Below are 69,039 nucleotides of genomic sequence, written 5' to 3' on the forward strand. Positions count from 1 at the left end.
GGCCGTCCCTGAGTTTGGAGGTGGTCATCCGCGCCCTGAGCCTGGCGCTGTCCCCTCTCTTGAAAGCCTTGCCCGTCAGGCCGAGAATGAACCACTGTCCCTGGAACAGCCAGGCCGGTGACAGTCTGCGCCGGCCCCCCGCCCCCCCACGCACAGCCTGCAGCCAGGACCCGGCCCCACGTGCCGGCGGCAGAGCTGCACCAAAGGCGCTGGCTCTGACCCTGGCCAGAGGTCAGATGGCTTTCCTGAGCCTCAGTTTCCCCACCTGCACAGACGGAGTTGTCCCCCGCTGGCAGTGTTCCCGAGGGCCATAGGAAAGCACACCCACACCCTGTGCTTCCCCTCCCCAGCTGCCAGGACCCCCACCACTCCGGCCTGGGACGGGCAGGCCTGGGAGGACCCGGGATCACCTTGGCCTTGAGGCAGCCCAGCTGGGGGGGGGGGCCTGCATGGAGCTGGGCCCTGCCCCACTCACCTTCCCCTCCAGGTGGGGCTGCAGGCAGATCTTGTGGAAGGACAAGTTGGGGGTCAGGGGTGTCGGGAGCCCCCTGAGCTGCTTGGAGCCCTGGGCCTGGGTCTGCATGGCCCCCAGCAGGATGAGACCCATGCACAAGGGCTCCATTCTGGGTGGAGGAGGTAGGTCCCCGGCGGGCAGGTGGCAGGTGGTGAATTCACCTGCTGGCCCCACCCCAGGACAAGCCGTGCATCTGTCTCCAAATGCAATAAGAGGAAGCCAGTGTTCCTCTGCCTCCTCGCGGGATTGGGCACGGAGGAGGGGTGCAGGAAGGGCGGGGAAGGCCTCCTGAGACTGGTCTTCCCTGCCCTCCCTGGACCCTGGGTCTCAGCCCAAAGCCTACCAAGGACTCCCCAGCCTCGTTTCTGCCTCCAGGCTGAGCCCCTTGGCCGCACGCCTGGCTCTGCAAGCCCCTTTGTTCACCCCCAGAGCTGTTGGCACCCACACTGGCCACCAGCCCAGGACAAAGCTCCCAGCCCAGACCTAGGCAGGGTAATATCAGGAACCCGGGAGGCCACTGTGTGCCCAGCATGCGTGGCTGCCTGCAGCCCTGCCCTCCTGGCCTGCAGGAGCAGCCTCTGCCTCCAGCACGCCCGCCTGGGAGAGAGCCAGTTCCTGGACAGGCAAGGAGGGACAGAGCTGTGCCAGGCTGGCCCAGACCCACCCTGCTCTGCACACAGGTCCAGCGTGGGCCAGGGCCAGTCGCAAGGCCAGCACCCCCTGGTACCCCAATCCCCGTTCGTTGCACACACCCTGGCCCTGGTGGCTGGCTGAGAGCCCCCGAAGACCCTCCCTCTCCCGCCACCCACCAGCTGCCAGGATCCCCACCACTCTGCCCCTGGGGACGGGCGGGCCTGGGGGACCCCTGCTGGCCAGGCTGGGGCTCCAGGAAACACTGACCTGGGGACAGTTGGGTCTCCGCAGCCCAGCTCTCAGAGCCTGGGTACAGGAGGGAGCACCGCTATTCAAGGCCCCTCCCACGATGCTCCGCAGCCCCCCAGCGTGGCCCCTGCGCGGGGAAGGCAGGCGCCCTGCTGGGTGTCTGGAGGCAGCTCTCCCCTGAAGGTCGCTGAGGCCTGCCTGGGTGATATGGCCCCCCAGATCCTTGGACGGTGGCCATGCTGTGGGCTGCCATGCTGGGCCCCTCGCCCCTGGGACAGGAGACCTGGGCTCACACAGGCCGGCGCAGTCGGAGGTGGGAGCGGCTGCGGGGACGTGGTTCGGTGAGGCTAAGCAAGCAGGCTCCATCCTGGGATCTTCCACAAAAAGACCAGCACGTAGGCGGGGTCACTGAGGGTCACACGGACACGCGGTGACCTGCTTACCTCCCAAGTGTAGGCTTAGATAAGGTTTTTACAAATAAATGTTTAATTTTCAAATAGTTTTTGATCTGCAGAGAAAATGAGGGCATGGTCAGAGCGTTCCGGTCTGCCCACACCCAGCTCCCATGGGGACGTCTGCCACAGCGGGCACTTGCCTCCCGCCAGCGCCCGAGCCGGCCCAAGTCTGTATTCTATTTCTTTTTTTTTTTTTAATTTTTTTTATTTTTTGGTGGTACTGGGGTTCCTGGAAGCCCTTCTACCTCCGGGCTACACTCCTAGACCCATTTTTACATTTTATATTTGGAAACAGGGTCTCCTAAGCCAGCGTGCGTGGCTGGCTTCGAACCTGCGCATTCCTCCTGTCTCTGCCTCCCAAGCGCGGGGATTACAAGCGTGCGCCACCACGCCCGGCTTTTTTCTTTTTTTTTACGGTACTGGGGATGGAACTCAGAAGCATTCTACCTCCAAGTTACACCCCAGTCCTATTTTTTCTTTCTTTTCTTTCTTTCTTTTTCTTTCTTTCTTTCTTTCTTTCTTTCTTTCTTTCTTTCTTTCTTTCTTTCTTTCTTTCGTGTGGTACTGGAGGTAGAACCCAGAGGCTTTCTGCCTCCGGGCTATACTCCCAGCCCTATTTTCTATTTTATTTGGAAACAGGGTCTCACTAAGTTGCTGAGAGCCTCACTAAGTAGCTGAGGCTGGCTTCGAACCTGTGTGATCCTCCTGTCTCAGCTTCCCAAGCGTGGGGATTACAAGCATGCGCCACCATGCCCGGCTATTCTTTATTTTGAAACAGGGTCTCACTGAGTTGCCAAGGGCCTCACTAAGTAGCTGAGGCTGTCCGCAAACCATGATCCTCCTGTCTCAGCCTCCCGAATGCTGGGATGACAAGTGTGCGCCAGTACATCCGGCCAAGTATGTATTCTATTCAAGTGTCCAAGGAGGACAGCAGAGGTGACCTGCCCTTAGGAGGACATCGGGGCAGCGTCTGTGTGACCTCACTTGACCTGGAATACCTGGCCAGAGTCCCGCCAGGTCCCTCCCCATGAACTATTTACTTGTTTGTTTACTTATTTACTTATTGGTACTGGGGATTGAACCCAGGGGCATTCTACCTCCAAGCTAAACCTTCAACCCTATTTTTCATTCTTTGTTTCTGAAACAGGGTCTCACTAAGTGGCGGAGGGCCTTACTAAGTAGCTGAGGCTGGCCGCAAACATGAGATTCTCCTGTCTCAGCCTCCCGAGTACGGAATACAAGTGTGTGACACCATGCCTGGTATTATTTTTGACTTTGAATCAGAGTCTCGTTAGATTGTTGAGGCTGGCCTCAACCCTACGGTCCTCGTGTCTTAGCTTCCCTAGTACTGGCATTACGAGTGTATGCCACTGTGCCAGCTAGTCTTTACTTGTTTGTAGCGTTGGGGATGAGTGCAGGGCCTCGGCACGCTGGGTGAGTGCTCTGCCACTGAGCTACATCGTTATTGTCTTTTCTTTTCTTTCTCTTTCTTTCTTTCTTTCTTTCTTTCTTTCTTTCTTTCTTTCTTTCTTTCTTTCTTTCTTTCTTCTTTTTTTCTTTATACTGGGAATTGAACCCAGAGCCATTCTACCTCCAAGCTACACCCCAGCCCTATTTTTCATCCTTTATTTTGCATCCTTTATTTTGAAACAAGGCCTCACTAGGTAGCTGAGGGTGGCCACAAACTCGGATCCTCCTGTCTCTGCCTCCAAGTCCTGGAAGGACAAGTGTGCGGCCACCACGCCTGGCTTTCATTATTGCCTTCTATATCATTATGGTCTGACTCCTTCCACTTGGCACAACTATTCTGAGGCTCCTGGGAGCTGCTGGGAGTGTTTAGCTCCGGCTTCTGGCTGGCTCCCGCACCCTGGGGCAGCGGGTGCTCACCCGCATGGTCGCTGCACATTGGTTTGGTTGCTTGCAGTGTGGGCCTTTCCTGACTAAAGCTGCCAGGGAGGCCCAGCACATGCCTTCGGCCATGAGCTTGCGTTTCTCACGGGAAAATCTGGAGGAACAACGACCATCGGTGATGGGGCTGAGTTTCAGACACCCCGAGCTGTTTCCAGGACTCTGAAGGCAAGCTCTTCCCTGTAGCCGCCATGGTGGAGGTGAGGGCACCCAAGGAGATGCACGTGGGTCCCTGGTCCACCTGAGACGTGGGAGGGGACAGGAGCCCACAGAACCCGGTGACCCCGCCGCCAGGCTACAGCTCAGCCAGGCCCTGCGGTCTGTAGGGATTAGGGTGTCTTTTTTTTTTTTTTTTTTTTTTGTGGGTCTGGGGATGGAACTCAGGGGCATTTGACCTCTGAGCTACACCCCCTGCCTTATTTTTTATTCTTTATTTTGAAACCGGGTCTCACTGAGTTGCAGAGGGCCTCACTAAGTAGCTGAGGCTGTCCGCGAACCGTGATCTTCCAGGTCTCAGCCTCCCGAATGCTGGGATTACAAATGTGTGCCACCACGCCCGGCAAGGGATTAGGGTGTCTGATGGGATTCCACACCCAGAGGGCCCAGCAGGGCTGCCTGGCCCAGGAGGAGGTGCTGCGAGGCGGAAGTGGCAGCCACCCTGGGATTCAGCTGCGCAAGGTGGAGGGGTGACTGCCTCTCAGAGCGGGCTGGGCTGGAGGAGATGGGGCTGGCTCCGCCTCCCTCTGGCTGACCTGGCTGGGCCCGCCACATCCTCAGCCCTGGGTTTCTAGTGTCCCTCGATCCATCCTCAGGCCAGGCAGCTCTCCTTGAACCCCAGGACCCGTAGGGCTGGACGAGGTCGGCCCCGGCTGCCTGCGGCCCTGCAGGGCCCTGGACTGGGCTCTGGGATGTGTATCCTTGGTGAGGTGTGGGGCAGCCCACTGGGGCGTGGTGATGGCACCGCTGCCAAAATGGCCGGAGGGCAGGGGTGTCTGCAGCGGGGCACTGGCCAGCTGCGGACTCCCGGGCTGCGTGCTGACCCTGCCCGCTGTCTCTTGGCCTCGGCTGCTGGGTTGGGAGCACATCCCCTGGCCCCACTGTGGGAGGGTGGCGCCCTCCTCGAGGACTGTTACACAGCACCTTCTGTACCCCCACGTGACGATGTGGCTGGGGTTCAGGCCAGCAGCCCCACCTGGCCCCCACCCAAGCTCCACCCGCCGGCCCCCTGCCCATGTGTGGCCGGTCCCAGGCGCTCCTGAAAGGTGCACATGGGGAGGGTGTAGACGTGGGGAGGTGGCAGGGGCGCCCCACGCCACCCACCGTACCCCAGGGTCAGGAGACACCCTAGGCGGCCGGTGCATAGTCAGACAGCTTCCTGTGGCCTGAGCGAGCAGGACAGAACCGACAGGCCCCAGTCCGCCTCAGGGAAGGGCCCCTGCTGGGGGGTGGATGGCACTGAAAGCCCAGGCCTCAGGGTCGGCCCCTCCCCACCTGCACTCACCTGCCCCAGGGAGGCCCAGTTGGTGATCATGAGGGGCTCCACTCAGATGTGGGCCTGGGAGCTCAGCCTCACGGAGAGCTGCCAGGAAGGAGATGTCCCTGCATCACACTGGGCCGGTGGTAACGTGGCTTCTCCTGCCAGGGCCAGTGGAGCAGACAGAAGGCCCTCAGGGGCCTGGATCCAGCTGTTGAGATCGGCGCCCCGCGCGACAACCAAGGAGGACCCCAAGCCACTCTCTTCATGCCAAAGCAAAGGTTTTATTCTTCCAGCGTGCTGGGGCACAAAGCATGATCCGCAAAGCTGAACAGAGGCTGAGAGCCCCGAGCTTTGGGCGCAGGGGTTTTTATAGGTCTTACAAACAAAGGAATAAAGGTTTGGCAAACATCAGCAACCTTGTGGTTGTTCCAAGAATACAGTGATCCTTCCACCGGATCCAGCTTCAAGCGCGTCTGCATCCCTAGTTTAGTCTCAAGGCTATCTCCGGGTTGTAACTGTCGAGGTCAGCCGCTATGCAGCTGGAGCACAGTTCTCCCTTTGTTAACCACACGTGTGGTGTCAGCACAAGCAGGATACGGGGAGAGAAGTGGGGGAGAAACGGGAAAGATCCTGTCTTGCTGTCTTAGTGTGAACTCCCCTATTTCTTAGTCTGATTTCCCTTTCACAGCCAGCCCTAAGCCCACGCTCCCAGGCCTTCGGTTGTGGGATGTGGGAAGGAAAACAGCCCTCGGTGGTATCTCCTGTCTCCCCAGCCAGGGAGCTGGTGCCACCCACCGCAGAGGTTGGCAAGGAGGGGATTGCACTGGGGTGGGAGCCCAGGGTGCTTACCTTGTCTGTGTGTAGGGAGCCAAGGCGCCACCAGGGGGCGCAGCGAGGACGCTGGGCACCTGGAGATCTAGGCCTGCCCTGATTCCCTGGGTGCTGAGGCTGGGTGGGGCTGGCCAGACCCCAGGGCAAGCCTCCAGGGTGGTTGTCAGGGCCAGGGTCACACCACCACGTGGCCAGCCAGTCTTCCTGAGCCTCAGTTTCCCCTTCTGTGCAGAGGGCCAGAACCGCAGCCCAAGGCTGTGCAGGGCCAAGAGGGAGAAGGGGCCGTTAAGTCGCAGCGCGTGGCCCTGCTCGCTCGCCAGCAGGCCTCACTGGCCACTGCGCAGGAGCTCAGGGTGAGCCCTGCCCCTGAGGACGCTGCGGGCCAGCAGAGAGGGTGGGGAGGCCGAGGGGGAGGGAAGCAGGCTCTGGGCCCTGTGCACGGCCCACCCATGGCACATTCAGGAAGGGCCACACAGCCTAGGCCCTTCTGCAGAAGACACAGCCTCCCTCGCTCCAGCTTTCTAGATCAAATCCAGCAAGACGGCTGAGACTGTGTGTGCATGTGTGTGTGTGGTACTGGAGACTGAACCCAGAGACATTCTACTCCGAGCCATGTCCGCAGCCCTCCTTTTCTCTCTTTTTCTCTATCCTTTGTAAGAGTATTGAGAGGGCCATCCCACTCCCCTTATAAAATTAGGAATATAAGAGGAGTATTGAGAGGGCCATTCCACTCCCCTCGTTTAAAATATTAGGATATAGAAGTAAGTTAAAGTGTCTGGAACTTGTTTGAAACTTGTTTTTCTGTTAAGAATGTTTCCAAAGTGTCTGGAATTTGTTTTTCTGTTAAGATGGCTGCACTTGTTTACTTTGTAAACCTACTGGCTGTATCCCAATGTGAACGCCCCTTCTGGGCCTATAGATGTAAGGTCTGTTTGGGGCTCGAGGTCGAGCTCCGACCACTTGCCTGCTGTCTAAGAGGCTGAACGTTAGCCCGGCCAGAAGGAAGCATTCCTCTGGTAGCTGCTGGACAATTCCTCTGAATGACAGGCTTGTGAAGGAGACTTGACCCTGGCGTGCCAGTAAGAGCTGCAGCACAATAAACTCTGCTTGTGATTTACATCCTTGGTGTGTTCTTCGTTATTTGGGGAAGGGGCGACTCTCGGACCCTAACACCTTATTTCTTTTTTTTTTTTTTTTTTTTTTTTGCAGTACTGGGAATGAAACCCAGGGGCATTCTACCTCCAAGCTACATCCCCCAGCCCTATTTTTTATTCTTTATTTGGAAACAGGGTCTCACTGAGTTACAGAGGGCCTCACTAAGTAATAACTGAGGCTGTCCACGAACCGCGATCCTCCTGTCTCAGCCTCTCAAGTACTGGGATTACAGGCCTATGCCACCACGCCCGGCTTTATTTTTTATTTTGAAACAGGGCTTAATAGGTTGCTGAGTCTCACTACATTGCTGAGACTTTCCTGGAACCTGCGATCCTCTCGTCTCAGCCTCCTAAGTTCTGGGTTTACAGGCGTGCACCTCCACGCCCCGCCATGATGGCTAAGGATCTCTGACCTCTGGGCCCACGACCTCCTCGCCAGCAGACTGCATGGGACGTCCCCGTGCGGCCTCAATCCAGATACAGCCAAACCTGCCACCCTTAAATCGAGCCTCCGCATCCAGGGCACGAGAGCTGAGGAGTTCCTGTGCAAAGGGACGGGACCCCCATCTCGCCGTCCACCCCACACCCATCCATTGTCACCCACGACCAGCCGTCCACCCACCCGTTACGCATCCACACGTCTCTGGCGGAGGCGGCGCCATTCCTGCCGTACGACAGGGTCGCAGCTGGGAAGAGAATTTCGCAGGGCTGGAAGACTCTGGCAAAACCGAAGCCATCACCCCTCTCGATTTTAGTTATAATAATGATAATATTAATGAAATTCGAATGTTGCTTTGAGGATTGATATTTTAAAATAATCTGAAAATTGATGTGAATATGACTGGAAAATGCCCTAAGATTCGTGCTGGGAATACACTAAAAAAATACATGACTATGGGAGAACTTTCAAGAAGCCACATAAAAAAGAGCTCTCTGCTCCTCTGCTTACAACACCTGACTCACTTAAGGTTTTAGCCATGAAAGGAAAAGTTAACTTTAGGCAAATTATACCTACGGTGCAGGGCCCTCCATATGTTGCTTATAAGTTAGGGGGTCGACTGTGGCATCCCCCTCAGGGGGCTAGCGCTAATCAGAGTACTTTTCCCCCTCTGGCCATCCTGCGCTTTCCTGTACGGGAGCGTATGATGAATGGCAAGCGCAGAGCTAACAGTACTGGAAAACGGCTTGATGGCAGGCTCTGCTGTTGCTGCAGAGGGCTGGGCAGCAGGGACCTCCTGGGTGGCTGCTCACTAAAGCACGAGAGTTCCCTTGGTAAAGAACTTAATAGGTATTGTAGAAAATTAGGTGTAGGTATTGTATGTTAGGGAAATAGAGTAAGTTTAGTGGGGGTTTGGTGGTTGGGTTAAAATAAGTTAATAGAATACCTAGTGGCCAAAATAGCAGATAAAATTAGCAGTTAATTTTAGAAGTAGATACGGTAAGTCTAATATTTAATTGCTAAGATAGAGGATAAAATAAGTTCAGTTAAAGTTTATTATGTGTGATGTAGAGTAGTAAGTTTTGTGGGTCAATTCATTACAAATTAGTAAAAAAACAAACAAAAAAAAACCAGGAAAAACAGGTAGCTTCGAGGTGTGCCTGCTACGTGGAATTCAGGTTAATAAAAACTAGATGAAACGCAATGTGCATGTAATGTGGCTTTGAAAAACTAAACGAAAACCAAAGTACACACAATGCGGCTGGCTGTCATCTGTCAGATTCATGCATAAATAGAGCCTATTCCAGGCACAGGCAGAGCTGCCTCCCCTGCTACTAAGCACGGCGTCCCTCATCCTTCAATTCCGCTGACCCTACGCCTCCTTCAAGACCCCTGGACTGGCCGCGGCCGGACCCCGGCACATCTCCTCAACCCATCCACCCAGTCACCCAGTCACCCAGTCGCTATCCACCCACCCATCCATCCACCTATCCACCCACCCATCTATCCATCCGTTACCCATCTTCCATCTACTCACCCATCCCTCCATCCACCCATCTATCCCTCCATTCCTCCACCCACCCACCCATTACCATCCACACATCTCTCACCCATCCTCTCCCACTCAGTCACCCCACAATCCACCTATCCATCTATCCACCCATCCACCTACCCACCCACTCACCATCCATCCATTCATCTATCTGTCCATTTATTTTCCCATCTATCCATCCATCTATCCATCCATCCATCCATCCATCTATCCATCTGTCCGTCCATCTGTCTACCTGCCCATCCATCCACCCATCCAGCCGATCACTCCACAGACAGGTGTGGGCGCCCTGGCTGCAGCCGTGCCACCTCGGGATATGGGGAGGACACGGGGCAGCGAGACGAAGCCGTCCCGAGAGCGTGTGGGGCCAGACGGTAAGCGCCACGCGTGCTGCGTGGAGTCCAGCAGGGCGGCTCTTGGGGCGCATCGCCCTGCCCAGCCCACTCCTGAACCTTCATGGTCCAGCACCATCCGCCCAGTAGGTGGCAGCACGCCACTCCACCACTGGGGTGCGGGGGTCCGCCTTCAGAGGGATGGAGACAGGCCGCCACCCGGCACCGCCTCCCAGTGGCAGGTGCTCCAGGAGGGGAGGCGGGGCGGGGGGCTGTCTCTGGGTGTCCTTTGCTGCTAGCAGGGCTGGAGACGCGGGGCTGCTCCACGCCACACACCCTCTGTAGTTCCCACTGCTGCGGGCTTCGGGCTTCGTGTGTGTGGTGCTGGGGCTCAAACCCAGGGACGCCGTGCCTCCAAGCAACACCCCCAGCCCTATTTTATTGGGTCCTACTGAGTTGCTAAGGACCTCACTGTATTGCCGGGGCTGGCCTGGAACCTTCCTTCCTCTGTCTCAGCCTCCAGAGTGCTGGGATTAAAGGCAGCCCCACCACCCTGGTGCCTCGCGCTTCTGCACGGGCTCGCAGCACCCGGGACCAGGCCTGGGCTTCGGCCGGGTCCCCGCCTGGGTGTCCACGTCGCGGCCTCCTGTCCTGGGCCCTGACTGTACATGGCGGAGTGTCCGGGGCCTGACCTGGCCTCGCCAACCCCATCAGGTCTGGAGCGGGTGGCGGTGTGCTGGTGCGGCTGCCACGAGGGCAGCAGCTTGTCCTTGTGGGGGGCAAGCTCGGAGTGCGCTGGCCGTGCTACCCTGCGAGGTCAGCAGGTCTGTGCGCTCGCCTCTCCCCATGCCAAGGCCGCAGAGGTCACACTGGTGTCAGCAGGCACGGGGCATTTATTCAAGCTGAGAGTGGGGAGCAGAGCAGGTGAGGCCGGGGCTCCGTCCTTCAGCACGGGTGCGGGAGCGACTGGAATGCCTGATCTGAAGGAGGCAGAGGGCGGGATGAGGGAGAGGGACAGAGCAGGCAGGGGCTAGAAGGGGCGGGAGGGGCTGGGCTGGGTGTGCCCCGGGCTGTCACCGGCCAGGTGTCCTTTTGGGGCCCGCGGGTGCCAGGGTCCCCAGACTGTCACAGCCAGGCAGCCTGGCCAGGGAGCACCCCAGTGAGAGGTGGGGCGCACAGCAGGCACACGCACGGCGGTGTGCAGGGGCTGCAGACACGTGTGTGCACCTGTGTGCACACCTGAGGTACATGCCCACCACTGCACAGGTGGAAAGGGCCCCAGCGGCAGCCTCTGGCCCTCAGAGCTCCCACAGCCCAGGGACAGCCCAGGGATTCCCCGGGCAGGGAGGGGTGGCCAGGGTCGGAGCCCGAGGCGGGGCCCGGGACAGGGGTACTGTGGGGGTAGAGGCTGAGGAAGCCGGAGGCCCTCCACCTGGCTCAGACTGAGCTCTGTGGGCAGGCCTGGCCCAGCACCTGTGGTGCCCATCTGACCGCCCACAGGGTGACCAGAGGGCTGGGGCTGGGTCTGGGGACGCGCCGCCTGCACTGGTTACCCATCACCGCTGGGAAGGCCACGTTGTTCATGGTGAGGCCCTGCGCCCAGACCAGGCAGATGAATTTGCTTGCCGCCAAGGGAGGCAGGCTCCAGCTCCTGCCTGTGTGGGCAGCACAGCGCTGAGCCCGGCCTGCGCCGCGGCAGGTGGCAGGCATGCCACGCCCACCCCCGCTCACCGGGCACGCAGGGCTCACCCAGCAGGCTGATCCTGACCACCTCTTGACTGGCTGTGCGTCTGAGGGAGAGCACCAGTGCGAAGCTGCTGTAGTCGCTGTCTACCACCTGCACGTCCTCTTGGTCTGCCTCAGGCCCTGCGGGCGCGGCGGTCAGCACCCTCCCGGCCAGCGCCCCCCTCCCGTGTCACTCACCCTCGGTGTGCACGAGGAAGCGGCCGGCCTGGGGTGTGGGCTCCAGCTCGTAAAACCAAGAGTCACAGTGCTTGCCCCTGTGGGGTTGGACAGAGCTGGCCAGTGCCCTGCCTGGGGCTCAGCCCGGCCAGCAGGCCACCCTCCGGTCCCCAGCAGCCCACCCTGCACATGCCCGCAGCTCTTGTTCAGCTTGGTGTAGGCCCAAAACCACATGGCTGGGCAAAGAGAAGAGAGACATTTTCTGCCCGGCGCCGTGGCACACACCTGTCATCCCAGTACTTGGGAGGCTGAGACAGGAGGATCGCAGGTTTGAGGACAGCCTCAGAACTAGTAAGGCTCTCATCAACCTAGCAAGACCCAACTTCAAAATAAAAGTAAAATAGGCCTGGGGGTGTTGCTCAGAGGTAGAGGTAGTAAACCTCTCCCCTCAAAAAAGAAGACAAAAGGCATTGTCTGGGTGGCAGACTCCCCTTCGGAGCACTGTGGCTGGTGACCCCTCCAGCAAGCCCTGGGCTTGGCGGAGCAGGAGTGACCAGCTGCACGCAGGGCCCAGGGACGGCCCCTGCCCGCCACCCGCTCAGGCCGGAGGAAAGGGGACCACGCTTGAGCCACAACACGCAGGCTGCAGATGGGAAGGGTGTGTGGGCACCTCACCCGGCAGCCAACCAGCAGGCCTCGGCCTGGATGCCGTCTCAGAAGGAGCCCCGGGCTCAAGGAGAACCAGTCAGCTAGGCGTGGGGGCCCACGCTTGTAATCCCAGCACTCGGGAGGCTGAGACCGGAGGATCGCGGTTCGCGGACAGCCTCAGCTACTTATTACTTTATTTAAATAAAGAATGAAAATAGGGCAGGGGATGTAGCTCGGAGGTAGAATGCCCCTAGGTTCCATCCCCAGTACCATTAAATAAATAAATAAATAATAAATGAGTTAATTAAAAATAGGGCTGGGGTGTAGCTCGGAGGTAGAATGCCTGAGTTCCATCTCCAGTACTGCAAAAAAAAAAAAAAAAAAAAAAGGAAAAAAAGAAAAAAGGAAAAGGAGCCAAAGAGAAGGTCAGAGGCTCTTTTAGGCTGGCCTAGATGCTCCTGTTTTTGGGGGAGCTGCCCCGAGGCCGTCAGTGTGGGGCTCCCACACAAGACGCTTTCCAAGAGGTCAGGGTAGAGACGGCGAAATGGAGCAAGGAAGGACCTGGCCCAAGCACGGGGCACGAGCCCCTGGCTCAGCTGTAACTAAACCCGCCACCCTCGGCTGCTGGAGCTGCGATCCAGGCAGGACTTTGGTAACAGCCGGGCCAGGGGGGCTGGTCGTGGCGCCAGAGTCATCGAGCGGCCTGCACGCCCAGCACTGGGCAGAGGCTTCCGGACAGCGCTGCAGCCAGTGCGGCGGGGCCACGAACAGCGCCTGGGACACAGGCCGCAGCCCCGGCTGCTTGGACAACAGGGCGGCAGCTCACCGGAACATGGCGTTGGAAACCACCAAGTGGCCGTTGGTTTTCAGCTCGTAGTTTGTAGAGAAAGGATGTAGCAGCAAGCGGTCCTCCACCTTGATGGCGTTGCTCGCCAGCCCCAGGACAAACCACGCCCCCTGGAACTGCAGGGCGGGTGATCGAAGGGCCGGGCCCACCCGACAGCTCCACAGGCCCGGCGCCGGCCACCTGGCCGTGCCGCGCAGAGGGGGCTCACTGGGCACTAGAGGAGGGAGCCCGGGGGTCTGGCCAGGGTCTTTTCTGTTGGAGCCAGGGTTCCGCCAGAGAGCCCCAGCGCGCAGCTCGGGCTCCGTGGGCCCAGGGCTCCGCTGCCCTCCCTCTCCCCTCCCCGGGAGGCCTCATACCTTCTCACCGTGGAAGCTCTGCAGCTGGGGCTGCACGGGCAGGGGTCTTGGGGTCTGGCCCTGAAGCACTCTCAGCAGCATGAGTGACGGCCACAGGACACACCAAGGGCCCATTCTGGCTGCCACCGTCCCAAGGAAAGGAGCAGAAAGCCCACCCTGGGCCGCGCTTTATGGCCCCGGCAGTGCGCCTCCCACAGGGACTGGCGGAGGGCAGGTGGCAAAGCCTGGGTCCCTGCCAGGAGCCGTGGGGACCTGCTGGGCCCAGCCTGGGCCGCCTCTCCCAAGGGTCCCGCACAGGGAGGGGGGACTGGCCCACCTGCCCCTGCCCCTGCCCTCCCCGAAACAGAACGTCCTGTCCCGCTGGGGAGCATGACCCTCCCAGACGAAGCCACAGAGCTTGGGCTGCCAGCCCTGAGCTAACACTCCATGGGCCCTTGAGGCCCCAGTGTGGGTGGCAGGCGCCGACCAGCCCGGAGGCAGGGGAGCCTGGGATGGGGCGGGACCGCCAGGGCTCAGGTGACCATGGCCAGGCGCCTGGGCAGGACTGGCACTTCCGGCTGCCTGGGCCCCTGGGGTGACAGGCCAGTGGAGTAAACGCCCCAAGCCCACCGCCCACTGCCCACCGCTAGCTGAAGCACCCTGGAGGGGACCACGAGGGCTGCACAGGCCAAAGCTGGGGGTCCTGTGCTGGCCACGGCCTCCCTCCACCCCTCCCCTGCACCCCCATCTTGGGCCCCCTCCGCCCTCCCCTGCACCCCTGTCCTGGACCACCTCCGCCCTCCCCTGGGCCCCGTCCTGGGCCACCTCCCCACCTCCCCCAGGAGCCAGGTGTCGGGCTGCCCTGGCCTCGCTCTCCCTACATGGGCACTGCTGTGCTTTGAGCAGTCTACCCCACACCATGCTGGTCGGGAAGGGAAGAGTCATGGCCGCGGTGCAACCACCCTGGTCCGCAGCCTCTGGCCCTGCTCCCGGCCTGGTCGGCCCTCACCCCTCCCCAGTGCCATCTTAGCCATCCGAGGAGATTTGGGGCCCAGCAAAGTGTGTCCCTAACGCAGGGACAGCTGGCCCTGCCACAAGGCACACCCACCCAGGACACGGGGACGGTCCTGGCCAGCTCCAGCTGCACAAAGCCCCGGCCTGCCGAGGCCAGCGGGCCGTGTCCTCTGCACAGATGGGGTCTCCAGGACCCACGCCCACGCCTGTCACTGGGGCTGCGCGTGCAGGGCAGGGCGCCGCTGGGGCTGCCGCAGCCTCTGCACTCGCTCCCCCTTCGGGAGTGCTGCGGGCTGGGCAGTGTCGGGAGTGCTGCGGGCTGGGCAGTGGACAACCACAGCGTGGCTTCTGGCATGATGGGTGGCGGGTGACCCGCGGGCTAGCCAGGCCGGCACAGGTGTGTTTCCCGTGCCGGGTGGGAGGAGGGTCCCGCAGCTCTGAGCCCACAGCTCTGGGAGGGGCGTCGGAGAGCTGACAGTGGCCTTCCAAGCAGCCAGGACGGGGAGGGCAACCTCCAGACCCCACCCCAGCGCCCCTCCTCCCTCCCCTCTGCCCAGACTGCCCCTACGCCCCCTCCCTCCTCTCAGGCAACCCCTCCCACCAGTTTACCCTTCCAAGCAGTGCTCAGATGCCTGCACCACCGGCGCTGCCCCAGGGACATGGTCCTGGCCCTGAGGCCTCCTGGGGAGGGCAGGGCTGCAGGGCCGGTTCAGGAGTCGTGGGTCCCCAGAGCAGGCCTCCCGCTCACGGGGCCTCCAAGCCCCCACCCCCTCGCAGGTCTCAAGGGTTACTAGACGCCAGTTTCCTAGAGTTCTGTATGTGTGTCTGGTTCTGGATATTGAACCCAATATCCAGGAGGTAGGTGCTCTCTACCTCCAAGCTACGCCGTCAGCCTATTTCATTTTAATTTTGAAACAGGGTCTCTCTAGGTTGATCAGAGTGTCACGCCTTGCTGAGGCTGTCCTCAAAACTGTGATCCTCCTGTCTCAGCCTCCCAAGTACTGGGATGGCAAGCATGTGCACCACACTGAACTTATTTTTCTTTTTTTTTCTTTTTCCGTTTTTGTGGTGCTAGGGCTGGAACCCAGGGGCCTTCTACCTCCGGGCTATACTCCCAGACCTATTTTATATTTTATGTGGAAACAGGGTCTCACTAAGTTGCTGAGAGCCTCACTAAGTAGCTGAGGCTGGCTTCGAACCTGTGTGATCCTCCTGTCTCAGCCTCCCAAGCGCGGGGATTACAAGCGTGCGCCACCACGCCCAGCTGCGCTTAATACTTTTGCAAAAATAAAAATGCGTGTCAGTTCTAGAGCTTGGTATCTTCTGGTCCCAGGGAAAGAGCCTCCAGGTCCTTGCCGAGGAGGCCGAGGCGGGGGGCGCAGCTGTGGACGCCTGGAAGGGTCTCTGGTGCGCTCTGAGCGGGAGCGGGAGCAGCACAGCCTCTCCCAGCCCCTGGCTGTGCTGGGCTGCAGAGGCCAGGAGGGAGGCCCTCCCCTGTAGGGAGCAGTTCCCGGAGCTCTAGTCTGGGGCCTCTGGACCACAGGGGCGCCATCCTCTGGGGCCCTCTCCTCCCCGGCCCCTCACCCCCTTCCCTCCGACCTGTTTACCTGCCCTTCAGCTGCCCAGCTGCCCAGCGACACTCAGGCTCTGTGGCCCAGAGCTCACCCAGGGGTCCTGTGTCCTACCGGGCCCAAGGGAGGGAGGCCCTTGTGGGGACAGGGAGAGCAGGGGCCAGCTCCGGGGTGCTTGCCCACTCTTGCCTCCTGCCTGGCCTTCTGGGCCTGGGTGGGACTTTGGGCCCACCAGATCTGAGGAGGGGCTCCTCCCCTAGGCCCAGAGCCCCACCTCACCCGTAAGCGGCCCATGAACTGGCTGACTTCACCCCAGCTTGGGAACAGACCCCTGCTTGTCTGCTCCACCCGCTGGACAAGCCCGGCCCTGCAGTGTCCCCCTGACAAGGCACCCAGTTACGCAATCCTGCTCCACTGGCTCAGCCCAGAGGCTTGTCCAGGACCTCCCTGCTGGGCTCCCTGACAGCACCCGGCCCCTCCCAGTGGTTGCCCTGCCTCTGGCCACAGGCCCCCCAGCCTCCAGTCCTTCAGCCTCCAGGACAGGTGTTGAGACCTGCTGGCCAGCCTGGGCCCCTTTCTAGGAAGTCCCCTGGGCGTGGCCCCATGGGGGCAGGCCAGACCCTGGGCCCACCCAGGGCAGCCCAGGAGGCCCCAGGGGTAAGGGAAGACTGCCACAGAGCTGGCTCCACTGCAGAAGGGAAACTGAGTTCCAGGGAGAGAGCAGGGCTGCGGGTGCTTCTAGGAGGAGGAGCTGTTCTAGCCTCACTCCTGGGGAGGGGCGTCCTCAAATACCCCGGGGGCGGGGGGCAAGCCACCTCCCCTTCCCACCCCACCAGGGAGGAAGAAACCAGCGGCTGGTCTGAGGTTTAATGAGTAGTCCCAGCCCCACCCGCCCGGGACAGACAAGAGGGACCCGTGGGGCTGCGGGGAGGCCAGGGCAGGGCAGCAGCCTCCTCTGCCAGGGACAAGGTGTCTCCGGTGCGGCTGGAGGTCCGGTGGCCTCACCTCTTCACTTCTAAGGTAGACAGAGACTCAGAAGGGCGGAGGGCCGCACCCTGGCTCCCTGCGGGCCTGCCCGGCACCCACTCACCGTCCAGGATATGGACCTGGTCCGCAGCCTCACAGAAACCTAGGGGCACAGGCAGGGGTCAGGGAGGGTAGGGGTCAGCCAGGAGGGCACCTGCTGAGGCCACTCACCATACGCTGGGAAGAATACGATCTGGTCTTCCGTCAGATTGGCTTCCTTGACCCGTTGCTCAAACACACTCAGGACAGAGTTGCTCACAGGCAGGGAGCGGGCTGTGGGACAGACAGGGCTCCTGGGGTCCCGTGCAGGCAGGCAGGTGCTCGGGGACAGGGTCTCTGTGTGCCCCGTCAGTGGTCTGTCCCTGCCTCCTCCCCACTCCAGGCCTGTGTGCGGGGGCACCTCTCTGGGCCCCTCACCAGGAGGGTCGGAATGAGAGGGAGGGGGGATCTGTGCGCCCATCTGGGCTCGCCCAGCCCCACCAGGATGCCTCCCCAGAGAGCCTGGGCTCCTGAGTGGACACAGGCCACCACGCACCATACAGCTTCACGGACAGCTGCCTGGCTCGCTCCAGGTACAGGACGGCAAAGCCCTGGTAGTCGGTCTCAGCGATGACGACCTGCACAGGCCCCCGGGCCCCTCGGGCTGAGGCAGCGACACAGTAGTGGTCAGCCCGCACCCCCGCCTCCGCCCTGTGCCGCACCCCCACCTCACCTTGGAGCAGGAAGCGGCCGGGGACCCCAGTGTCTTCATAGAGTTGGCGCACCTGCCAGCAGATCCCGTCCCTGGGCGTGGGGTGGGGTGGGGTGAGGAGGCGTGGGGTGCCGAGTGGGGCCACACGGCTGCCCACCAGGACACAGCAGGAGCCAGCCCCGGGGTGGGCTGGGGTCAGCTCGGTTGGGGCGAGGGTGAGGGCCACGCTGGGACTCACAGCTTGCGGAAGGTGCTACCGGCCATGGATGCGCCCTGTGGAGCCATGTGCAGGGCGGTAGCCTCGGCCCGGTGGCCCTGCTCCTGCAGGAAGCGGCAGCCGGATCCCACGCCCACGAGGAGCCAGGTCCCTGCAAACTAGGGCAGGCAAGAGGGGCTGCTGGAGCCCGGGGGTCCAGCGGCCTGGGCCTCCCGCAAAGCCAGGCGAGCTCCTGGGCCCCCGAGATCCTAACCTGCTGAGCACTGAAATCGGGCTGGGGCCGGATGGTGCTGATGGGCGAGGGGGGCCAGGGGGTCTTACGCGCCCTCTGGCCCAGCGAGCTGGCCAGCAGGAGCAGGGTCAAGAGCAGCAGGGCCCTGGGAGTCAGCATGACGCTGACAGGATGGGAGGCCAGGGCGGCGCTGGCCCAGGTCAGAGTCCAGTGTCCAGCCCAGGGCTGCGCGGCCCAGCCAGGAAACTCCCGCAGTCCTCTGCCTCCCCGCCCCGGTCAGGCTCCACCCAGCAGCCTCTGGAGCTCGGCCTGGACAGGAGCCAGGCACCGTGGGGTGCAGAGTCAGGGTTGGCCGCTGGCTTCTTGTCCCCTGACTTCTACTGGTCAGCGCTTGGCCTCTGCACCTCCATTCCCTTTAAACTACCAATAAGCCTGGCATGGCGGCGCGTGCTTGTAACCCCAGTACTTGGGAGGCTGAGACAGGAGGATCGCAGGTTTGCAGCAGCCTTAGTGTTGTGAGCATACAAAATATGTGTCAAAAATGTTGTGAGTATATGAAATATATGTCAGGATACAGGTATAGCGTGGGGACAGGTGGACTGGCCAGAGACGCAAAGAAGATGAGTCAGAAGAAGGATGCAACTGACAGGCCCAAGACAAACGAATGGACACGCTCCCTGCACACATCTGCAGGAGGAGACGACCGGAAGACAAGGTAAGGACGGACACACGAACACACCCCCGGACATACGTCCACAGGATGAAACAGCTGGGGAAACAAGATGGCGGTGGAAGCCATGAGCCTACGTAAGCAGTGACATCAGTTTAGGGTCTAGAAGACCTAGCAAATGGCCAGATCGGTGGCCCTGACCCAACTGTCTAGGTGGCTGAAGTTAGCCCGGCCAGAAGGAAGCATTCCTCTGGCAGCTGCTGGACAGTTAGAAAGGACAGTTGGTCATCCCCGTGGGAGTCCCCGGACGTGGAGCGTCTGCACGTCGACCATGGACGACGGCTGTGACAGCGATCCTGAGCCTCGATTACCCGCGGAGACCCGTCTGCCTCAGGTAACCAGAGCTACCTGGCCAGAGGCTTGGTTAGAGAAGGACAGGAGTGGTATGAGCCTTGTAAAATGAACCAAGTGTTCCTGAAAGACATTCTGTGGCCCGTCCTTCTCACCAGTGCGTCAGTGACACTCATAACACTCAAGAGGGTGGGGCCCTCTGCAACTTGATGAGACCTTGTTTCAAAAGAAAGAATAAAAACTAGGGCTGGGGGTGTAGCTCAGAGGTAGAATGCCCCTGGGCTTCATTCCCAGTACCCACAAACAAACAAACAAATAAACAAACAAACAATCAATCAATAGTCAGTCTCATCCTCAGGCCAGCGGCGGCGAGCGGGGCGGGTATCGAACCTGCGGCCCTGGAGTCGGCTGGCGCCCCGCCCCTCCCGGCCGCCAGGGGCGCTGTGGCGGGCGGGCAGCCGAGCGCGCAGGCGCACTGGGACGCGCTGCCGGCCGCCCGCCCGAGGCGCAGGCGTACGAGAGGCCGGCCGGGCGGCCCGGGCGCTCGCTCGGGCTCCGGGCCATCGATGCCTCGGGGCTCGTGGCGTCGGGCCTGGCGGCTCCACCATAGAGACGCGGGGCGGCGGCCGGAGCGGCGGCGCGGAAGCCGGTCCGCACAGCAGCGGGCCGAGGCGCCGGTGAGTCCCGGCCCGCCCCGCCCGGCCCCCGCCCGCGGGCGGATGAATGGCGGCGCCCGCCCCGCAGCGGCCCCCTCCCGGCCGGGCTCCCGCGGGCCTCTGCCAGGAGGCCGCCCGCCGGAGCCGATGGCCGGCCTTAGGCCGCAAGGGCGAGCTCGGGGGCCACTGGACCAGTGCAGGCAGCTCTGCCCCGCTCGCCGGCCGGCCGGGCACCCCGATGTCCCCCGGGGCCCCGGGCACGGGAGGCCGAGGGCCCCACCTGGAAGCGTGACCTGGGGGTGAGGATGCCTTAGGCCGGGCTGCCTCCTCCACCTCGGGCTGCGCCAGGCCCTGTGGCGCCGCCGTGCCTTCGGTCCCGGGGCCTGCGGTCCAGGCACTTTGCCAGGCCACTGGGTCTGGGCGCTCGCACAGGCTCGGTCCCGGGGCTGGCTGCGGGTGCTGGTGGGCTGGAGGAGTGGCGAGCCCCAGGCCCTTGGCTTCTCTGGGGATGGGGATGGTGTGCAGGGGCTCAGCAGCCACTGGTGCTTTCAGGGCCACCTGGACAGGATGTCACGATGGATGAGGAGGGCTCGCCCCTGCTCCCCGACAGCCTGGTCTACCACATCTTCCTGAGCCTGGGCCCTGCCGACGTGCTGGCTGCCGGGCTGGTGTGCCGCCAGTGGCAGGCGGTGTCCCGGGACGAGTTCCTGTGGCGGGAACAGTTCTACCGCTACTACCAGGTGGCCCGAGACATACCCCGGCACCCAGGTCAGCAGCGCACGGCTCCGGGCCCGCCCCCGCTGTGTCCCCAGCCATATCCCGAAGCCAGGGTACGGGACCCCTGCTGCCCAGCCTGGAGGGGCCCTGTTTGAGGCCAAGAGTGTCCACTTCACGCGTAGGGCACACCCCCAGCTGAGGCCTGACTTGGGACGGCAGGCAGCAGGGACCGTGGTCTCAGCCAGGCCTGGCCTGTGGGGAGGGGGGCATTCAGCCAGGTGATGTCTCCTGTGCGCAGCGGCCACATCCTGGTATGAGGAGTTCCGGCGGCTCTACGACATGGTGCCCTGCGTGGAGGTGCAGACGCTGAAGGAGCACACGGACCAGGTCCTGCACCTCAGCTTCTCCCACTCGGGCTACCAGTTTGCCTCCTGCTCCAAGGACTGTACCGTGAAGGTGAGGATGCCCCGGGTGGAAGGGCAGAGATGAGGCTGCAGTCTCCTATCCAGCAGAGAGCCAGTGTAAAGAGGCGCGCGTGTGTGTAACTGGGGATGGAACCCAGGGGCGTTCTACCTCTGAGCTGTACCCCCCAGCTGTACTCACTTTGTTTTGAGACAGGGTTTCACTAAGTTGTAGAGGACCTAAGCAGCTGAAGCTGGCCGCGAACCTGCAATCCTCCTGTCTCAGCTTCTCAAATGCCGGGATTACAAGTGTGCATCACCACGTGTAGCTGGAAAGGGGCATTTCAGCTGGGACCTAGAGCCCCAGCCTGGGCCACCCAGGACCCAGAGCTAGGGAGGGGCACCCTAAGTGCCCATGGAGAGAAGGGGTCCCAGGCAGGACCTTCTGCTCCAGGGCAGGCAGGGAGGGTGGGCGAGGGGCTGGAGGCAGGCTTTGTCCGTGGCCCCCCTGGGGGGCTCAGTGGAGGCCCAGGGCTTACCTCTGTGGTGCCTGGCCAGTCAGCCACCCACCGCCCTGCAGATCTGGAGCAACGACCTGCCCATCTCCCTGCTGCACAGCGCGGACATGCGGCCCTACAACTGGAGCTACACCCAGTTCTCCCAGTTCAACCAGGACGACACTCTGCTGCTGGCCTCCGGCGTGTTCCTGGGGCCACACAACTCCTCCTCGGGTGAGATCGCAGTCATCAGCCTAGGTGAGCGTGGGGCCTGGGCGGGGCCGCCCTCTCCCTGCCAGCAGCCTGCCCAGCCCCGGCCTCCCCGCAGACTCCTTCGCCCTGCTGTCCCGCGTGCGCAACAAGCCCTACGACGTGTTTGGCTGCTGGCTCACGGAGACCAGCCTCATCTCGGGGAACCTGCACCGCATTGGGGACATCACCTCCTGCTCCGTGCTGTGGCTCAACAACGCCTTCCAGGTACCGAGAGTGGGGTGGGATGGGGCAGGGCACCCAGGCCCACGCCCACCTGCTGAACTCGCCCAGGATGTGGAGTCGGAGAACGTCAATGTGGTGAAGCGGCTCTTCAAGATCCAGAACCTGAACGCCAGCACCATCCGCACCGTGATGGTGGCTGACTGCAGCCGCTTCGACACCCCGGACCTGCTGCTGGACGCAGGCGGCCAGGCCGCACCCCCCCGCCGCGTCTTTGACCTGGGTGGCGCCCCCGAGGACGAGGCCACCTGTGCAGCTCTGCACGGTAGTGGCCGTGTCAGGGAGGGCCTGCGGCGCACAGTGGACAGCGTGCTGGGCGGGTGTGCGCCGCTGTCGGAGCGCGCACTGGAGACCAGGGTGGCCGAGCTACTGGCCCAGGGCCGCACCAAGCCCCCCGACCGCAGTGCTGCGGATTCCCGGAACAAGTACCTCATCTTCACCACCGGCTGCCTCACCTACTCGCCACATCAGATCGGTAACAGCAGTGCAGGGCCGCGACACCCGCCGGCCTCCTCTGGGGCCCAGCCCTGGCCCAGCTGTGGGCACCTGGTCCTGTGGGGTGGGGGCCTCCTGTGGTCAGAGCCCATGGAGCACCTGGGTGCCCGGGGGCGGGTGCCATGGAGATCACTCCCTGCAGGCTGCGGGCAGGGCGCTCACGCTGGCTTCTCCCCAGGCATCAAGCAGATCCTGCCGCACCAGATGACGACGGCGGGGCCCGTGCTGGGCGAGGGCAGGGGCTCGGACGCCTTCTTTGATGCGCTGGACCACGTCATTGACGTGCACGGCCACATCATCGGCATGGGGCTGTCCCCTGACAACAGGTGGGCCCCAGCGGTGTCATGGGAGGGGCCTGCAGGTGCCACGGCTGGCAGCCTGCCGCAATGCAGTCCCGCCCCGTGCTCAGGTACCTGTACGTGAACAGCCGTGCCTGGCCCCCTGGCTCGGTGGTGGCGGACCCCATGCAGCCCCCGCCCATTGCGGAGGAGATCGACCTGCTGGTGTTTGACCTCAAGACCATGCGGGAGGCGAAGCGGGTCCTCCGAGCCCATCGCGCCTACACGCCCAATGACGAGTGCTTCTTCATCTTCCTGGACGTCAGCAGGGACTTTGTGGCCAGGTGCGGCCGGGGTCCGCGGGCGGGCGGGCGGGTGGGCTGTGGTCCAGGACCTGGGCTCATCGCACCCTCTGCAGCGGGGCTGAGGACCGACACGGCTACATCTGGGACCGCCACTACAACATCTGCCTGGCCAAGCTGCGGCATGAGGACGTGGTCAACTCGGTGGCCTTCAGCCCCCAGGAGCAGGAGCTCCTGCTGACCGCCAGCGACGACGCCACCATCAAGGCCTGGCGCTCGCCTCGCACTGTGCGCATCCTGCAGGCCCCGCGCCCGCGCCCGCGCCCGTTCTTCTCCTGGTTCGCCAGCCACAGGCGCTGAGGACCTGGTGACTGGGGCGCTGGCCTCCAGCGAGGAGGCCTCGTGTGCTTCCTGAGCAGGCAGATGCCCGCAGCAGCAACGCCTTAGGAGGGGAGCCTGACCCCGACACGCTCGCTCACGCACCCTGCTCAGCGGCCATGGCTTGGCGGCCACTCAGCCTCTTGGTCAGTTTGGGGTGTGCAGGACTCAAGAGGCACCACTCGCTCATTTTCCTCCCTGGCGGGAGGCTCACATCACCCCGCACCCTCAGGTCCCACGGCCGTGGGTAGCACCCACTGGGAGGCGGGTGGTGGGTCCACGGGGACCATGTGTCCTGCAAGTGCACTCACCACCTGTCCCAGCCCAGAATAAAGAGCTGACAGTAGTGCCTGGTGCCCAGTGTGTCTGCAGGGAGGGGACTGGGCCTGACGCCCAGGGTGACTGCAGGGAGGGCCCGGGCCTGGTGATAACTCCCTCAGCTCCTCTGACAAGCAACAGGCAGCAGGAGACCAAGCTGGCAGTGCCAGCCTGATAGACGCCTGCACGTGCTGGCCACGTTGACAGTCGCAGGAGACAGCCACGTGGCCCAGGCTGGTGCCAAGGAGGCCGCGATGGTGCAGGCACAGGCACTCTGAGGGGCACCCTGGCTGCGGGACAGTGAGGGAGGCAGGGAAGATGGCTGAGGCATAGGGAGCTCACCCTGCTTTGAGGTTCCTGGGTGATGGTGGGTCAGGGAAGGCTCGAGGTCTCAGGCTGCAGTAGTGGGCCTCCAGTAGTGGCTCCGGCATGGGCAGTGGCTGGACAAGCGGTCAGCCTCACTGGGAGCTGTGTTGAGCCGCTGTGGGCCCCGCACTGGAGAGAAGCAGCCCGAGTGTTCGCACGAGGCCGGTGTCCTTGCAGGCTGCAGCAGTGAGCAGAGGTGGCTGGGCCCGCTGCGTCTTAGCCAGGCTCCAGGCACAGGCGGGGTCAGGGAAGGGCAGAGAGGAGGGAAGAAAGCAGGCCACACAGCCCCGCGGGGCCTCAAAGCGGCTCCCCAGCCCACGCCACGGAGCTCCACCCAGGATGAGCCTGGGACTAGGAATCCGGGCCCACAGGCGGCTTCTCGCCAGGTTCGGCCAGTGCAGATCAGCTCCAGAGGTTGCAAAACTCCCTGAGGATTTCCTAAGGACTTCCACAGCCTGACCTCAAGTGGGAAGGCAGAGCAGCGGCCACGCGTGCCCGTATCGGCACGTTGCTTGGTATCCGTTTCCAAGGCAGTTTTCCAATAGCCGCACAATACCACGCGTCCAGACGGCCGCCACCGGGCCCAGGTGGGGAGGTGGCAGCTGAGGACACGGAGGCGGCTGGGCGAGGAGCCGCGCGCTGGGAGGCCGAGACAGGACGACTGCGGGTTCTCAGCCAGCCTCAGCTACTGAGTGAGGCTCTCAGCAACTTAGCAAGACCCTGTTTCAAAATAAAAATAAAATAGGGCAGGGGGTGTAGCTTGGAGGTCAAATGCCTCTGGGTTCCATCCCCAGACCCGCAATAAATAAATAAATAAATAAATAAAAACTAAAAATAGGGCTGAGGGTGTAGATTGGAGGTAGAATGGCCCTGGGCTCAATCCCTAGTGCCACAAAAGAAACATCCACACCAAACAACATTCTTATTGTTGCTTTTGTTTTTTTATTTTTTTTTCAAGCACTAGGGATGGGACCTAGGGGCATTCTACCTCTGAGCTATACCTTTTTTTATATATTATTTATTTTGAAAAAGGGTCTCACTGAGTTGCAAAGGGCCTAAGTAGCTGAGGCAGACCACGAACCTGCGATCCTCCTGTCTCAGCCTCCCAAACGCTGAGATTACAAGTATGCGCCACCACGCTCGGCTCTATTTGGTTTTTTGTTTGTTTATTTTAGTTTTTTAACCAGGCCCTTGCTAAGTTCTGGAGGCCCTTGCTTAATTGTTGAGGTTGGCTGGCCACAAACCTGCGATCCTCTTGTCTCAGCCTCCTAAGTACCAGGCAGGTGTATGCCAGCATGCCCAGTTGGTACTGGGGTTAACCCCAGGCAAAGGTTCAACTGTGAGCTACGACCTCAGTCCTTTTTTCTTTTCCCCCCTGAACTTTGAAAGAAGGCCTTGCTAAGTTGCGGCCTACTGTCATCAAATCTGTGGTCCTTCTGTCTCTGCCTCCCAAGCACTGGGGTCATAGGCTGCACCCGGCTCCTGACGACTTGAATAAGCAAAATGTATTGAGTGTGTCTCGACTTGGCCGCTGGTGGACCTGACCGCACTGACGGCGCCCGGCTGGAGAAGCACGTCAGGGCCTCAGGCCTGTGGACACTGGCCAGAGAGCGAACGTTCGCGTCGCCAGCAGAAGCTCAAGAGGAGGAGGGTGATTTCTAGAACGCCAGCTAGCGCCAAGTGCAGCTGCACACGACTGCGACCCTGGGACTTGGAGGCTGAGGCAGGACGATCTCAGGTTCGAGGACAAGCTCAGCAATTTAACGAGACTCAGCCACCTAGTGAAAACCTGTTTCCAAGCAAAAAAACAAAGAACTAGCAGTGTATCTCAGAGGCAGGATGTCCCCGGGCTCAATCCCCAGTAACAACAACAAAAATAATCTAGGGAAAAACTTCCAAATGTGGTTAAGGTACACACCTGCAGATCGAATCACCAACCAAACCTAGAACAGAATAATCCCGAAGAAATCCACACCAGGAGACACAACCGCAATGCTAAAAACCAGACAAGAAAACATCCCCATGTGCCCCGGGAAACGCCAGCCTAAATGAGCACCTTGCAGGGCCGTGGAGCCGCAGGAAGAGCGCCGCTCCAAAGTCCAGGGATGGGGACCGCCAGCCTGGAGTTCTGTTTCGAGCGAAAATGTCTTTCATGAATAAAGGTGAAATAAATTGTTAGATGAAAAAAAAAAAAAGAAGTAGAAGGCCAGACTTGGTGGCACACACTCGTGGCGCACGCCTGTAATCCTAGCATTTGGGAGGCTGAGACGAGGATCGCGGTTCACGGCCTCAGCTGCTTAGTGAGGTCCATTGCAACTCAGTGAGACCCTGTTTCAAAATAAAGAATAAAAGCTGGGCGTGGTGGCGCATGCCTGTAATCCCCACGCTTAGGAGGCTGAGACAGGAGGATTGCACAGGTTCGAAGCCAGCCTCAGCTACTTAGTGAGGCTTTCGGCAATTTAGATCCTGTTTCCAAATAAAATATAAAAAAGGGCTGGGAGTATAGCCTGGAGGTAGAAAGCCCCTGGGTTCCACCCCTAGTATCACAAAAAAAAAAAAAAAAAAAAATTGGAGTGGGGCATGGTGGCGCACACTTGTCATCCCAGCATATGGGAGGCTGAGACCGGAGGATCACGGTTCATGGACAGCCACAGCTACTTAGTGAGGCCCTCCGCAACTCAGTGAGATCTGGTTTCAAAATAAAGAATAAAACATAGGGCTGGGGGTGTAGCTTGGAAGCACAATGTGGGTTCAATCCCCAGTACCATAAAAAAATAGAGCTGGGGGTGTAGCTCAGAGGTAGAACACTCCTGGGTTCGATCCCCAGCACCACCAAAAAAAAGACGCCAGCTACTGAACACAACTGGTGTGTGTAGAACATTCCACTCAAAAACAGAACACACATGCTTCCTAAGTGCAAACGGTACGTCCACCACGAGACCAGAGTGTGGGGCCAAAGAAAAGCTCAGCGTTTTCAATCCTTTCCCATGAAACCCACACAGCTGCTTCTGTTTCTATAGTCCTGGGATGGAGACTGGGATGCTCTCCCGCTGGGCCGTGCCCAGCCCTTTTTATTTTGAAACGGTCTAAGTCACCGAAGCTGGCCTCAGACCGTGACCCTCCCGTCTCGGCCTCCAAGTACTGGGCTCAGACGTTCTGTCAAGCTCAGCTTCAGCACTATTTCTCAGTTCAGTTTTTATTATTATTATTATTATTATTTTTTTTTTTTTGCAGTACTGGGGATGGAACCCAGGGGCATTCTACCTCCAAGCTACACTTCCAGCCCTATGTTTTTATTCTTTATTTTGAAACAGGGTCTCAGTGAGTTGCAGAGGGCCTAAGTAGCTGAGGCTGTCGTGAACCGTGATCCTCCCGTCTCAGCCTCCTGAATGCTGGGAGTACAAGTATGTGCCACCACGCTCAGCTCTTAGTTCAGTTTTTAAACAAAACACCATCAATTGAGGGCCCATAAACAACAGAAACTTTTCTTGCAGTTCTGGGGCTAGAAGTCGGATCAAGGTGCTACAGACTCCCATGTCTTGAGGAGGGCCACTTCCAGGGCCGTAAAGGGCCATCTTGCCAGGCATGGCGGTGCACACCTGTAATCCAGGACTTGGTTGGCTGACAGGAGGATCTCGGGCTCAAGGGCAGCCTCAGAGTCATGAGGCTCTCGTCTGTCTGGGGAATGTGGCTTGGAGGTGGAATGCCTCTGAGTTCAATCCCAGTGCCACACACAAGGCCTGCCGTGACTGCACGCGCAGTGGAGGCAGGACCCCGCCTTCAACACTATCACACTGCGGAGTGGACCGAGGGACAGACCCCGCCCGGGTCCGCCTCGCTGCCGTGACACATTGCTTGAGACTAATTCCTAAGGAACAGAAACTTATCTGCTCCCAGTTGTGGGGGCCAGAAGTCCAAGTCAAGGCCAGCGTCTGAGGAGGGCGCCGCAGTGTCATCCCTGTGGAAGGCAGGTCAGAGAAGGGAGGGAGGGAGGGAGGAGGTACAGGGAGGACTCGCCCTTACACAACAGCACTCACCCCACCAAGACGAAAGGAGTGGCAGCCCCAGCCATTCACTGGACAAATCTACGAAGTCCCAACACTGAAGCTGGGCCTGGTAGCACACACTTGTAATCCCAGTACTTGGGAGGCTGAGATAGGAGGATCACGGATTAAAGGCCAGCCTCAGCAACTGAGCAAGGCCCTCAGCAACCTAGTGAGACCCTGTTTCAAAATAAAGAACAAAAAATAGGGCTGGGGATGCAGCTTGGAGGCAGAATGCCCCTGGGTTCAATCCTCAGTACCCTAAGAAAAATAAAAACTAAAAACACAATGATGGACCCACATACCCAGAAAGATAAAATGCAAAATATTCAACATTACCAAACGCAGTCCAGCAAAGTATAAAATGAACAGTACATCGTGACCAAGTGGGGTTCATTCCAGGAATGAAAGGCTGCTTCCACTTTGGAGACCATGTTAACAATGCAGGAGCCAGGCCACGTGGGCACACCTCCAACAGTCTAGACGCCTGGCACTGCACCTGCAATTCCAGCACCTGGGAGGCCGAGACAGGAGGAGCTCAGGTTCAAGGCTAGCCTCCACGACCTAGTGAGAGCCCGGGCGGGGTGGAGCTCAGAGTGTAGAGTTCTGGGTTCAACCTCCAGTACACCAAAAATAAATGTAACAATAAAATAAGATAAAGGAGCTGGGGGTGGAGCAGAGGCAGAAGCCCCATGGATTCCACCCTCAGTTTCACGAAATAAAAAAGCAAAAACCTCTTGGCAAAGAGAAGGTTTTGAACCTCTTGGTTCAAAGAGAAGGGAGTCTGTCCAACCTGGTGAGCGCGTCACCACAGCCCTCCGGCGGCCCGCACAGCGAGGCGGCGGCCTGGGCGGCCAGCGCCTGCCGAGCTCCTCCAGAACAGGGCGAGCAGACGGGAGAGGAAGGCCTGAACCGCCCTCTCCGCAGCTGACAGGCCTGCGAGCCGCGACCCCGACTCTACAGAACACTCGGCCACCCGGAGCGCCCCGGGACGCACGCCAAGCACGCTGGCCCAGGGCCCAGGACGCCGAGGCCAACCGGACCCCACCCGAGAGCTCGGGGCTCAGGAGAGGCCGCGCCCAAGGCCCAGGACGCCAGCCCCCGAACCTCACCCCGCCGACTCCTGATTAGGATGTGGCTGGCGTTGGCCCGTGGTCCTCACGTCTCAGCCCTGAGCAGGGCTCACATGTGTACGTCCCTGTGTAGCCCACACGGCCCAACTTAAACATAAGCAAAATATAGGAATGATATGTCACCAGAGATCCGTATCACTAGACATTTGGAAAAGCAAATTAAAAGCATGGTAAGGAAAGCCGGGCGCGGTGGGCACGCTTGTCATCCCAGCATTCGGGAGGCGGAGACCAGAGGATCGCGGTTCGTGGACAGCCTCAGCTACTCAGTGAGGCCCTCTGCAACTCAGTGAGACCCGGTTTCAAAATAAAGAATAAGAAATAGGGTAGAGGGTATAGCCCGGAGGTTGAATGCCCCTGGGTTCCATCCCCAGACATGCAAAACAAAACAAAAAACAAAAAAACAAGCATGGTAAGGGGGCACATGCCTGAAATCCCTGTACTTGGGCGGCTGAGACAGGATTGCAGGTTTGAGGCCAGTTTAGCAGTGTAGCAAGACTCCCAGCATGCTACCCAGCAAGACCTTACTTCAAAACAAATTTTTTTTTTTTTGCAATACTAGAGTTGGAACCCAGACACATTCTACCTCCAGTGACATCCCCAGCACTATTTTTTTATTCTTTATTTTGATACAGAGTCTCACTGAGTTACAAAGGGCCTCACTAAGTAGCTGAGGCTTCGAACCTGCACAGTCCTCCTGTCTCAGCCTCCCAAATGCTGAGATTACAAGTGTGCGCCACCACCGCTTGTCATCCCCGCGCTTGGGAGGCGGAGACAGGAGGATCGCGCAGGTTCGAAGCCAGCCGTGCGCGTGCCTTAGGAGACCCTGTTTCCAAATAAAAATATAAAATAAGTCTGGGAGTGTAGCCCGGAGGTAGAGGGCTTCCAGGTACCCCAGTACCACCAAAAAAAAAAAGTATGCGCCACCACACCTGGCCTAACAAAACATTTTTTAAAGGGCTGGGGTGTAGCTCAGAGGTAGAATACCCCTGCATTCAATTCCCAGTAAAACCACACACACACACACACACACACACACACACACACACACACGACACATGACAAAACACCGCTGCACACTAATACCACAACCATAACCAGCACACTGACAACAGCAAGTGCCCCGTGGCACAGGCAGGACGTGCTCGCTGGGCTCTGCCAGGCTGCAGACCTTCACAAAGGGGCCTGGCAGTTTCTTATGAACTGAAGACGCCTTTGCCTCGCCGGGTGGGGTGATACGCCACTACGGCGCAGCTGAGGCAGGAGGACCACGAGCTCACAAGGCGGGGACCACCTTGGGGAACAGTGAGACACTGTCTCAAAGTAAAGAAATTAATCAATAGAATAAAAACGAGGTATTTGCCGTGCGGCCTGTGTCTACCCTGATGAAACAAGACCCGCTTGGTAACAGTTTGCACACAAACGCTGTTGGTACGGGGAATCGACTCGGGCATTCGGCTTCCGAGATACACTGACAGACCTTTTCATGTTTTGCTTTGAAACATGGTTTCCCTAGTTGCTGAGTCTTGCTTTGTTGCTGAGGGCTGGTCTCAGACCTGCGATCCTGCACAGCAGCTCGGCTCCTAACGGCAGCGGCCTGAGAACCACCCAAATAGGCTTCCCCAGGTGAGCAGACCACCTCTGGCCTTCCACGCGGCAGACACCGCAGTGGCGCCCTGTGGCGGGCGGCCTCAAGAGTCGCAGAGGCGTGCTGCCGAGGAGGACCTGCCTGCGGGACTCCTCACAGGCCGAGGGGGAGTGCGCGGCCTGAGGAGAGCGGCCGCTACCCGCCATCCCAAGTGCAGGTACAGGACTGCCTGCGCTGGGGATCTGCACAGCTGCACCAAACTACTAAGTGAAATGATGAGGATAATAATAAATAAAACCACTAGGACAAAGGCGCGTTTTATTTGTAAATAGAACCACAGGTCACGACAAAAAGTCCTGGTAATCCCAGGGACTCAGGAGGCTGAGGCAGGAGGATGGCAAGTTCAAGGCCAGCCTGGGCAATTTAACAAGACCCTATTTTAAAATGAGAAAAGGCCGCGTGGTAGCGCACGCTTGTAATCCCAGCACTTGGGAGGCGGAGACAGGAGGATCGCTCAGGTTCAAAGTCAGTCCCACTGGCTTAAGAGATCCTGTTTCCAAATAAAAATATAAAAATAGGTCTGGGAGTGTAGCCTGGAGCTAGAAGGGCTTCCAGGAACCCCAGTACCACAAAAAAAAAAAAAAAAAAAAGAAAGAAAGAAAAGAAAAAAAGAAAAAAAAAATAAAGGAAAGACCTGGGGATGTAGCTCAGTGGTAGAGCATCCCTGGGTTTGATCCCCAGTATCATGGAAAGAAAGAGCCAGGCGTGGGGGCGCACACTTGTAATCTCACCCAGCACTTGGGAGGCTGGGACAGGAGGATCGCGCAGGTTCGAAGCCAGCCTCAGCTACCTAGTGAGGCTCTCGGCAACTTAGTGAGACCCTGTTTCCAAATGAAGTATAAAGCAGGTCTGGGAGTATAGCCCGGAGGTAGAAAGCCTCTGGGTTCCACCCCAGTACAACAAAAGAAAGAAAGAAAGGAAGAAGGAAAGAAAAGAAAGAAAGAAAGAAAGAAAGAAAGAAAGAAAGAAAGAAAGGAAAGAAAGAACAGAGGACAAGTGGGAGATGTGGGGGCAAGGGATCCAGGTGACAGAAGCCACAGCTTCAAGGCGCTAAGAAAAGCCAGGCACAATGGCACTTGCCTGTCATCCCAGCACTTGGGAGGCGGAGACAGGAGGATTGCAGGTTAAAGACCAGCTTTAGCGACTCAACGAGACCTTCACCACTTAGCAGGACCCTGTTTCAAAATTTAACAAAAACTTGGTTTTGGTAGTACTGGGGTTCCTGGAAGCCCTTCTAGCTCCGGGCTACACTCCCAGACCTATTTTTTATTTTCATATGGAAACAGGGTCTCTTAAGCCAGCGCGGCTGGCTTAGAACCTGCGCGATCCTCCTGTCCCCGGCTCCCAAGTGCAGAGATTACAAGGTGATGGCCTCCATGCCTGGCACAGGCCAGCTGTGCATCCTGCCCCGGAGCTGCACCCCCAGCCCTTCCATCTCCTTTTGGTTGTGAGATGGCGCAGGGGGTGACCCAGGGTCTCATGCGTGATAGACAGTGTGACCACCGAGCTATGCCCCGGTCCCCCTCTTTTTGTGACACTGGGGATAGAACCTGAGGACAGTCTACCTCTGAGCTACCCCTTGGCCCTATTTTGTGCTTTTATTTTGAAACACAGATGAAGTCGTTGAAGTCTCACTAAGCTGGCTGTGAATCTGCCATCTTCCCACCTCAGCCTCCCAAGTCCTGGGATTTTAGGTTCCTTTCCTTCCCAACCTTTTTTTTTTTTTTTTTTTTGGTGGTACTGGGGATGGAACCCAAGGGCCTTCTACCTTTGAGCTACACTCCCAGACCTATTATATATTTTATTTGGAAACAGGGTCTCTTAAGCCAGCTGAGGCTGGCTTCGAACCTGTGCAATCCTCCTGTCTCAGCCTCCCAAGCACGGGGATTACAAATGTGTGCCACGCCCGGCTTCCCAGCCTTTTTGAGACAGGTCTTGCTAAGTTTCCGAGGCTGACCTCCAACTTGCAATCCTCCTGCCCCAGCCTCCCAAGTAGCTGGCATCGCAGGCACGCACCACCCACCCAGCTTCCAACCCCTTTTAAGGCAAAGTAAACAGGACCAGCAATCCATCAGCTTTATCCTAAATTCTAACTACAGATACAAACATCATAAATAAATCCCCAGATACAGACACCTACTATATTAAAAGTACAACTTTAAAGCAGATATCCACTGATCATACCTAAATTTTAAATATCTGTATACCAACCACACACAGTTCAAGCCAAGGACTCACACCCAGGAAGACAAGGCTCTCCCAGCAACCAGGCAGAGGCAGCCTGACATCCCAGCAGAGGAGTGGGCAGGGACCCGAGCCGGCAGTCCCACGGGGGAGGCCCCTCGTGAGCTACGCCCAGAGGTGCCGAGCCCCCGCCTCACTGGGCAAGGCGGAAGACCTCATCACGGCCAGCACCGAGCCTGGCGAGGGCTGACGGTGCGAGCCGCTCACAGGACGGAGGCCAGGGACCTGCCCTGTGTTGCCAAGGCACCGACGCCGCCTCCACGCAGTTGCGGGTCCCAGGACTGCCCACTCTCCCCCCAGGTCTCGACCTTGGCTGGGTCAAGACAGACACAGGTCTCAGGAGGAGACAGCGCCACGGGACAGTGAGCGTCTAACAACTCAGCACGATTTCTGTACCTTTTAAAAGCACAATGCTGTTGTCTGTGGATACAGAAATGCTTAAGCACAGTTTAGACACCAGCGAGCACAGGAGAGCAGCCACCCATGAGAAGCTCGTGGAGCGTGGGCACGAGGGCTGGTGGCTGGGCTGCCCCCGGCAGGTGGCCAGCCGCGGCGTCTGTCCTCACTGCCTTTCTACTGTGTGGCTTCTTAAAACTCCAGGCACAAAGGGGGAAGGTCAGGTTCCCTCCCACTAACTGATAAAAACGCCAGTGTGCCTGGGGGTGTGGCTCTGCCCGGGCCCCTGCATCCACGCCCCTGCAACCGCTCAGTCCAGAAACCACCAGACCAGGAGCCTGGGGAGTCTGCAGGGCACACAGAACAGAGATGGCAGTCAGAGAAGCCATGGAGGGAGCGGGCAGGCGGCTCTAGAGGGTTGTCAGTGCCAGGCTGACGTCACCGGCGGGCTGGATCTAGTCGCACACCCTTGCCACAAATCTGAGCGCTGCGCCAGGCCTCCACAGGGCTGGGCGCTGATGGCCGGCACCCGCAACATCAAAGTGGCCCTTCCCTCCAGGGGTGGCCCGCCTCCTTCCCACGGTCCACGGGGCAGCAGGCCACCCAGCACACTCCACTGCGCTGCCCAGGCCTCTGCCTTCACCATAGACAGCGGAGGCACTTCTGCTGGGCAGCAGGGCGGCTCTGGCCCCTGCCCGCCCTCTCACAGCTCCTTCTCCTCGTGCTGGTGGGCAGCTGGTGGCTGAGCCTCCCGGAGCTGCACCCAGCCTGCCTGCCCGCACAGGCCCTAGGCCAGGAGAGCGGCTCCTCCCTGAGCAGTTGTGCAGCAGGGCAGCTACAGCCCCGTTAGGTCCACAATGGCTTTGATAAAGATGGCGTCGTCTCGAACGTAGGAGTTCCTGGCCTCCATCTTGGACACGGGGCAGAAGAGGGGGCAGCCACTGGCAATGTTCATGTCGCTAACTGGCCTCTGGAAGGAGGACGAGGTCACGTCAGGCCTGAAGGCGTCAATCACATGCTCCCGATTGTTCTGGTCCAGCAGCATCAACGTCACCTGAGAGAAGGCAGCCCAGGGCAGGACCAGGCACCAGTGAGCTCCCGAGGCCCACACAGCCCGCCACTCTCTGGCTCCCCGGAGACCCTGGCAGGGGCACAACAGCACACGTCCCGCAGCAGCAGCCACGTCTGGGAATGTGCTGTGTTGAGCCCGGTGTCCACTGATGCCTGGGACCTCAGGCCCGAGTGTGGTGCCGCTGCATGAACGTCACCACGTGCAGCTTCTGACAAGGATGCCCTGCCAGAGGTGAGCGCGTCGCCCCGAGGTGGGCACTTCTGACAAGGACGCCCTGCCAGAGGTGAGCGCGCCGCCCCGAGGTGGGCACTTCTGACAAGGACGCCCTGCCAGAGGTGAGCGCGCCGCCCCGAGGTGGGCACTTTTGCCCTCCACTGACTGCTGGGGTCCAGAGGAAATGACCACCCTCATTCCGCCTCGGACCACCCTCATTCTGCAACCAACGTGGACCCTTGCTTTGAAGTACACTCTCCAGGAGGGTTTCAAACCCTGGTCCTGGGGGTCAGGAAGCCAGCTGCCTAGGTCTAGACCAGCACTTAGCCAGCAAGAAACAGACCTGAAGGCGAGTGCGCCACCGCAGCGCCCACCGTGCCCACCGCACGCGGCCTGACACTGGACACCTGGCCCGGGTGCTCCCAGCCCGAGGACAGGCCCCATACCTTCTGGTTGAAGGGCCACCGCAGGAGAGCATCGTTGGGACCTTTCATGACCACAAAGAAGAGAGACAGGTGTGTTCCCCGCCCGGTGCCGTCGCCATTCAGGTAGACTCGCAGACACATCTTGTAGCCATACCTGCTCGTGTAGAAGGCTGGAGGGGAGAGGGCCGGTGAGGGCGCAGCTCTGTGACCCCGCAGCCCTCCTTCAGAGACACTCATACGAGGAAACGTTAACTCCCAGGGCACAGTAGGAAGCTTGCTTGCTTTCTTTCTCAAACTATACAGTTAGTTGGTAAGAAAACACATTCTTTCTTTTTTTTAAAGTAATGATTAGAAATAGTAATCATTGCACCGGGCGTGGTGGCGCACGCTTGTAATCCCCGTGCTTGGGAGGCAGAGACAGGAGGATCACGCAGGTTGGAAGGCAGCTGCGCTGGCTTAAGAGACCCTGTTTCCAAATTTAAAAAAAGTATAAAATAGGTCTGGGAGTGTAGCCCGGAGGAAGAAAGGTTTCCAGGAACCCCAGTGCCACCAAAAAAAAAAAAAAAAAAAAAAAAGAAATAGTAATTATTATTATTACTTTTGTGGAAGGGGTACTGGTGATGGAACCCAGGGGCATTCTACCTCTGAGCTACATCCCAGCCCTATTTTTTTATTCTTTATTTTGAAACAAGGTCTTCTTCAGTTGCAGAAGGCCTCACCACATAGGTAAGGCTGGCCATGAACCCTCTGCAGCTTAGTCAGACCCTGTTTCAAAATAAAGAATAAAAGCCAGGCGTGGTGGCGCACGATTGTAATCCCAGCATTCAGGAGGCTGAGACAGGAGGATCGCGGTTTGCGGACAGCCTCAGCTACTTAGTGAGGTCCTCTGCAACTCAGTGAGACCCTGTTTCAAAATAAAGAATAAGAAATAGGGCAGGGGCTATGGCTCAGAGGTTGAATGCCCCTGGGTTCCATCCCCAGACCTGCAAAAAAAAGAATAAATAAAAATAAAGAAAGAATAAAATATAGGACTGGTGGTGTAGGTCAGAGGTAGAATGCTCCTGGGGTTCAATCTCCAGTACCCCCCCCACACAAATTACTTTTTTTTTTTTTTTTTGCGGGTCTGGGGATGGAATGCAGGGACATTTGACCTCCGAGCTACAGCTCCTGCCCTATTTTTTATTCTTTATTTTGAAAACAGGTCTCACTAAGTTGCAGAGGGCCTCACTAAGTAGCTGAGGTTGTCCGCGAACCACGATCCTCCAGTCTCAGCTTCTCAAATGCTGGGATTACAAGCGTGCGCCATCACGCCCAGCTTTATTATTTTTATTTTGGTACTACAGATTGAACCCAGGGGTATTCTACCTCCAAGCTACTATTTATTTATTTATTTATTTATTTATTTAATTTTGCGGTACTAGGGATGGAACCCAGGGGCATTCTACCTCTGACCTACACCACCAGTCCTATCTTCTATTCTTTATTTTGAAACAGGGTCTCACTGAGTTGCAAAGGGCTTTGCTCAGTAGCTGAGGCTGTCCGTGAACTGCGATCCTCCGATCTCTACCTAACCAAATGCTGGGATTACAAGCATGCACCACCATACCCCACTTCTTTTTTATTTTGAAACAGGGTCTCACTAAGTTGCTAAGACTGGCCTCAAACTTGTGATCCTCTTGTCTCAGCCCTCCAAATACTGAGATTACAGGCATGCACCACCACATCTGGCTTAAACCTTTCTTCTTAAAGAAGCACTAACACAGCACCCAGCTGGTCCGTCCCTGGAGAATCCTGACAGCTCAGGCCAGATGAACAGCAATGTCCGTCCTCCTGCTGACCCACAGGAGCATGCCTCTGCTGCAGGCTGCGCAGCCTGGGAGCCCACTCTGTGCTCTATGCAAGCCGGAGCCTGGGGGCCGCGTGCCCCACAGAAGCCCTGAGACGCTGGCCCTTCACCCAGGATCATCAGGCTCCACCGCAGAACGAGCCCACCTGCAGAGGGCCTGCTAAGAGGAGCCGCATCCACAGCCCGCAGTGCCCGACAGGCCGCCCGAGAGCATCCCCTCGAGTTTCTAACTTCAACTCAGAGAAGACACACAGTGGCTGTGTTCATCTCTGGGCTTGCTGTGAGATGCCACAGGATGGTGGAGGTGCCTGGCCCGCCTCAGGGCAGGGCCAGCAGTGCCTGGGGTGCCCTGACTCGGGCAGGGACCTCGATCCCCAAGCCTACGGCTACAGCAGCAGGTTCCCAAGTACACACGAAAACAGAGTACTCAAAGGCATCGACAGTAAGCCAAGCAAACGAGCTTGCCAGGGACGAGGCTGACGCGCAGTGCCACCGTGGCTACAGAGGCCTGCGGGACAGGACAGGGTGGTGAGGGCTCGGAAGTGCCCAGAGGGCGGGTCCCGCAGCACGTGGAGAAGCACGATCCAGGCAGAAGGCCCATCACAGAAACAAACCGCAGTGGCCACTGGGGGACCCCTCCCTGCCCTGGACAGCACTCTCCATAGGAGAGCCAGTGCTGTCCTGCCTGTAGGTGGGTTGAAGGGGGAGGGGAAGCGCCCTCACACCCCTGGCTAGCAGCAGGGGCTGGAACCTGAACCTCGGGGTCCACCAGCTCGGCCCGGCACCGAGCCCCTTGCTGTGCTGGCCCGTCCTCCGTCACGCATGTGCGAGTAGCCAGCCTGGCACCAACAGCTCCCTATGCCCAACTCCCATCCGAGGAGCCATGTTGCCTACAAAGCCCTCAGGGAGGTGTGGACGCGGCTGGTGCTGGCTGGGACGTGCCCTGCCCTGCTGCGGACACCCTCCCACATGGCTGGGGGAGAGGACTCGGGCGCTCGCTCTGCAAAGGCACCTGGGGAGAAGATGGCAGGGGTGCGGCCGGCCACCGCTTCCTGGCGCTTCCTGGCAAAATCTGAGATCTTCCAGATAAAGACCCCGTCGTAGGTGGCCGACTCCAGCTCCAGCACCTTCTGCTCCAGGTCGGCCATAGCCAGGTCCTTGAGGCCAATGGTCCTCTCCAGCTGCTGTACCTGCAGGGCCGAGACCACACCCTCTCACCGAGGGCAGTGACCGCCAGAGCCCAGCCCTCCCCAGGTGCTGCCAGTGCCCTGGGCTCGGCTCCTCTTGTCTGTGTCCTCTGGGCATGAGGTGCAGGTCCAAGTCCACAGTGAGGGCCTGGGCCTGTATGCCCAGAGCCGTATGTACTGGGCAATTGGCACTGCCGAGGCCACCCTCCCAGACCAGTGGGAAGCGGCTCCCAGGAGAGCCCTCAAGAACTGAGAATTGCAGGAGCCGTGGCCCAGGCAGAGCTGTGCAGGGTCCTCTGCTGCCGGCTCCAAAGTTCTGGGAACCACTAGACCCGCTGCACACGAACCTTATTACTCAGGGCCTCGATCTTGTCCTGGTCCAGCCGGTGCTGCCGGCTGCAGGCCTCAGCAGTCACGGCCACCCTCTCCACTTCCCGGTTCAGGACGCAGACAATGTTCTCAAAGGTGGCTGTCTTCTGCTCCAGGGTCTGGCACCGCTGCAGCAGCTCCGGCCCCTCCTGGCTCTGGCCCTCCGGGACGGTCTGGGCCTTCAGAAGGCTTTGGACCTCCAGGAGGGAGCTGAGCAGCAGGGCCAGGTGTTCCCGCAGCCGCTGGGCCTCGTGCTCCTGCAGCTCCTCCGCCTCCACCTGCAGACACAGGGCGGGAAGCTCCTGGCATGGCGTCCACGCAGCGCTGGCCAGGAGAGCTGCAGCACGGTGGGCGTTGCTGTGGTGAGGACAGAGGGCCGCCGGATGCAGGCACGCCCAGGAGGCAGCGTCTGGACTCTGCACTTGTATCCTTTCTCGTCTGTGGGTCACTAATCTGTCACTGTCCAAATGTCAGGTACGATTCAAAATTACAAAACTGAAATGACCTACTTTGCTGGGCACGGTGGCGCACGCACACCTGTAGTACCAGCACTCAGGCAGCTGAGGCAGATGGATGCTTGAACCCAGGAGGTCCAGGCCAGCCTGTGCAGCCTAACAAGATTACAACTCAGCACAGAACAAATAAATAAAAAGGGAAAAACTTAAAACTAGTTACCTGCCTGTAATCCCAGTACATTGAAGGCTGAGACAGGAGTGCATGTTGGAGGCCAGCCCCAGCAAAATAGCCAGGCCCTCAGGAACTTACCAAGATTCTGTTTCAAAATAAAAAAAAAATAAAAGAAGGCCGGGGATGTAGCTGAGAGGTAGAATGTCCTGGGTTCAATCCCCAGTATTGCAATAAATAAATAAATAAAGTACACTTGGGAAAACAGTATGGAAGATCCTCAGAAGAATGGGAATGAACCTGCCATGTGATCCAGCAATACCACTTCTGGGTATCTACCCAAAAGAAAGGAAACCAAACTACCAAGCTAATGCATGTGTATCTGTATTCATAGCCATCAACAGACAAGTGGGTTACAAAACTAGGGGATATGTACACAATGGAATTTTACTCAGCCATAAAGAATTTACATAACTTACAGGGAATGGGTGGAACTGGACAACACTATGCTGAGTGAGTTAGTCAAGCATAGAAAGGAAAGTCAGACGCCCTCCATTACATGTGGAAGCCAGGGAGAAAGAGGCACAGGAGGAAGTCCAGATGAAGAAGGAGACCACGGACGAGAATGAGACGGCCTCACTACGGGATGGAGGACAGGGAGAGTCCCTGATGTACACGGGTGTCTACAAGCTGCCACTCACTGAACTAAACATGAGGCAGACGGAGGGAGGGAACGAGGTGGGACTGGGCAAGGCTGGGGGAGAGAAGGGGAGGACGGGGAGGCTGGAGGAGAGAAGGGGAGGACGGGGAGGCTGGGGGAGAGAAGGGGAGGACGACGGAGGGGCTGGAGGAGAGAAGGGGAGGACGGGGAGGCTGGGGGAGAGAAGGGGAGGACGGGGAGGCTGGGGGAGAGAAGGGGAGGACTGGGGAGGCTGGGGGAGAGAAGGGGAGGACTGGGGAGGCTGGGGGAGAGAAGGGGAGGACGGGGGAGGGGCTGGAGGAGAGAAGGGGAGGACGGGGAGGCTGGGGGAGAGAAGGGGAGAATGGGGAGGCTGGGGGAGAGAAGGGGAGGACGGGGAGGCTGGAGGAGAGAAGGGGAGAATGGGGAGGCTGGGGGAGAGAAGGGGAGGACGGGGAGGCTGGAGGAGAGAAGGGGAGGACGATGGAGGGGCTGAAGGAGAGAAGGGGAAGACAGAGAGGCTGGGGGAGAGAAGGGGAGGACTGGGGAGGCTGGGGGAGAGAAGGGGAGAATGGGGAGGCTGGGGGAGAGAAGGGGAGGACGGGGAGGCTGGAGGAGAGAAGGGGAGGACGGGGAGGCTGGAGGAGAGAAGGGGAGGACGGGGAGGCTGGAGGAGAGAAGGGGAGGACGATGGAGGGGCTGAAGGAGAGAAGGGGAAGACAGAGAGGCTGGGGGAGAGAAGGGGAGGACTGGGGAGGCTGGGGGAGAGAAGGGGAGGACGGGGAGGCTGGGGGAGAGAAGGGGAGGACTGGGGAGGCTGGAGGAGAGAAGGGGAGGACGGGGAGGCTGGGGGAGAGAAGGGGAGGATGACGGAGGGGCTGGAGGAGAGAAGGGGAAGACAGAGAGGCTGGGGGAGAGAAGGGGAGGACGGGGAGGCTGGGGGAGAGAAGGGGAGAACGGGGGAGGCTGGGGGAGAGAAGGGGAGGACGATGGAGGGGCTGGAGGAGAGAAGGGGAGGACGGGGAGGCTGGGGGAGAGAAGGGGAGAACGGGGGAGGCTGGGGGAGAGAAGGGGAGGACGATGGAGGGGCTGGAGGAGAGAAGGGGAGGACGGGGAGGCTGGGGGAGAGAAGGGGAGGACGGGGAGGCTGGAGGAGAGAAGGGGAGGACGGGGAGGCTGGGGGAGAGAAGGGGAGGATGACGGAGGGGCTGGAGGAGAGAAGGGGAAGACAGAGAGGCTGGGGGAGAGAAGGGGAGGACTGGGGAGGCTGGGGGAGAGAAGGGGAGAACGGGGGAGGCTGGGGGAGAGAAGGGGAGGACGATGGAGGGGCTGGAGGAGAGAAGGGGAGGACGGGGAGGCTGGGGGAGAGAAGGGGAGGACGGGGAGGCTGGAGGAGAGAAGGGGAGGACGGGGAGGCTGGGGGAGAGAAGGGGAGGACGGGGAGGCTGGGGGAGAGAAGGGGAGGACGGGGAGGCTGGAGGAGAGAAGGGGAGGACGGGGAGGCTGGAGGAGAGAAGGGGAGGACGGGGAGGCTGGAAACTGGAGGAGAGAAGGGGAGGACGGGGGAGGCTGGAGGAGAGAAGGGGAGGACGAGGAGGCTGGAGAAGGGAAGGACAAGGAGGCTGGGGGAGAGAAGGGGAGGACTGGGGAGGCTGGGGGAGAGAAGGGGAGGACGGAGAGACTGGAGACTAGAGGAGAGAAGGGGAAGACGGGGAGGCTGGAGGCGAGCTGTGTGTGTGGTTCTGTCATCTTAAACTCCATTAAGATGTATGACTAAATGCACCAATAAATTTTTTTTTATTTTTTGGTACTGGGGTTCCTGGAAGCCCTTCTGCCTCTGGGCTACACCCCCAGACCTATTTTATTTTTGGAAACAGGGTCTCTTAAGCCAGCGCGACTGGCTTCGAACCTGCAAGATCCTCCTATCTCCGCCTCCCAAGCGCGGGAACTACAAGCATGTGCCACCACGCCCGGCTCAATAAAAATTTTTTTAAATATTAAAAAGTCAAAAAGAACGGAGCCCACAATGTGCCTCGTTGAGGAGACAGCACTGCCGTCCCTCCGGGCATGGGTGTGGGCCCAGGCGTGGGGGAGGTGCCCCTCAGCACCTGGCCAGCGGGGCCATCCGGGTCTTCAACTCCGTGCCACGTCTGCCCTGAGCTAGAGGCCCTTGACTCACTACTGGGTCTGCGTATGGTGACCACGTAAGAGGCCAGAGACAGGCTGGGCAGCAGTGGTGCTGGCCGGCGCAGGTGCAGGTGGTGGCTTCTAAAAGCACCCGGCAGGGAGCCGGCCACCATCCTTCACCATCACAGAAGACACAGAAGCCGCCGCCGCGGGTTCCGTAATGGGTCGCCAGGCAAGCTCAGTCTCCAGTGCCCACCGTGAGCCCTGTGAAGGAAGCTCCACAGTCCAGCACCGGCGGCCTCGGCTGGCAGGCCGCCTGTCCCCAGCCTCCCGTCACGCACGTGCCCAGGCTATCTCCTGTGCAGGCACGCCATGAGGCCACTCAGCAGTCTGGACTTCAAGGGCTCCCAGTGTACAGAGGAAGAGGGAAGAGAAAGCCAGGCAGAGCCAGGGCCTCAGGGTGAGAATGAAACGGAAGGAGTGTGAGTGCAGCTGGGTCCACGAGGGGCCCAGAGTCTGTAGGTCAGGCCTGGGAAACGAGCTGCAGTCAAAGCCAGGCCAGTGACCAGGAGGGAGGTCAGAGGCCACGGGGACGAGTCACCAGCCAGGGCACGCAGAGAGGCGGGGCCAGGAGCAAGGACGTGCCCCCACCTGGCTGCCGCGGCAACAGGCTGGAGCAGGCAGCAGCCACGGAGGCGCTGAGGAGCCAGGGCTGCGTCCAGTGCGAGGTGAGGACAGGGAGGCGGGACAGCCAGAGGAGCCACGGGCCGCCAGGAGCCGGCCTCCCACGGCCTGGACCTGAGCGTGCCTGAGCGGGAGGCCCTGGGTCCTGCGCACTCCTCTCTCCTCCGGGTGAGGAGAGCCAGCCACAGTAAGTGAGCATGTCCCCAACACCCAGGGAGGCGCGTGCCGGGCGGACACGTGCTGAGCACTACCACCGCGAGGCTCGTGGCCGGGGCTGGAGGAGCTGTGTGGAGGCGAAGGGAAGACCATGTCCAGGATGAAGGACAGACCACCCAGGCACTCACCGCCGACCCTCAGACTCACAGTGTCAGGGCAGCCAACGGCGTGGAATCTGCAGAGAGCCTGGCGCTTGCCACACAACCTCACGTGGTCCTGAAACTGGAGGGGAGAGGGGTAAAGTCACAGGGGCCGCCATTCCTCAGTCCTGCCCACCACCGCCTCGCCCCGACCAAGAAACTACCGACTGGCACAGTCACTGCCAGCCCTCCCCACCCGGCCCCTGTTGTTTTCACTGTGTACGGTACTGGGAGGGCGCCCGGGGCATTCGACCTGAGCCGCTCCGTCAGCCCTAAAGGCTTTGTTGCCGAAGCGGTATCGGCTAGGTGGCCAAGTCTAGCTACCCTGCTAAGTGCAGTCCGCAGTCCTCCAACTCAGCCTCCCCGCCACTAGGATTACAGGCATGCGCCACCACCCTCAGCTGCTCCTGATTCTCGGACACACTAAAACTTGGTCTATCTCCACGCCGTGTGCACACTACAAGCTGAGGCGGCAAGAGCGCCTGGGGGCCTGTGCAGAGCCCAGTTTGTGTCCACAAGGAGGCCGCGCCACCCAGAGTACATGAGGAAAGCCGGGCCCACAGGAACCCAGTGTCTACTAGCACCAGCAGGTGAGGGCTGGAGCCAGCTGGCCAGCGTGCAGCCGGCAGCCAGGCGGGGTGAAGAGCCACGAGACCAAGGTTGCCGGGACCAGAGCACTCTGCAGAGGAGACGCGGGCCTGGCACGGGAACACCGTAGGAAAGCACGTTCTCTCCACACAGAGCAAGCGCCCCCGGCCGTCACGCTGTACTTTTAAGGAGGACGTGCGAGCAGGACACACTCAGCTTCAGGCACCTCTGCGCGGCTACAGGGCCGGGGCCAGGCCAAGTCCAGCCAGCTGCCCCAGAGCAGGGCGTGTGGACAGAGGGCCAGTCCCACCCGAGAGCCGTGGCTTGCCATCACCCGCCGTCGGCACCAGTGGCAGATACATCACCACGGACAGAGGCCCAGTGGTCGCCTTCTGCCTCCAGCTGCACTGGCCAGCAGGCGATGACCAGGCCCGAGCCCGTCAAGAAGAAAGGCACCACGAGAGACGGGGCTGCGGTGGGGACAAGGAGACTGCTCTAGTAGACCCAGCAAGCTCAGCTTCGGGTTGTAACTGTCATACAATCTAAGAAAAGTCAGGCCAACAAGACAAAACCCTCATCTTGAAAGAGATCTGAGGCAAGTGAATGACCCGTACAAGTGAGTGACATGACACAGAGAGACTCACTCCCACTGAGCTCAACATGGTACCGGAGCCGCCACTCTCAGTAAGATCTCAGCCTGCCAGGAACTGGGATTACAGGAGTGCACACCCGGTTACAAACAGAAAATTTTAAAAGAAGGAGAAAGCAGGGTGTTGGTGGTGCACACTTGTAATCCCAGTACAAAGGATGCTGAGACAGGAAGCTTGAATACAGGTTCAAGACTGGCCTCAGTAACTTAGCAAGACCATTCAAAATAAAATAAATAAATAAAAAAGACTGAGGCCAGGCGTGGTGGTGCACACTTGAAACCTCAGTACTTGGGAGGCTAAGACAGGAGGATCACAGGTTCACAGCCCTATATAGCTACTTAGTGAGGCCCTCTGCAATTTAGTGAGACTGTTTCAAAATAAAGAATAAAAAATAGTGCTGGGGGTATAGCTTGGAGGTAGAATGTCGCTGGGTTCAATTCCTAGTACTGCAAAAATAAAATAAAAATTAAAAAGAACCAGACATGGTGGTGCACGCTTGTAATCCCAGCATTTTGGAGGCTGAGACAGGAGGATCACGGTTCATGGACGGCCTCAGCTACTTAGTGAGGTTATTTGCAACTCAGTGAGACCCTGTTTCAAAAATAAAGAATAAAACATAGGGCTGGGGGTGTAGGTCAGAGGTAGGATGCCCCTGGGTTCCATCCCCAGTACCACAAAAATAAAAATAACAGAGGGAGGAAGTGCCCAGCAGACCCACGGGGCACTGGGCGGCCGTCCTCCATCATGAAAGCACAGCCAAAGGGCCGGTCCTGGCCGCTCAGGAGCAACCACACCAGGTGGGGTAGGGCTGCACAGCCACCCACTGGGCAGCCTCGAGGGGGAGTCTGAGCCTCACTGCCAGCTCCCACGCCAGTTCTGACCTGCAAAGGGCAAGTGAAACCTTGAAGGCCGCAGCCAAAGCCACGGGGAGACACGGGGGGCTGCTGGATGGAGTGGGAAGACCCCATCACAGCCGCACCCGGTCAGGACTTGGGCCATGACCTGTACTTCAACGGACACGGCGAGAAGGGCCGGCAGGCACAGGCCGAAGGCCCATGTGAGCAGGCGGGCGCGCAGCCTGCAGCCCCGTGCTGCCACCAGGCACACACCGCGACTCCAGTGCCACCGCGGTTGCGCGAGGGTCCACTGCAGGCACCCCCCCGGCTCTCCCTGGGATGAGGGTCCTCCTCAGAGAGGCTGTGAAGTGCCCTGGTCTCCACACGCTCACACTTTTGTTATCATGGCAGGCTAGAGGATCCCTCTCCACGCCCAAGTATCTTGCTGCAAATAGCAAGCTCAAGGCCAGGCGTGGTGGTGCACGTGGGGCACACCTGGAATCCTAGTACTTTGGAGGCTGACAAAAGAGGACTGCAGGCTTCAGACCAGCCTCAGGAATACAGACTCTCAGCAAACCAGTGAGACTGTTTCAAAACAAAAAGTAAATAAATAAGGATTGGGATATAGCTCAGAGGAAGAATACCCCTGGATTCAACACACACACACACACACACACACACGCACGCACGCACGCACGCACGCACACACACCAGCTCAATACCACCATTTCCCACCAGCCCCTGGGAGGTAATGACAACCTTTTTTTTTTTTTGGATCCTACCTCTGAGCTACACCCGCAGCTGTTTTTGTGTATGTGTTTTTGGTACTGTGGGTTGAACCCAGGGACTTTCTACTTCTGAGCTAAAACCAACCTCAGCACTATTTTTTTTTTTTTTTTGCAGATCTGGGGATGGACCCCAGGGGCATTCTACCTTTGAGCTACACCCCCTGCCCTATTTTTTATTCTTTATTTTGAAACAGGGTCTCACTAAGTTGTGAAGGGCCCCACTAAATAGCTGAGGCTGTCCACAAACCATGATCCTCCAGTCTCAGTCTCCTGAATGCTCAGATTACAAGCGTGTACCACCACCCCCGGCTCTATTTTTTTATTTTAAAACAGTCTCAGAGCCGGGCATGGTGGCACACGCTTGTAATCCCCGCGCTTGGGAGGCTGAGACAGGAGGATCGCACGGGTTCGAAGCCAGTCTCAGCTACTTAGTGAGGCTCTCAGCAACTTAGTGAGACCCTGTTTCCAAATAAAATATAAAAAAGGTCTGGGAGTATAGCCCGGAGGTAGAAAGCCTCTGGGTTCCACCTCCAGTACCACCCAAAAAAAAAAAAAAAAAAAAAAAAAAAAAAAAACAGAGTCTCAGCTGGGCATGGTGGAACACGCTTGTGCTTGTATTCCCCGCGCTTGTCAGGCTGAGACAGGAGGATCGCACAGGTTCGAAGCCAGCCTCAGCTACTTAGTGAGGCTCTCAGGAACTTAATAAGACCCTGTTTCCAAATAAAGTATAAAATAGGTCTGGGAGTATAGGCCGGAGGTAGAAAAGCCTCTGGGTGCCACAGAAAAAAAAACAAAAAACAAAAAAACGGGTCTCACTAAGTTGTGGAGGGCTTCATGAGGTTGCTGAGGCTGGCCACAAGTCTTCAGTGCAGTCCTGTTTCAGCCTCCCAAGTGCTGGGATTATAGACATATGCCACCATGCCTGCCTGGCTTTTATTTATTTATTGGTGGTACTGTGTATTGAACCCAGGGGCATTCTATCTCTGAGCTCTACCCCCAGCCCTATTTTTTTTTTTTAAACAGGTCTCACTAAGTTGTAAAGGGCTTCACAAGTTGCTGAGCCTGGCCACAAGCCTCCAGTCCAGTCCTGTCTCAGCTTCCCAAGTGCTGAGATTACAGGCATGCACCACCATGCCCAGCTTCCCGGATACTTATTTTTTATTTTGAAATAGGATCTCAGCCGGGCGTGGTGGCACACGCTTGTAATCCCAGCACTTGGGAGGCTGAGACAGGAGGATCATACAGGTTCGAAGCCAGCCTCAGCTACTTAGTGCGCCTCTCAGCAACCTAGTGAGACCTAGTTTCCACATAAAGTATAAAATAGGTCTGGGATTATAGCCCAGAGGTAGAAAAGACCCTGGGTTCCACCCCCAGGACCACAGTAAAAGAAAAAAAGAAAAGAAATAGGGTATCACTAAGATGCTGAGGGTCTGGCTAAGTTGCTGAGGCCGGCCTTTTCCAACCTGTGATTTTCCTATCTTAGCCTCTTAAATATTGAGATTATAGGCGTATATCACTGTACCCAGTACATAAAGTAATGAAAACTTTATGCCGGGCATTCGGGGAGCAGAGACAGGAGGATCGTGGTTCTCAGACAGCCTCAGCTACTTAAGCCCTTCACAACTCAGTGAAACTGTTTCAAACATAAAAAGGACTGGCTGGGCGTAGTGGCGCACACTTGTGATCCCCACACTTGGGAAGGGGAGACAGAAGGCTCGCGCAGATTCGAAGCCAGCTGCGCTGGCTGAAGAGACCCTGTTTCCAAATTAAAAAGGATAAAAATAGGTCTAGGAGTGTAGCCCGAAAGTAGAAGGGTTTCCAGGAACCCCAGTACCACCAAAATATATATATGACTAAAAAATAGGGCTGGGGGTGTAACTCGGAAGTAGAATGCCTCGGTTCCATCCCTAGTACCGCAAATTTTAAAAAAGCTTTAATGTTTAATTTTCAGAATAATTAAGATGTGAGCTGGGCTAGATAGAGCCCGTTGGTAGAACATTTGCCTAGCATACATGAGGCCCTGGGTTCATTCCCGAAGCTCAGGGAAAGAGTAAAAAGAGTGACTTGCCCAGAAGTAATGATTTCTGAGGGAGGGTGAAGCCCTGGCCAGCCCAGGTGGCCGTGCCCTTCCTGTAGGCCGTGACAGGGAAGCTTTCTGTCGCCGTCCCCCTGGGCACAAGGCCATGAGCCACCCCATACCACGCCTCCAGGCTGCACCCACAGTCCTTAGGGGCAAGACTGCCTCACCTTCTTCCGAGGGATCTTCTTGCCACAGACATCGCAGGTCAAGGGGAACTTGGGGCAGGCCTCGTGGTGCGCCTGTGAAGAGACAGTCTGCAGTGTTAGGAGAGGGCAGCACCCACACGGCACAAGGCAGGGCCGGGCACGCCGGGCTTCTTCACACTTTGCTGAGAGCCCCGACACTGGGCAGCACCTGCAGCCCCCCACCCCTCATCCCTGCTCTGCTGGCTCAGCACGGGGAGGCGCAGGCCCCTGCACAGGCAGGAAGGGCCAGCACAGCTGTGCCAGGGCAGCGAGTGAGCCAGGAGGCTGAGGCCCGCTTAGTCCCGGGCTGGGGCAGAGCCTCCAGGAGACCTGATGTGCAAATGCCTGGGCGGGAGTCCTAAGAACCGCCCATCGAGCAGGAAGCATCTCAGGAGAGCTCAGCTGGACCCTGACTCCAATAAGCCAACGTGAGGGCCGCCTCTAGAGGAGTGCAGGCAGGACAGCAGTGACGAGTCACTGCGGAGGAGTTGTTTTGTTTTTGCAGTGCTGGGGATGGAACCCGGGGGCACTGTACCTCTGAGCTACATCCACAGCCCTACTTTTTACTCTTTATTGGAAAACAGGGTCTCACCGAGTTGCAAAGAGCCTAAGTAGCTGAGGCTGGCTGCGAACCTGCCAACCTCCTGTCTCAGCCTCTCAAGTACTGGGATTTATTCTTTATTTTGAAAGCATCTCACTAAGTCATGGAGGTCCTAAGTAGCTGAGGCTGTCCAGGAATCCACAATCCTCCCGTCTCTGTCTCTCAAGCACTGGGATTACAAGTGTGCACCACCCTGCCAGGCTACTGCTGAGTTTCATTTTATTTATTTATCTTTTTGTGGTATTGGGATGGAACCCAGGGGCATTCTACTTCCCATCTACACCCCCAGGCCTATTGTTTCATCCTTTATTTTGGAACAGGGTCTCAGACTTGCAGAGGGCCTCACTAAGTAGCTGAGGCTGGACTCAAACCACGACCCTTCTGTCTCAGCCTCTCAAGTGCTGGGATCACAAGTGTGCACCACACACCTGGCCACTGCTGAGTTTTAGATGTGGTCTGCGCAAGTGCCTCCCGCAGGACCCTGTGTTGAAAGCACCTATGAAGGCTATGCAGGTTACGAGTGGAGAATGGAACCTTCCAGGTGGGTCTGGGGAGACCCACAGGCTGCTTGGGGTGCACCTCGAAGGGGTGAGCCCAGCCCCTTCCGCTTCCCCTTCCACCTCCCAGCTATGAGAACTAAGTTCTCTGGAGCTGAAAGCCCGTCTCCATAGCTGACGGTGTAACAGTGTGCTGCAGCTCTGTGCACCTCGGAAGCACATCCTGAGCTCTCTGGGCTGGCAGGCGCCAGCCATGCTCCTGCTCACTCCAGGGTCCGGGGCCTGCGTGCCTGGACGCCCCACACTGGCATCCCCTCCAGGCCCAGTTCCACCAGGAGCCCTCCACCTCGCCTCATGGCTTCCAAAAAGGCTGAGGCCAGGAGGCGGCAGAAGGAGTGAAAGCCCCCACGCACCTCCAGGTCGGCGCGGGCGCAGGGTAACTGGCAGTGGCGGCAGCTCAGGCTCCTCTCGGGGCACTCCTGCTCAGCGTGGCGCTCCTTCTCGCCCAGGCGGACCAGGCCTCTGCACGCGGGACACTCGACCAGCAGGAACGGGCAGAGCCCTTCGTGGCAGCTCTGGTGGCACAAGGAGGCATGAGCAGAGCGCAGACCTCCCGCCCTCCCGCAGGTCCCGCCAGCTCCTGGGCTCCGCAGTACACAGGCAGGCCGGGGCCAGCGCCTGCCCGCCCCATGCCCACAACCACACACCAGGGCCACGGAGCCTTCCCTGTAGACTGAGCCGAGGGGCGCGCCATGAAGCTGGTCTCTGGGTGGACAGTGGCCCTAGGCCCCCAGCCCTGCCCCTCTGGACAGCTGAGCTCCAGGGCCTGAGCGCAGGCCAGGCCCCGCTATGCCCACAAACGCCCCTTCACTGGGACCGTGGGCACAGAAGAACTAGAGAAGGCGTGCTCCACCGGAGACACGAGCAGTCAGAAGCAGCCCCGCAGCCGGGCGTGGTGGCGCACGCTTGTAATCCCCGCGCTTGGGAGGCGGAGACAGGAGGATCGCGCAGGTTCGAAGCCAGCCCCACGCGCTGGCTTAGGAGACCCTGTTTCCAAAATGAAAATGTAAAAATAGGTCTGGGAGTGTAGCCCGGAGGTAGAAGGGCTTCCAGGAACCCCAGTACCACCAAAAAAAAAAAAAAAAAAAAAAAAAAGAAGCAGCCCCGCTCCTCACCAAGCGCCGGCGGGGCAGAGGCTGCCACGCGGGTCTCCTGTGTGTGTGTGCTGTGGAGACGCCCAGAGCCACCCCCGCCACAGCCTGTCTCATCTCCCTTTGTAACCAGGCCACAGTAGGTTTCTAAGGCTGCTCTCAAACCGATCCTCCTATCTCAGCCTCCAGAATGCTGGGATTATAGGTATGTTCCACCGTCCCTGGCCTTACTTTTTATTTTGAAACAAGGTTTTGCTAAGTTGCTGAGGTGAACCTTGAACCTGTGCTCTTCCTGGCTCAGCCTCCTGAGTACTGGGATGGCAGCAGTGGCTGGCACGGGCTGTTCTAAGTGCACAGATGTACCTCTGAAGAGACTGCCGGTGTGAGGAAACGGGCCAGGGGCCAGACAGAGGGCGAACAACAAAGGGCCCGCGTGCTCCCAGCACACTGAGAGCCTCCCACAAGCCTGCAAGAACATGAGCACAATGAGCCCGAGTTGGTGGACCATGAACACCGGACTGCATCGCCCAGAGATCCGAGACGGGGAGGGCCGCAGGTGCGCTCGATAGGGCCCAGCAGGAGGCCTGCAGAGGGCCCCAAGGAGAGCCAGGCCAAGGCCCCGGAGCAGGACTTCAGACGTTAGGACTACCCTCGTAGAGGCCAGATGGAGAGCTGTCAAGCCGCGCTGTCACCTGCACACAGGATGAGGGGCTGAGGAAGCCACTGCAGTAACAGGCCTAGAGTGGGCCCGGGAGGTGGCGCCAGAGGTGGGCGGGATCCTGGTTGTGCCTGGGGGGCCGAGTGGGCTGCAGCAAAGCCAGCAGGGTGTGCTGGTGAGAACAGAGAGAAGCCCGGCAGGCTGCAGCCAAGACCCAGCCACAGGAGGCCGAGAGCAGCACCGATGCCGATGCCGCCTCAGAGCAGTGCGCCTCGGCGGCACGCAGGCCAAAAACATCACCTTGGAGGCGCCTTCCTGGCATTGGGGCATCCTGGCCATCCTAAGGGCACCATGGCGCTGAGCCCGGGGCCAGAGGAGCACAGTAGCCACCACCGTCCACTCACAGACCCCTCCCCTTCTCAGGGGACAGGCTCCAGTGAGCACCGCCTCCTCCCTGCCCAGCCCCTGGCCACCCTTCTCCTCAGGTCCAGCACTCGGGGCCTCGCATGGTGGAGCCTGCACTGCTGCCAGGTGAGGGGAGACTGACGTGGAAGAGGCCACGAGAGGCAGTCCTGTGCGGCTGGCAGAGCCGCCTGGACGCCCTGGGGAAGGCCCTCGCTCAGGCCCGGGAGGCCACTGTCTCAGGGGCAGCAGCTGCGGTGCTCTCAGAGACAGGGGACAGGGCTGGGCACAGGCAAGCTGCAGCCGGGGTGTCGGGGCCTCACAGGTGGGGACGCACAGGGGACCAGCACGCCGGCCACAGCTGCCTCCTCTCCAAGGCGATGCCTTTGCCCACGTGCTGCCTGGAGCGCCCCCCGTGCCGCGTGCCCCGTGCCCGCCTGTTCTCCGCCCTGCCGCCCTGGGAGCTGGCTGCAGCGCCCACTGTACTACAGGCTCTTGGAGTGGGAGACTGGAGAGAGCAAGAGACATGGGAGAGGAGACCGCAGAGACAGACACACAGACACACAGACAGACAGACAGAGACTAGGGACTGAGCCCAGAGCATTCTCCCTCTGACCAACACCCAGCCCTGAGGGCCCTCAGTGCTGAGGCTGGCGGGAAGCTGTCGTCCTCCTGTCTCCGTCTCCCAAGTACGAGGGTTACGTGTGTGCACCACCGTGCCCGGCTTTGAGCAAGTTTTCTCTTAATTATCTCAATAGGTTCCTTTATCTATAGAACTGCAAGAGGACAATGGGATTACGTAATTGTTCCTTCTTTTCTACAATAAGCTTAGTTACCTGTTAGTCATCTGACAGTCTTGAATATGTTCATAATTGAAATTGGATATAATAATTATATATCATTTAGTAAATCTAAGGAAAACTACATCATGAAAAAAGAACAAAATGAAAACCGATTTTAAAACCAAATACGAACCAGTTTTGGTTTCTAATTGGTTCACATGTGAAAATCACCCACTAAGCCACTTCATTAGCGTTTGAGTACTTCCCTTATCAAGGGCTGTAAGTTTAAAGATAAAGACTTGCCTTCCAGTAATAAAATTGTATTTTGTTTTGCAAATTGCAAACTTATTTTGACTCTTCTGATACTTTTGTTGGTGCATTAGTCTCACTTGCTGGCATGGTTCACAGTGACGCGTGCGCACACACTCACACACCCCGCAGCCCCCCACCGGCCGGGCTTTTGAGGCCTTTCCAGTCAGAAGAGGCAAGGTGGCACCACAAAGGGCAAACAGCCAAAGGCTAAGTGGGATTTTTCTCTATTTCCCAAGTTTTCCAAAGAATTCAGACTACCAAGAAAAAAGAGCCTTTAGCCTCAGTGCTGGATTTCACGTTAACAGCCAACAAGCGCCAAGCAAGCAGAGGTGGGCTGGGGGAAGGAGAGGCGGCGAGGCTGCAGAGGTGGCACCGACCGCCCCGCACACGGGTGACAGGCGCGGAGGCTCCAGGAGATGGCCCAGCCCGCCACCGGGAGCAGCCAGGGCCGCCCCGCCCACACGACCCAACCAGCTCCTCTCAGGGACTTTCCAGCCCGTTCAAAGGGCAGCCAGGGACTTTCCGCAGCCCCAGAGCCCCGGGCCGCGAGGCGCCGGCCGGCCTGGCTGCAGGCCCTAGCTTCCGCACAGGCCCACACTGCGGCTCACCTTCCCCGCCAGCCACAGGCCTGGAGGTGGCAGAGACTAGAGGACCCCAGAACCCGCAGAGCCTGGGGTGCTGTTTCACACAAAGCCCCAACACGCCCTGGGCACCAAGGCACACAGCATCGCAACTGCTGCCACACACACTGACCCCAAACCTCCCAGCACCACCCGCTCAGGAGACCGGCCTCGCATCACCTAGCGGGCCATCTCCACACACACAGCCCCGGGCAATGGCTTTACTCTGGGGAAGCACGCAGCCCCTGTGACTGGCCTCAACCATGCCAGGAAGGACGGTGCAGCCAGAGCTGCTCTCCTGGCAAAACCGAGCTCAGAGCCCAAACTAGAGTTGATCAAGAAACAGGAGGGAGGGATGGGGTGGCTCAGTGGGCAGTACTGCTTAGCACCACAAGGCCCTGGATCTGAGCCCCAGCAACAAAATAACAAACGAATGAATGAATGAGGGAGCTGGGCGGTGGCACACACTCACTCTCACTGGGAATCCTAGTCCTTGGGAAGCTAAGACAATAGAACTGCAAGTGTGTGGCCATCCTCAGCAATTTACAGGGACCCTCAGCAACTTAGGTCAACTATTTCAAAATAAAAAGTGACAGGGCTGGGGGTATAGCTCAGAGGTAGAATGCCCCTGGGCTCAATGCCCAGTACCCCAAACAAAACCCCATAGGACGTATAGCCAGGCACACATGGCGAACCCGCCAAGAACCAGGATCCCACTTCCTCCAGGGTCCGCCACCAAGACGTCTCCGTGGGCCCTGACCCTGCAGCCCTGCGCTGGGAGCTCCCTGCACGCGGGAAAGCCAGCGTTCTGAGCCAACTGCCCGGGGCTGGGGAGGCTGCATGGAGGTGCCTCCCCACAGTGAACTTCCAATGTACTGCCTTGCTCCCACCAAACCACCACAGCCCCCACGCCACCCCACCCCGGTCTACTGCCTGGTTCACGGACATGGTGACTCTAGGGACCTGACCCGAATGGAGTCCTCTGACTGGCTTCCTCAACTCAGACGACGTCACTAACTTCTGTCCTGTCACGGCAGGCGTCACAGTCTCCTTCCTGAAGGCTGGGTAGTATATATCCCACGGTACTGGGATCTCCTGTTGTCTGTCTGTCATCTGTCAACGGACATTTAGGATGCTTGTACCTTTTGGCACTGTGAACAGTGCTACTCTGTGAATATTTCTGGACAAGACTACTGAACATATTAATTTGTGTGTGTGGGGGGGGGGATGGATACTGGGGATTAAACTCAGTAGGGGCACTCTACCAGTAAGCTACACCCCCAGCTGCTCTTATTCTTTGAAACAGGATCTCACTAAGTTGGTGAGGCTGCCCTCAAACTTGCAACCCTCCTGTCTTTGCCTCCCAAGCAATGGTATTACAGGTGTACACCAACACTCCCAACTCAAACATATAAATTTTTTTTTGAAGAGCCGGGCGTGGTGGCGCACGATTGTAATCCCAGCACTCGGGAGGCTGAGACCAGAGGATGGGGGTTCGCGGACAGCCTCAGCTACTTAGCGAGGCCCTTCGCAACTCAGTGGGACTCTGTTTCAAAAAATAAAAAGACTAAAACATAGAGCTGGGGTTGTGGCTCAGAGGTAGAATGCCCTGGGTTCCATCCCTAGTACCAAAAAAATCTTTTGGGGAAGGCATTTAGATGGGAAAGATTGAGCGACGGTGGCCGGGACGCCCGGCCGGCTCCGGCCCGTCTCACTTCCACACTGCAGATCCAGCTGCGGAGGCTAAAGCGGCGTGAGGGCCACTGAGCCGCGACCCCGATGCAGCCCACCTCTCCTGCTCAGGCGAAGCGCACCCGGCCAGGCACCGCTGCCGCTTGCCACTAGCCGACGCCGTCTGGGACCACAGGAAGAGCGCGCCCATTTCAGTGTCGATGCAATCCACAAGAAACCTTCGCAGACACGGGGCACAAAGCCCCACCGAGCTCAGATGCTGTAGTTTCCGAAGCCAAATATGACCTCCGTGACTAGAAATCAGCCGCCGAGGCAAACAAAGCTAGCACGGCACTAGGGCTTCACACACTGGATCTCTACCCCTCACCCCACCACAGGGGACAGCGCCCAACTGTGGAGACGGAGGAACCAAGGCAGAGAGGGAACGCCCCTGCTGCTCCCTTCTGCAGGCCTGTGCCGGCACAATCAGGTCTCTCTCTTTCTGTGGTGTTGGGGGTTGAGCCCAGGGGCATTTGACCTCCAAGCTCTACCCACAAGTCCTTTTTTTTTTTTGGTGGTACTGGGGGTGGAACCCAGGGGCTTTCTACCTCGGGGCTATACTCCCAGACTTTTTTTTTTTTTTTTTTTTTTGCGGATCTGGGGATGGAACCAAGGGGCATTTGATTTCCAAGCTACATCTCCTGCCCTAATTCTTATTTTTTATTCTGAAACAGGGTCTCACTAAGTTGCAGAGGGCCTCACTAAGTAGCTGAGGCTGTCCGCGAACCACAATCCTCCGGTCTCAGCCTCCCGAATGCTGGGGTTTCAAGCGTGCGCCACCACGCCCGGCTTCAGACCTATTTTATATGTTATTTGGAAACAGGTTCTCACTAAGTTACTGAGAGCCTCACTAATTAGCTGACAGCCTCCCAAGTGCGGAGATTACAAGTGTGTGCCACCACACCCAGCCCTATTTCACTTTTGATTTGGAAGTACGGTCTTGCTCAGTTGCCGAGACTGGCTTCAGACCTGCAATCTGCCTGTCTCAGCCTCCCAATTTATAGTGCTGGGATTACAAGTGTGCACCACCACGCTCAGCTCAATTTGGGTTTTGTTTTGTGTGTGTGTGTGTGGGGGGGGTACTGGGGATGGAACTCAGGGGCTTTCTATCTCCGGGTTACACTCCCAGACCTATTTTCTATTTTATTTGGAAACGGTCTCACTGAGTTGCTGAGAGCCTCACTAAGTAGCTGAGGCTGGCTTCGAACCTGTGCGATCCTCCTGTCTCAGCCTCCCAAGTGCTGGGATTCCAGGCGTGTGGCGCCACGCCCAGCTCAATTTGGGTTTCTAATGGATTTCCTAAGGAGCAGTTACACCTCCTCGTACTCACGGGGGCTCCAATCCCAGCAGGGGTGGAGCACTGCGGGGTTAGAACTAGCCTGGGGAGGAGCAGCCTGGCCCGCGGAGCGCCAGCCACCAGACCACTCCAGGTCCCTGGCACAGCCTGCCCTTGTACCTCATACTCCTTCAGGGTCCCCTTCCAGGTACACCCATCGCTGGGACAGACGGCTGGCAGGCTCTCCACCTCCCTGCGGGCGGCGTTATCAGGGAAAGCCTGGAAAGGGGGAAGAGCCCAGGTGAGCCCTGCAGCACCCACTGACCCCTGCTGGTGGTCAAGCTGTGAGCCAAGGCCCACAGCTCCGGGCCCTGAGGAACAGCGGGTGCCTGAGGACCAGGACCAGCTGCCGCTGCACGCCAACCTCTGCAGCCCGGACGCTGCCCCTGCCCAGGGCAAATCTGGCTTCTAAAGTCTCATTCTGCCACTGGGGTTAATGCCCAATCAACTTCTGCCCAGCAATTTTACCTTCAAGGCACTGTACTTACCGAACTGGTTTCTAAAATAGAAATGCCTTCTTCATATATGCCCTCGTGAACACAGGCAGCGCAGTTCTGCGGCCCGGAGCTGGTGGGGACGGAGGAAAACAAACTACTGAGAACGCTGCGCGAGGAGGAGCCGAGTGCCGTGCAGCGCCAACAGCCACGCCGCGCCGCACTCCTAAACGTCCTCACCTCGGTGAAGTGGGAGGCACAGGTCAACTGTTCAGTAAATAAGACCGCCAACAAGTGAGAAGGTTCCAACCCGAGGGGCATGCAAGGCCTGGCCCGAGGCTGATTACTCCTCTGTGCACAAGGCACTTGCTCTCTGCAAAGGGGACACCCAAAGGTGTGTGCTCCAGACACGGCACGGCTCGCCCTCGCAGCCCCAGGCAGCCACCACTGGGAGTGGGGCGGGGCGGAGCAGCGAGCCCGCACACCCAGAGCAATCCAGGGAGCCTGGAGCCCGTCATTCTCCAGTGCTCACAGTACTGACACCAAGAGCAACAGGCAGCCCGAAGCATACACGTTCGTTCGTTCGTTCATTCATTCATTCATTCATTCATTCGGCAGTACTGGAGATAGAACCCAGGGGCATTCTATTTCCAAGCTACAACTCCAGCCCTATTTGTTATTCTTTATTTTGAAACAGGGTCTCACTGAATTACAAAGGGCCTTACTAAGTAGTAGCTGAGGCTGTCCTCAAACCACAATCCTCCTGTCTCAGCCTCCCAAATGCTAGGATTACAAGTGTGCGCCAACACACCCAGCTTTGTGATCACCATTTTTAAGTGATTAACTTTAATCTCTTGGTTTGCACTAAGCTTCTGGAATCCAGACAGGATGGATAATGGGAGCCACCACATTGGATAGCACAAGTCAAACACCTGCACCCCACCACAGGCGGCGGCGGTCCGGCCGTGCGCACCTGAGGATGCTGGTCAGACAGAATGAGCAGTAGCGATGGCCACACTGGGCCTGGAAGGGCCTCCGGAGGATGTTTCTGCAGGCAGAGCACAGGTACTTGGCTTCCAGCTTGGTCCCCAGGAGGGTCTTGGAGAAGCCGGGCTGTAGCAGGTCTAGTGAGCCAGGGGGGGTCACGCTGGCTGTAGCCATGAGCACTGTAATCTGCACACGTCACGAAACCCTGAGGAAGAATAAGGACCGTGTCACACTCAAATGCAGAGTAACCCTCTGGAGGGAAAATGAAGGCAATGGGCGTGCCAACGGCGGGGTGATCTATGACAGAGGACCAAGAAGAAGACTTCAGCTCAGAGGAGCCTCGGGACAGGCGAGCCCAAGCTCCAGCTACAAACACAGGGCCTGTGGACCAGCAAGGCGATGGCCACATGCTGCCATGCACAGACAGCAATGCGGGTCGTGTGTGCACGGTACTGGAGCTTGGGCCCAGGGGCGTTCTACCTCTAAACTGCACCCCAGCTTATTTTTTGTGGTCCTGGGGATGGAACCCCAGGAGCACTGTACCTCCGAACTATACCCCCAACCCTATTTTTCAGTCTTTTTTCTTTTTTTTTTTTGTTGCGGGTCTGGGGATGGAACCCAGGGGCATTTGACCTCTGAGCTACACCCCCTGCCCTATTTTTTATCCTTTATTTTGACCCGGTTGGGTCTCACTGAGTTGCAGAGGGCCTCACTAAGTAGCTGAGGCTGTCCGCGAACCGTGATCCTCCAGGTCTCAGCCTCCCAAATGCTGGGATTACAAGCATGCGCCACCACGCCCAGCTTATTTTTCAGTCTTATTTTTGAAACAGGGTCTCACTGAGTTGCAAAGGGCCTTCCTAAGTAGCTGAGGCTGTCCACGAACTGCGATCCTCTGGTCTCTGCCTCCCGAATGCTGGGATTACAAGCGTGCGCCACCACGCCCAGCCACCCAGCCTATTTTTTTTGGGGGGGGGTGGTACTGGGGGTGGAACCCAGGGGCTTTTCTATCTCTGGGCTATACTCCCAGACCTATTTTATACTTTATTTGGAAATAGGGTCTAAGTTGCTGAGAGCCTCACTAAGTAGCTGAGGCTGGCTTCAAACCTGTGCAATCCTCCTGTCTCAGCCTCCCAAGTGCAGGGATTACAAGCGTGCGCCACCACACCCGGCTTATTTTATTTTTATTATTTTTGTGTGTGTGTGTGGTGCTGGGGTTCCTGGAAGCCCTTCTACCTTGGGCTACATTCCCAGACCTTTTTATTTTTGGAAACAGGGCCTCTTAAGCCAGCGCGGCTGGCTTCGAACCTGCGCGATCCTCCTGTCTCCGCCTCCTAAGCGCGGGGATTACAAGCGTGCGCCACCACGCCTGGCTTTATTTTTATTTTGAAACAGCATCTCACTCAGTAGTGGAGGGCCTCGCTAAGTCGCTGAGGCTGGCCTTGAACCTGCAGTCGTCCTGCCTCCACAGGCTTCTTGATGGCATGAATCCTGGCTGGAGAACAGAGCCTTCCCGCCAACACGAGTGCATAGCATCAAGCCTCCCGGCCGAGATGGCCACACAGGGCAGGGCGTGGCCTCGAGGCACCGGCCTCCGCACCCCTCTATCCCAGCATGTGGCCTGCAGAGCCCTGCCACCTGCCAATAGTGGGGCCTCGGCAGGCAGCACCAAGGTGTCAGTCTATCACTCCGTGCCCAGCGGCCATTCCTCCTGCCGCCTCGCCCCCCCCCCCCCAGCCCCGTACCGTCCTTGCACTGCGGCCTTCCCTCAGCCTGGGCCTGCTCTTCCCCGCCAGCACAGCGGCCTCACTGGGCTCCTGCCTGACTCCCAGCGGGTGAGCTCACAGTCTCCCTGCCTGCCCAGCGGGGACCTCCCTGTACAGGAACCCAGGAAGAGCGGTCCACGCAAGGCTGGCCCAGGCCGAGACCTGCTGGTCAGGTGGAGAGAGCCAGCAAAGTGCCTCAAGGAGCTCTGTCCTGGAACCTGGCAGCAGCACCCAGGCCTCTCAAGAACACCTGCACTCCTCCACACGGGGAAGAGGGAAGAGAGGGAGACCCGCCACAAACCTCCAAATCCCGGCCTCATTCCAGGAGGAAAGAGAAGAGGTACCCCCAGACAGGCAGTACACGAGCCCAGAGTTCTGGCTTATGCAGCAAGTACAGAAACATCCATGCCACAGATGTCAACGAGAAAACGTGGGCAGAAACACCCCTGGCGGCAGCCCAGTGACGGCAAACCCGACTTCTCCACGCCGCAGCACGCAGCCATGGCAGCAGGGCCCGTGCTCGGGGCACGCTGCTCTTTGGTGACGCCCCTCGCCAAAGCAGCCTTCAGGGCTGAGGCTGACCACTGCTCAGAGCCGGGGGAGCATGGGCCACAGGGAGCTGGTGCAGCCCAAAAGAGCTGCAGGAGGCAGCAGGTGTGCCTAGGAGCAGGGAGTAGGAACTGTGCGCAGCTCGGAGCAGCCAAGAGCCTGCAGAACAAAGCCTCGCTCTTTTACTTGCCTCTTAGAACCACTCCTGCACTCAAGCAAAGGTGCTTCCCCTCCTCTGCAGGAAGAGGGAACACTGCCTGCCCTGCGCCTGCCGTCCCACCGCAGCCTGGCCTCCAGGAGGCGTGAGGCTCCACTCGGCCACAGGCCCCACCAACTTGCCTTACTCGCTGGCCTCCATGTTCAAGTGGCCAAAAGGATCATCCTGATGGCGCCAAGCCCTGGGCACTGGCACCTCAGCACCAGCAAGCCACTCACGCACTCAGGGACTGGCCGAAGGCCACAGCGCGGCCATGTGGGCTGGACACAGCAGCACAGGACCGCTCCCGAGAAAGTGACGGGCCTCTAGCAGCAGGCCAGTGGCTGGCCAGTCCCAGTGGGATCTGGGAGGGTCCTCCTCCTCCAGCACACTGCCCCAGAAGGCGGGTCTCCCCGCCATTGCCACTTGCCACGTGCCAGGGACTCTCCAATCCCACAGGCTGAGTCCAAGCACGCCCGACCCCGGGCTGGCCTTGCTGTCTGCACTCTCCTTCACACCCACACCAGACAGGCGCATCACCCAGAGTACCCAGCACACTCGGAGGAAGCCATGACAGCCCGCACCTCACCGGGACCCCAGACACCGGACACTGGGCCCTTCCTCCAACAGGCCCTCGCCAGTCTGCTCTGCACGCTGAGGCTGCTTCCAGTGCCTGCAGTCCCGGGGACTGAGGGACCCAGGCCCTACTGGTATATGCCTGGACACACGCTAACATGGCCTTTCACCCCATACTGGCTGACTATAAAGATGGCTATGTTTTAAATTTATTAGCCGGGCATGGTGGCGCATGCTTGTAATCCCAGCATTCAGGAGGCTGAGACTAGAGGATCGTGGTTCCTGGACAGCCAGGAACTTACTTAGTGAAACCCTGTTTCAAAATAAAGAATAAAAAATAGGGCAGGAAATGTAGCTCGGAGGTCAAATGCCCCTGGGTTCCCTCCCCAAACCCACAAAAAAAAATTGTTTATTTTTGGTACTGGGGATTAAAACCACTGGCCAGGCATGGTGGCAAACACTTGTAATCCTAGCATTTGGGAGGCTGAGACAGGAGGACCGTGGTTCACAGACAGCCTCAGCTACTTAGTGAGGCCCTTTCAACTCAGTGAGACCCTGCTTCAAAATACAGAATTTAAAAAAGTGATCTATAGATTCAATGCAATTTCCATTAAAATACCAGCAACATTCTTCATAGACCTAGAAAATCAATCATGAACTTTATATGGAGAAAGAAAAGACCTAGAATAGCCAAAGCAATTCTCAGCAACAAGAAACATGCAGGAGGCATCACAATCCCAGACTTCAAATTATACTATAGAGCAATAGTAGTAAAAACAGCATGGTACTGGCACAAAAACAGATATACTGGCCAGTGGATTAGAATAGAAGATACAGAAACAAACCCACACATCTTTAGTCAATTAATCTTTGACAAAGGGGCCAAACTCATACGCTGGAGAAAAGACAGCCTTTTCAACAAATGGTGCTGGGAGAACTGGCTATCCATTTGTAGAAAGATGGAACTAAACCCCTACATCTCACCATGCACAGGAATCAACTCAAGATCAATCAAAGACTTAGAAATCAGACCTGAGACTGTGAAGTTAGTAGAGGAGAGCATAGGTTCAACACTACAACATATTGGCACAGGCAGTAACTTTCTCAACAAAACCTCCAAAGCTCAGGAAATTAAAGCAAGAATTAACAAGTGGGATAGCATCAAACTAAAAAGTTTCTTCTCATCAAAGGAAACCATCAAAAACTTAAAGAGGAAGCCTACAGAATGGGAAGAGATCTTTACCAGACACCACTCTGATAGGGGGCTAATATCCAGAATATACAAAGAGCTCAAAAAACTCTACACTAGCAAAACAAACAACCCAATCAAGAAATGGGCAAATGAACTGAATAGACACTTAACTAAAGAAGAGATACAAAGGGCCAATAGATACATGAAAAGATGCTCTTCATCACTGGCCATCAGGGAGATGCAAAACTACACTGAGATTCCATCTAACCCCAGTCAGAGTGGCAAGCATAAAGAAATCAAACAACAACAAATGCTGGTGAGGATGTGGGGAAAGAGTAACTCTCTTACACTGTTGGTAGGAATGCAAACTAGTTCAGCCACTATGGAGATCTGTGTGGAGATTCCTAAGAAAGCTAGGAATAGATCCACCATACGATCCAGCTCTACCACTCCTGGGTATTTTTCCAAAAGGGTTGAATTCAGAGAAATACAGCAACATATGTGTACCTATGTTCATAGCAGCACAATTCATAATAGCCAAAATATGGAACCAACCCAGGTCTCCATCAACAGAAGAATGGATTGCAAAACTCTGGGAAATACACACAATGGAATTCTACTCAGCCATAAAGAAGAACAAAATCATACCATTTGCAAGAAGATGGAAAGTCCTGGAGAGCATCATGTTAAGTGAGATCAGCCAAGCACAGAAGGAGAAGGTACATGTTTCCTCTAATATGCCCAAACTAGGGAACACAGAGGATACCAGTGGTACTCCAGGTAATGGAGGGGAAATACCATCAAAGCTTGAATGGAAAGATAGGAGAGGAGGAAGGCTGAACTTGATTAACGAGGGTCTACATCCGAATATGTGTAAAATTATGAATATGGCATGGTTACCCTGGACAATCATTGGTGGGAGGCGGGAAGGGAAAATGGGGGTGAGGAGAAGGCATCAAGGATAGTTTAAATGTATACCATTTATGTTCAATAAAAAATTAAAAATAAATAAACATAGCTGTAAGTAACGCATATAAGAAATTAAACTAAATGTTATAGAAGTCCTAATGCTAACTGTAATCCTAATTGTAAACGTATGTGAAACTCTTAATGAAATTGAACATAATTGCACATACATATGACATGTAAAACACTATTCCGAGCTTTTAAACATAGCTGTAACTAACGCATATAAGAAATTAAACTAAATGTTATATTAGTAAAAATAAATAAATAAAATAAAGAAAGAAAGAATAAAAAATAGGGCTGGGGATGTAGCTTATAGGTAGAATGCCTCTGAGTTCCATCCCTAGTACGGCAAAAAAAAAAAAAAAAAAAAAAAGACGGGCATGGTGGACGCTTATAATCCCAGCATTCGGGAGGCTGAGACTGGAGGATCACGGTTTGCAGACAGCCTCAGCTACTTAGTGAGGCTCTTTGCAACTTAGTGAGACTCTGTTTCAAATAAAGAATAAAAAAAAAAAAAAACATGGCAGGGGGTGTAGCTTGTAGGTCAAATGCCTCTGGGTTCCATCCCCAGACCGGCAAAAATAAATAAATTACTTAATTAAAAAAAAAAAACCTGGGTATGATGGTGCACGCTTGTAATCCCAGTACTTGGGAGGCTGAGAATGGAGGATCCCAGGTTTGAAGCCAGCTTTAGCAGCTCAGTGAGGTTCTCAGCAACTTAGGGAGACTCTGTTTCCAAATAAAATATAAAACAGGTCTGGAGGTATAGTCCAGAAGTAGAAGGCCCTGGGTTCCATCCCCAGTACTACAGAAAAATAAATAAATAAATAAACAGCCGGGTGTGGTGGTGCATGCTTGTAATCCCAGCATTCAGGAGATGGAAACTGGAGGATCAGTTTCCGGACAGCCTCAGGTAATCAGCGAGGCCCTTTGCAACTCGGTGAGACCGTTTCAAAAAATAAAAAGACTAGGCCAGGTGTGGTAGCGCTTGCTTGTCATCCCGGCGCTTGGGAGGCGGAGACAGGAGGATCGCACAGGTTGGAAGCTAGCCTCGCTGGCTTAAGAGACCGTTTCCAAATATAAAAATAAAAATATAAAATAGGTCTGGGAGTGTAGCCTGGAGATAGAAGGGTTTCTAGGAACCCTTACCAGTACCACCAAAAAAATAAACAAAATAAAGAATACAAAATAGGGGTGGGGGTCCAGCTCAGAGAACAGAATGCCTCTGGGTTCCATTCTCAGTACCAAAAAAGGATAAAAACCAGGGCTGGTAGAATGCCCCTGGGTTAACACCCCCAGTACCGCAAAAAAAAATAAAATAAATAAAATAAAATAACTTGCTGAGGGTGGTCTGGAACCTGTGATTCTTCTGTCTCGGCCTCCCAGGTACCAGGATAACAGGCATGCATGACCATACCCAGCCGCTCTTTTTTCTTGAACGATGAAAAGGGGGAAAGGCCGACTGGATGTGGTGCACCCCTGTTATCCCAGGGCCTGAGAGGCTGACACAGGAGCTTCCCAGGTGTGAAGACAGCTTCAGCAAGTAGTAAGACTCTCAGCGACCTAGGAGACCCCATTTCAAAATAAGACAGGACTAGGGGAGCAGCGCGGAGGTAGACCCCACTAGGTTCAACTCCCACACCACAAAAAAGGAAAAAGAAAAAAGGGGAAGACCACAATGCAGAAGGGCTCCACCTCCGCGCCGCCGGCTTCTGGATGCCCCTTGCAACCTCGCAGGCCCTGCCCACTGGCCGGACACCTGCTGCGCGGGGCAGCACCACTACCGCCGCCTGGGGCGTGAAAAACAGACACCCTCAACACGCCAGTGGCAGGCGGGCAAAGGCTCCAAGGTACCAAGGACGTCATGGCGCACTCTGGGGTCTCGGCGCCGAAGGGCTTCCTTAAACTTGGGTTTGAATCTCGTTTACAAATACACTTGAACCTCTAAGAACTGGACAGCCACAATGAGGACGCAGCAGTGCGGTGCCCATCAGCACACAGCCCACCACTGGCCCCGATGCGCTCCTGTGTGTGCAGGCTCCATGGCCAGGCCTGCACAGGCTGACCGCCTGCAACCACACAAGGCAAGGGAGGAGCAGGGACCCCGCTGGCCACACAGACAGGGTACAGGGCCCAGAGGCCGGCGCCGCTTCCCTTTTGAGCTTACGCTGTGAGAGGTCATGTTATGAGCACCCAACTCAGGACCAAAACACACTGTGGCTCGTTCAGGTTCCGGATCGGTTTTACTACAAGTCCCAACTCAGACAGGTCAGCGTGTTAAGAACAAAACCAGCATCCACACACATTCGAGCGCGGCCCACACTGGCAGTCCTGGCTCCCTAACGCATTCCAAACACACTGGAAGTGGCAAACTTACACCTTGCCAGGGACGCGTCTGAAGCTAAGCTGCACCGGAGCTGAAGCAGGAGGATCACAAGTTCAAGGGCAGCATGGGCAAGACTCTGTGCCAAAGAAATACAAAATGGGATGCATCTCAGTGGCAGAGTGCTTGCCTAGCATGCGTGAGGTCTCAGGTTCGAGCCCGAGTACTGCCAAACACAAAAGGTTCTTCTAGCAGATATAAAACAATATTACTTGTGTGTGCTGCTGGGGATTAAACTCGAGCATTCTACCTCTGAGCTACACCCTTAGCCCCAGGATTTTATTTATTTATTTATTTATTTTTGTGTGTGTGGTCCTGGGGATGGAACCCAGGGGCATTCTACCTCTGAGCTATACTCCCAGCCCTACTTTTCATTCTTTTTTTTTTTTTTTGCAGGTCTGGGGATGGAACCCAGGGGCATTCGACCTCCGAGCTACACCCCCTGCCCTATTTTTTATTCTTTATTTTGAAACAGGGTCTCACTGAGTAGCAGAGGACCTCACTAAGTAGCTGAGGCTGTCCTCGAACCGTGATCCTCCGGTCTCAGCCTCCTGAATGCTGGGATTACAAGCGTGCGCCACTACGCCCGGCTTTCATTCTTTATTTTGAAACAAGGTCTCACTGAGTTGCAAAGGGCCTAAGTGGCTGGGGCTGTCCTTGAACCATGATCCTCCTGTCTCAGCCTCCAGAATGCTGGGATAATAAGCGTGCCCACCACACCGGCTTTTTTTATTTTGAAACAGGGTCTCGCTAAGTTGCTGAGGAACTCACCAAGTTGCTGAAGCTGGGACATAAACCTGTGTTCCTCCTGTTTTAGCATCCCAAGTACCTGGCCTGAAACTCTTTTATTTGGAAAAAGAGTCTTACTAGTTGGGCGTGGTGGTGCACGCTTGTAATCCCAGCCTTGGGGAGGCTGAGACTGAAGGATTGCAGTTCGCGGATGGCCTCAGCTACTTAGTAAGGCCCTCCTCAACTTAGTGAGGCCCTGTTTCAAAATAAAGAATAAAAAATAGGGCAGGGGGTGTAGTTCGGAGGTCAAATGCCCCTGGGTTCCATCCCCAGACACGCCAAAAAAAAAAAAAAAGAGTCTCACTAAGTTGCTAAGGCTGGCCTGGAACCTGTGATCCTCCTGACTCAGCCTTCCAAGCACTACAATTACAAGTGTGCACCACCAGCACGTAAGGCCACAAAACAGTGTTTAGGGAAAGATTCCAGATATGCAAATTCGTGACAATGGAGGTTGAGTAGCTGTTATACCGGGGGTGAGTCTTGCCTACTAGGAGAAGGAAGGGCCTTTCAGAGTGCTGGAAATGACATATTTGTACACAAAAACACATCTGGCTGTACACTTAGCACTTGTGCATTAAAAAAGTGGAGTTTTTATTTCCAAAGAGCTAACATAAAAAAGATGGTGAAATTCTTTTTTTTTTTTTATTGGTGGTACTGGGGGTGGAACCCAGAGGCTTTCTACTTCCCGGCTATATTCCCAGACCTATTTTATTTGGAAACAGAGTCTCACTAAGTTGCTGAGAGCCTCACTAAGTAACTGAGGCTGGCTTCGAACCTGCGTGATCCTCCTGTCTCAGCCTCCCAAGTGCTGAGATTACAAGTGTGTACCACCATGCCCGGCTGAAATTCTTAATTACCAGAGACCAATGCCTGCTTCCCCCAAATGATACGGTCTCCTAATACTAAAAAATGACAGAAAGAAGCTAGAAGTGGTGGCGCACACCTGCTATCCCAGTACTTGGGAGGCTAAACCAGGGGCTTTGCAGATTCAAAGTCAGTCTCAGCAGCTTAGCTAGATCGTGTTTCACAATAAAAAATAAGGGCAGGGCTGGGCGTGGTGCACCACATACCTGTAATCCCAATGCTTGGGAGGTTCAGCCAGGGGCACTGCAGGTATGAAGTCAGCCTCAGTAACTTAGCAAGACCCTGTTTAAAAAAAAAAAAACAAGGCCAGGGCTGCGCATGACGGCGCACATTTGTAATCCCAGTACTTGGGAGGCTGAGACAGGAGGATCCAGGTTTGAGTACAACCTCAGCAAGTTGTGAGACTCATCAACCTAGTGAGACGCTGTTTCAAAATAAAAAAAAAATAGGGCTAGGGCCGGGCGTGTGGGCACGCTTTGTAATCCCCACGCTTGAGAGGCAGAGACAGGAGGATCACGCAGGTTCGAAGCCAGCCACGCTGGCTTAAGAGACCCTGTTTCCAAATATAAAAAAAAAGTATAAAATAGGTCTGGGAGTGTAGCCCAGAGGTAGAAGGGCTTCCAGGAACCCCAGTACCACCAAAAAAAAAAATAATAAAATAAAATAGGGCTAGGGGTATGGCTTAGAGGTAGAATGTCCCTGGATTCCATCCCCAGTACTGCAAAAGAAAAAAAAAAAAATTAAGCCGGGCATGGTGGCACACGCTTGTAATCCCCGCGCTTGGGAGGCTGAGACAGGAGGATCGCATGGGTTCGAAGCCAGCCTCGGCTACTTAGTGAGGCTTTCGGCAACTTAGCAAGACCCTGTTTCCAAATAAAATATACTAAAAAAAAGGTCTGGGAGTATAGCCCAGAGGTAGAAAGCCTCTGGGTTCCACCCCTAGTACGACCAAAAAAAAAAAAAAAATTAAAAGCAAAATTATACTTTTATACTTAAGCCCATCTTTTTTCAGGTTCAACATAAAACAAAATAGAAGCTTGTACCAACCTGACATCTGACAACCATTTCTCTAAGAACATCTAAAAGGTATTTTGCAGGAAAGGCCCTTACATGTGTTGGCTGATACTGGCTGAGATTTGCTCAAACCATCAATGCTTAGTTCCTCCTATTAAAAACTAGGGTTACCAATAAAGCGAGAATAGCTGGGCCAGGATGCAGCAGTGCCGTTCCTCTGAAGTCTCACAGCTACGCCACAGGGTCTATTCCCTGCTGACGCTGTGTGGCCCTGGCTCCCTGACCTCCTTGTGTGAAGTTCCAGGGCTTGGCCAACACTACAATCCACTGCGTGCGTGCGTGCGGGCGGTGCTGGGGATGGAACCCAGAAGCTTTCTACCTTTGAACTACTCCCCCAGCCCTATTTTACTGTTATTCTGAAACAAGGTCTAAGTTGTAGAGGGCCTCTCGAAATCGCTGAGGCTGGCCACCAACTTGCAATCCTCCAGTCTCAGCCCCCCAAGTACTGGGATTCCAGGTGTGTGCCACCGCGCTGGCTCCCTCGACTCTTTAGATGACAAAGGACCGCTCCAACCTGGCTGTGTCCCGCAATAGCTTCCCTGCCGCCCACTTCGTCCCAGCAGGACCTTCCACACAGGACTCAGACTGGGTCTCCCTCCTCCACAAGGAGCCCAGGGGCTTCCCGTCCCTCAGCATGAAAGCCAAATCCACAAGTGCACCCATCCTCCCCCCCCAGGGTCAGCCTGCCCTGGCCCCCGCAAACCCCTACCTACCCACCCCTGCCACAGCCTGTCCAGGTGGCCTGGCAGGAGGCAGGGGCTGGGAGGCTGGCGTCTAGACCAGGGCCAGGCAAAAACTGAAGGGCAGAAGCCGGCTCCGTGCTGTCCCTCACGGCTCCCCGAGGACACCCCCTCGGAAAGCCACGGCCCTGTAAACCAGCTGGCGGGGCTCCCGACACGGGGGCGGGCCGCTCCTCCGCACTCCCGTCCCGGGCTGTCCCCCACGCTTCCCACCACGTGCCCTCTGCTCCCAAGCGGACGCCAGCTGTCCAGTCCTCTCGGGGCCCCCAGCTCTGGAGACCCTGGTGTTGGGCCATCGTTCCGGGCAGTGTCCAC

At 57.4% G+C, this 69,039-nt stretch overlaps 4 protein-coding genes across 6 annotated transcripts; 1 reads left to right on the forward strand and 3 right to left on the reverse strand.

Moving 5' to 3' along the window:
• Positions 1-10,489: 10,489 nt before the first annotated feature.
• LCN12 (lipocalin 12) lies at positions 10,490-13,411 on the reverse strand (the record flags this gene model as incomplete). Its single annotated transcript, XM_080709467.1, has 6 exons — positions 10,490-10,524; positions 11,098-11,199; positions 11,276-11,410; positions 11,468-11,544; positions 12,921-13,155; positions 13,306-13,411. The coding sequence occupies 6 exons, from the start codon at positions 13,409-13,411 to the stop codon at positions 10,490-10,492; spliced, it is 690 nt and encodes a 229-aa protein (XP_080565593.1).
• Positions 13,412-13,809: 398 nt separating this feature from the next.
• Positions 13,810-18,186, reverse strand: C8G (complement C8 gamma chain; the record flags this gene model as incomplete). The annotated part of the gene is made up of 11 exons (XM_080709468.1): positions 13,810-13,866; positions 14,385-14,460; positions 14,504-14,638; positions 15,898-15,971; positions 16,045-16,117; positions 16,867-16,990; positions 17,059-17,160; positions 17,423-17,530; positions 17,600-17,670; positions 17,817-17,953; positions 18,049-18,186. 11 exons carry the CDS (start codon positions 18,184-18,186, stop codon positions 13,810-13,812), a joined length of 1,095 nt encoding a protein of 364 aa, XP_080565594.1.
• A 2,066-nt stretch (positions 18,187-20,252) lies between these two features.
• Positions 20,253-23,246, forward strand: FBXW5 (F-box and WD repeat domain containing 5; the record flags this gene model as incomplete). Of its 2 annotated transcripts, XM_080709614.1 has the most annotated exons (8): positions 20,253-20,472; positions 20,720-20,877; positions 21,403-21,577; positions 21,648-21,796; positions 21,863-22,286; positions 22,485-22,632; positions 22,716-22,928; positions 23,003-23,246. In XM_080709614.1, the coding sequence occupies exons 1-8, from the start codon at positions 20,280-20,282 to the stop codon at positions 23,244-23,246; spliced, it is 1,704 nt and encodes a 567-aa protein (XP_080565740.1). In that variant the 5' UTR covers positions 20,253-20,279. The 2 variants fall into 2 exon arrangements, with proteins under 2 accessions (XP_080565740.1, XP_080565741.1); XM_080709615.1 differs by lacking the exon at positions 20,720-20,877 and having other exon boundaries at positions 20,362-20,472.
• Positions 23,247-34,244: 10,998 nt separating this feature from the next.
• TRAF2 (TNF receptor associated factor 2) lies at positions 34,245-57,803 on the reverse strand (the record flags this gene model as incomplete). Of its 2 annotated transcripts, none has more annotated exons than XM_080709277.1 (10): positions 34,245-34,463; positions 35,141-35,289; positions 37,978-38,149; positions 38,494-38,799; positions 42,999-43,073; positions 48,101-48,172; positions 49,630-49,791; positions 56,329-56,427; positions 56,697-56,775; positions 57,616-57,803. In XM_080709277.1, 10 exons carry the CDS (start codon positions 57,801-57,803, stop codon positions 34,245-34,247), a joined length of 1,521 nt encoding a protein of 506 aa, XP_080565403.1. The 2 variants fall into 2 exon arrangements, with proteins under 2 accessions (XP_080565403.1, XP_080565402.1); XM_080709276.1 differs by having other exon boundaries at positions 56,697-56,811; positions 57,607-57,803.
• Between the last annotated feature and the right edge of the window lie 11,236 nt (positions 57,804-69,039).

The sequence above is a fragment of the Muscardinus avellanarius genome, assembly GCF_963383645.1.
Source record: "Muscardinus avellanarius genome assembly, chromosome: 13".
NCBI lineage: Eukaryota > Metazoa > Chordata > Mammalia > Rodentia > Gliridae > Muscardinus > Muscardinus avellanarius.